Here is a 72089-nt window from a genome sequence, read left to right as displayed (position 1 = left end):
TTTATTGGTCCTCCACTCCCGCTTTGCTTTGCTCCATTTTTTAGGGTTTACACACGGTGGGGCACTGCCTTACTCGGCAAGCTAAAATGTTTTATACCTCAACAAGTAGAGGAACCCTAAATTATTTTCATTTGTATCTGTCTACAGCTGAGTTTATGAATTTTGGTCTAAATCAAACCCTTGACTTGCTGTTTTAAACAAATATCATCAAAGAAATATTTTTCTAACTTACCGGTTATAAGCCTTTTTATTATTATTAATAATGGGAGGAGGTTGGTCGCCGTGTTATTGGACGCGTCGATTCCGTGGGCGGGCAAGGCCGAGGCGGCACCAATAGAGCTCCACGCGGCTTCCCATGCGGCGAGCTTGATACGCATGCCAACCTCCTGGCTTTTATAAAACGACCGTTCCACCAACCCATTGTCGTGAATTTCCATCTCACCGCCTTCGCAAGCCCACCTCACACCTCGCCCGATGGACATTTGCCTCTCGCAACACCCAATCTCCATCTTCAGTGCCCATATAAGGAAGAACGTATGTCACCAACGCGTGGGCGCCTTTTCTTCCAGCATCCGAAGAAGAAGGTGATGAGAGGCTGGTTCTTCCCCGGTCGATGCCAAAGAAGGAGAACACGTGGTGCGAAGTGGAGTTAGAGCTCTAGGTAGCCATACATGACCCGAACGACCCGGAAGGCTCGCCAGGCTAGGAGAAGCTCATGGAAAGCTAATTTAACGAGGTCTAGCCCGACACCGACGCATTTGCGCAATGGTGGTCTCGCACGGCAAAGGCGCTCGAGGATCCGCCGGAGCACAACAACATGTGGGGTCACGATGAAGGCGACGACACGGACAACCTCGACTACATCTCCTTCTACCAGTACATTTAGTCTTTATTTTCTATTTTAATAATTAAAATTAGTTATATTATTCAAAAAATTGTTCTAAAATTGAATAAAAATCGCCTTCTTTTAAGTTGTTTTGTATTTAAAATATTGGAAAAAAAACTATCGGGGACACTGGTAGGTGCAACTGTCCCAATACGCCAGCAAATTGTGCCGGCGTACCCAATAGCGCACTTACACCACTGCTGCGAGCCGTGCCGGTGGAGACCCATGCTCTTTTGGAATTAGGGAAATGGTGGTGTCACAACTGTTACGGTAGAAAATTATATTATTATTATGATATTTTTCCAAAACAAGTCAAGGGTTTGATTTAGATATAAATGATAGGAATTTAGCTATCGGGGATGGCCCATTTCTACGGTTCCTACTCCGGCCAGACGAAGCTCATGGCAAGCTCGTTCGACGAGATCAAGCCAGCACCGACATGTTCACGAAAGACTATGACGGCATCAAGGGAGGGGGGGGGGGGGGGGAGGTGCTCGAGGATCGGCCGGAGGACAACAACATCGATAACATGCGGGGTGACAACGGAGGCTACGATGCGGACAACTTCGACTACAGTGCCTTCCACCAGTAGATTTAAGCTTCATTTTCTGTTTTAATAATGAAGTTTAGTTAAATTATGCAAAAAAAAATTAAAATTGAATAAAAATCACCTCCTTTCAAGTTGTTTTATTTTAAGAAAATGGGAAAAACTATCGGGGACATCGCAACTGCCCCAATACACCGGCAAAGTGTGCCAGGTACCCAATAGCGCACTGACAGCACTCCGTGCCGGTGGAGATGCATGCTCTTATGGAATTAGGGAAATGGTGGTATGATTCTTATTTTTATATTGTTATTGAGAATATGGTGGTAGGATTATAGATGCTTCAGTACGTGAAGTGAGTGTTTGTTTATTGGTCGTGGATTCCCACTATGCTTTGTTCCATTTACTAGGGTTTTGTAGCTCTATCGAACATGTATGCGTGGAAGACAGAGTCCCAGCGTCCTTGCAAGATGCAAGTTGCAGCTAGTGCCAAACTTGGTGACCCGTGAAGGGTGAACATGCATCGATCGGGGCAGTAAAAATGTTTAGCTACGTACGTTGCTGGAGGGAGAGAACTGAAGTCGTCTGAAAGATCAGTGGGGGGTTACTGAAACCGAAAGTGGTTACGCGTCAAACTTTTCTACTAGTTGTGTGCAGAAGAAGGGCAGTGCGTGCACGGCTAAATGATGATGCATGTTCGATCTCGATCTGCAAGACCATGCCATGCCAATCGAAATCTAACGCTAATCATGGAAGCTTCCATCAATGCATCTCCATGTTCTCTGCCGATTAAATTTGGAACACGCACCTACCTTCACTAAGCAAACACCGTCGTGCACCGTCGTATGTAGTTTCAGACGCGTATATGGAAATGATGGGACGCACCGCGGCACCGCACGAACCGCGGGGAAAGGGAGGAATGCCGGCCTCTTTTCTCCGGCCGGTGTAGCCGCACGCCGCCGCCCCACTACCTCTGGCTCTCAGTCGCTTCAACCAACAGAGCATGTACCTCGGCGCAAACCACCTACGTACAACGTGCGCGCGCGCACCACCTAGCTCGGTCTCGGTGCGGGTGCACCACTGGATTTTTGGAGGTGCGGCACTGCATCACAAATAGCGCCGTCACATGCGATGCGACGGGATCACGAAAGCAATGCATGGTCGCGCTTTCTCGAGGCAACGTGGTCTATTTTGACAAAACTCACACTCTTGATGATGATATCTATCCTGAATTGTAAAACAGGGTTTGGAAACGGGCTCAACACCCAATAGGGTTGGCGTAGGGTTTATATTTATAGTGTACAACATGTACAATGTTACAGGTATAATACACAGAAGCTTTACGTATATGTACAGTCTAACACCCTCCCTCAATCTCAACTCTCTCAACTCTGTTATCTAACATCTAACAAGTTGAGATTGCGCCGACAGCCTTGAAACAAAGGCAAGGACAGTGGCTTTGTGAAGATGTCAGCAAGTTGATCTTTGGAGGAAATAAACCTGATCTGAAGAAGCTTCCGTGCAACACGTTCCCTCACAAAATGATAGTCAACTTCGATGTGCTTGGTTCGAGCATGGAACACAGGATTAGATGACAGATATGTCGCCCCAATGTTATCACACCAAAGAACAGGAGGCCGTGCTTGCGGTATGCGCAATTCTCGTAACAAAGACTGCACCCAGATAAGTTCAGCAGTGGCATTGGCCACAGCTTTATACTCAGCTTCAGTACTGCTCCGAGACACTGTAGCTTGCTTGCGAGCACTCCAGGCGATCAAATTAGGACCAAAGAATACTGCATATCCCCCCGTAGATCGCCTATCATCAGGACTACCAGCCCAATCTGCATCAGAGAACGCAGACAGCAAGGCTGAAGGAGCAGAACGAAGGCGAAGTCCATAGGACGGCGTATGACGAATATAGCGCAGAATGCGCTTCACAGCAGCCCAATGAGGATCTCTGGGTGAGTGCAAATACTGACAAACGCGGTTAACCGCATAAGATATATCAGGCCTGGTAATAGTGAGATACTGAAGACCGCCAACCACACTGCGATACTCCGTCGCATCCTCAGAAGACAAGAGCACACCATCGGCGGCTGTAAGGATGTCCGCGGTGGACATAGGAGTCACGGCAGGCTTACTGTCAAGCATGCCAGCACGACGAAGCAAATCCTGTGAATACTTCTTCTGAGTGAGAGATAGTCCAGTATCATCATGGGTCACCTCAAGACCAAGAAAATAGTGCAGTTTCCCAAGGTCTTTCACAGCAAAAGTAGCCCCAAGAGAAGCAACCAGATGATCAGTAGCAGTAGCAGAGGAGCTGACCAAGATAATATCATCAACATAGACCAAGAGATACATAGTGACCTCTGGACGCTGAAGCAGAAACAGGGATGTGTCTGCTGTAGAGGGAACAAAACCATGAGCACGAAGAGCAGCTCCAAGGTGTGCATGCCAGGCACGGGGAGCTTGCTTAAGACCATACAAGGCCTTCACCAAGCGACACACATGGTCAGGACGAGAAGGATCAGCAAACCCAGGTGGCTGACGCATGTAACCTCCTCATCAAGGACTCCATGAAGGAAAGCATTCTGAACGTCCAGCTGGCGAAGAGACCACCCACGAGTAACAGCCACAGAAAGCAGAATACGAATGGTGGTTGGCTTGACAACAGGACTGAATGTATCCTCATAACAATACCATACCGCTGTTTGAATCCCTTTGCCACCAAGCGAGCCTTATAGCGCTCAATGGTACCATCTGCATGTTTGTTCACCTTAAACACCCATTTGCAGTCAATAACATTGAGACCTGACCGTGGCGGAACTAAGGACCATGTTTTATTCTTGAGAAGAGCCTGATACTCGAGGTCCATAGCTTGACGCCAATGAGGAATCTGCATTGCTGCAGAGTAGTGACGAGGCTCAGCAGTAGGATCCGCAACCGCTTGAGACAGACACGCGGCAAGCCAAGCAACAGTCCCATCAGTGCACTCCTTGGGGCGAGAGATGCCACTCCGACTACGGGTGTGAGGTCGAGAGGACACAGGTGCAGGCACGGTGGAAGGGGGAGCCGTGGTCACAGGGGGCGAGGCAGCCGGCGACTCAGTCGCAGGTGACGAGGCAGCAGGTGACGTTGGCGCTGGCGACAGGGGCGATGACGAGCATGGTGGCCCAGTCGGCGATGCAAGCGGCCTAGCTGAGGAGGCAGGTGACGAGGTGGCAGACGTCGCCGCGGGCGACCCAGGCGGGGGCGACGGCCCAGGCGAGGGCGACGCAGGGCGCGACCAAGTAGGAGGCGAGGACATGCCGGGCGCGGCAGTGCGCTCAGGCACATGAGCGGGCAGCAGCACGCCAACCGAGGGCGTTGCATGGGCCATGCAAGGCGCCGCCGGATCGACGTGAACAGGGGCAGCAGGAGAAGCCAGAGGGGAATCATCCAGAAGCTCAAGGCGAGCACCTCGTCCAACACCTGCACCATGGTTAGGAAGCAAAACAGGAGAATATGCAACATCATCAAATTGACCAGGCAAAGTAGGAGTAGACACCAAGGGCTGATTAGTGGACACTGGTGGAACTGGGGGAGCAAACGGAAACAGGTTTTCATCAAAGACAACATCACGGGAGATATAGACACGATTGGATGGAATGTGGAGACACTTGTACCCTTTGTGCATGGAACTATAGCCAAGAAAAACACACTGTTTGGAACGGAACTCCAGTTTGCGACTATTGTCTATATCTCAACAGGTGTGGCCAACACGCACAACCAAACACTTTGAGAAAGGTGTAGTCTAGAGGTTCATGAAATAAGAGCTCAACAGGTGTTTTCATATTCAGAAGTCTAGTGGGAAGCCTGTTAATGAGAAAACAAGCTGTAATGAACGCATCACTCCAAAAGCGAAAAGGAACAGATGCATGCGCAAGAAGAGTTATGACAGTTTCAACAATGTGACGGTGTTTACGCTCAGCTACGCCATTATGTTGGTGAGTATGAGGGCAAGCTACACGGTGAGCAATGCCATGCTTCTGAAAGAAGGAACTAAGATTACGATACTCACCCCCCCAGTCGGACTGAACATAAACAATTTTCTCCTTGAGGAGCCTCTCTACATGACGTTGGAATTGCAAGAAGACATCAAACACATCAGACTTGCGTTTCAGCAGATAAATCCATGTAAAGCGACTATAAGCATCAATAAAACTGACATAATAGTTGTGATCACTAACAGAAGTTTGGGCATGGCCCCACACATCTGAATAAATAAGCTCAAGAGGAGTTTTAGCTGCATAATTTGACACTGAAAAGGGTAACTGATGACTCTTGCCTTGCTGACAGACATCACAGACTGCAGGTTCTTTATTACTAGACACAAATGGGAGATCATGACGACGAAGCACATGATGAACAATGCGAGTGGCAGGATGACCAAGGCGAGAGTGCCAATGTGATGACGGAGCTCGCACGGCACTGAGAACATGGGGGGCGGCAGGCACATCAAGAGAGTAAAGACCATGGAGACTCCAACCTCTAAGAAGAACGTCCCGCGTGACTCGATCCTTGACAAAAAAATGAAAAGGGTGAAACTCAACAAAGACATCATTATCAAGAGTGAGCTTTTTAACAGACAGTAAATTGCGAGTGACCGAGGGAACACGAAGAACATTACGAAGATGAATAGACTTGGATGTACGGGTAAGAAGGGATGCCTGACCAACATGGGAGATGTGCATACCTGACCCGTCAGCGGTGCGAACCTGGTCGTGGCCGGTGTAGGACTCCCGCGAGGTGAGGTGAGAGAGATCATGTGTCAGATGATCAGTAGCGCCAGTGTCCATGTACCACGTGGGATCAACAGGGTAGGACGACGTAGACCCCTGTGTCGCGAGAGCCGCCTGTTTCTCATTACCGCGACCATCGTTCCCAATACCAAGGAAGTCTTGCTTGAAGCGTCTATGGCACCGAGAAGCAAGATGGCCCTCAATGCCGCAAAGCTGACAGGGCACCTTGGTGCCACAACCCGGGCACTGCCAGGCACGGCCACGTCCAGCGGTGTTGCTGTTAGTGCGGGGCGGTGGGGCTGGCTGGCGGGGCTGCGGTGGAGGCCCGCCTTGCGAGCGCGGCTGCTGAGGGCCACGTCCACCACCACGGTAGGCCGCGTTGGCTGCGGCATCAGAGGGACCATCGGGACGCATCTTCAGGCGACGTTGCTCAGTATTGAGAAGGCGAGCATAAAGCTCACGGGGCGGAAGAGGAGTGTCCCGACCGTTGATGTTCTCCACAAGAGCCTCATAGTCTTCGTCAAGTCCGTTGAGAAGGAAGGAGGTGAAATCCTCATCGCGGAGAGGCTGCCCAATAGAAGAAAGGATGTCCGCCATCTCCTTGACCTTATTGTAATAGGTGGACATGGAGGAGTCCAGCTTCTTGATTTCACCAAGTTTAGTACGGATCGCCATAGACCGAGCCATAGACTGCGAGGAGAAGCTGGAGTCTAGCGTGGCCCAAGCATCTCGCGAGGACGTAGCAAAGACAACCATGCCAGCCACCGAGGGAGTGAGCGAGGACTGGATAGCACCAAGGATGGCTTGGTCCTGAGCAACCCAAAGGCGATGCGCTGGGTTAGTGATAACCATCGGGGCACCGTCAGCCGTTGTAACCTGAATAACAGTCGGAGGACACGGAAGTGTCCCATCAACGAAGCCCTCGAGGTAATGGCTGCGCAGAAGAGGCAAAACCTGGGCTCACCACAGGAGATAGTTGTCGGCGTTGAGCTTGACCGTCAGAAGATGGGCGAAGTGGAACGGAGTAGCAGGTATAGCCTGGCCGGCATCCAGTACAGCAGCAGGCACAGCGACAGGGATGGCAGCAGGCGTCGTGTCCGCGACGGGTGGAGGCGGCGGCGGAGAGTGCGGCCCATAGGACAGGGGCGGCATGCCGTAGAACAAGGACTGGCCGTAGGGACCAGCACCGTAGGGCACCAGGGGCGCCGACACGGCTGGCGACGGCAGTGGAGCAGCGGCGCCAGGGACGCCAGGAAGAGCCGTGATCGGAGCAGGGGCAGCCGGGGCCGGCGTGTAATACGCGGGCAAAGGAGCCATGGGCGGTGCCGAGGGAGCTTGCGCAGGAGACGGCGCCGATTGTGGCGATGGCGCCTGGGCTAGCGGAGAGACCAGGGCGGAGAAGGGCCACCCAACGCCATTGGCAAAGATCGAGCCCGCCACGCGCGTGGAGATCGGCGGCGGAACAAGGGCCGGAGGAGCGGTCTCAGCGAGAAGAGCCGCGAGGAACGGCGACACCGACGCGGTGGTCGAGGAAGATTGCATCGCGGGAGTAGACGACGTGGTCGACGCGATGGAAACCGAGGCGGTCAACGCCGGCAGAGCAGCGACAGCCGACGCGGGACAGGAGGCGCCCGACGATGCCGCAGAGGTGGCCGTCGTGCTCGAGGCGGAAGGAACCGAGGTGATGGCGGCCGTCGAGGCGGCGGCGGCCGACGCGGTGGAGAGGGCGGCGGAAGTCATGATTGGATCGAATTAGGTCTTGATACCATGTAAAACAGGGTTTGGGAACGCTCAACACCCAATAGGGTTGGCGTAGGGTTTATATTTATAGTGTACAACATGTACAATGTTACAAGTATAATACACAGAAGCTCTACGTATATGTACAATCTAACATGAATAGTCCAAACTTGTGAAGATAGTCCGCAAACCTAATACATAGAAAACCAAGAGTTTTTCCGAGAGACAAGCGGCTTGCAGGAAAGATGCGGAGCGGGCATTTGGTGTGCTCCAAACTCGGTGGGCTATTAATCGTCTCCCAACTAGAACATGGTATCTCAAGACCATGCATAAGGTGATAACATGTTGTGTGATTATGCACAACATGATCGTTGAAATAGAGCGTCATGATGGCCTGAATGACCACAGATAGGAATCAGGGTGACTTGGTTTGGCCACAACCTAGGGCATGAACATGGGAGTAGTATTTTGCATATGAACGTTGAAGTCTCTCACAACCACATTTCTAAATGCCTACATATGGATTTGATTGATCACATATGGGCATTGGAAAGCCATGAAGACAATGATGAGTTGTCAATCTTCTCATTTATTTGTTAATTATGAACTACGTTTCTTTCATTTTTCATGCATGCCGAACTTTCTTATTTGTTCAGATGTAATAAATTTTGTTAAACATCTAATTGAAACATTTGTTTTTTACATATCTATGTGCCAATTTAGGGAGAATATGATGAGAAAACATCTAAAAATGTCCAGGCTAGGGGAAAATGTGTCAGGTCGGTGGGCTACCTGAAAGATTGAGATGTCGTCTAGAGGGGGGGTGAATAGGCGATTAAAAACTCTTACGAATTTTTATTGTAAGAATGCGGAATTAAACTAACGTTTAGATTACAAGCACAAACCCTAAATATGCTAAGCTCACCTAAGTGTAACAATAACAACTAGAGCTAAGCAAGATAGGCACAAGATATATGTAGCACAAGTGATAGCAAGATATATGTACTTCAAGCACGATGGCTACCACAAGGAAAAAAGAGCTCGAGTATATAAATAACCGAGGCACGCGGAGACGAGGATGTATTCCCGTGTTCCCTTCCTTTGCAAGAAGGCACGTAACGTTTGGAGGATTGGAGGTCCCACGAAGTATTCCCCAACGCCATGAAGGCTCACCCTATTCTCCGAACCACACCCACGAAGGATAATGGCCCTTTCCTTATGGTTAGCTTTTCCTCCACTCCGGAGATGGCAAGCTCCACAACCACTTCACAAGCTCCACGAAGGAGAAGCCCGGGCCCCTTCACAATTTTCCACGAAGAGATCACCGGGACACCAACCAAGCCAACTAGAAGGTCTCCCTCCAAGAGTAACAAGCTCACGGTCTCTCACTCGAACTAATCATGGTGGAGAGCTCAACACTATGCAATGATGCAAAGCAAGAACACTAGAGGTGTTCAAGTCCTTCACACTCAAATCCCTCCCAAGCAACAAATGCTAGGATGAGATTAGAGAGAAAGAACAATGGGGAAAGTCAACAAAAGACTCCAAGATCTAGATCCAAGGGGTTCCCCTCACTTAGAGGAGAAAAGGATTGGTGGGGATTGTAGATCTAGATCTCCTCTCTTAGATCCCTCAAGAATGAGCAAGAATCATGGGGGGAATCAAGAGTGAGGGCAAGTTCTTCAAAGGCAACAATGGAGGAGAGAGAGTGCAAGAACTTATTCAGCCCAAGGTGGAAGAAGGGCTATTTATAGCCTAAGAGAAAATATAACCGTTGGGGAAAAGTTGGGCTGAGTCAATGGTCGAGGAAGCCGGTCAACCCGGTCAGACCGGGCCGTCCGGTTCAGGACCCGGTCAGACCGGGCCACAGACCGGACAAGCCGGTCCAAACCGGACCACAGGCCGAGCCATCACCGGGCGAAGCAGGAAGACTTACTGGATAGTGCCCGGTTGGCACCGGTCCAGGGGCCGGTTTGAACCGGGCCATCCGGTGGGACGGCCGGTCACGCCGGGCGAGAAACCGGGTTAGCCGGTGCCACGGCCGGTCCAATTAATCACTGACCGGCCAGGGGAAAAACAGCTTTTCTTCATTTTAAACAGAAAATGCTCCCGAACTCCGATAGACATGAAACCAATTTTGTTGGAAAGATATGGAGACTCCTCACATAATATTTTAGATGATTTTAGAGAGGGAGTCTCCCACCGTCAAGAAACGGTGAAGACGTCCAAACTCAAAAACGAAATAGAAGATGCATGTGGATTCCGTTTTCGATGAACTTGGGTTTGTTGTAAAGCTAGCAACAAGCTCAAGAATCTCTCACAAAGAAACACCAAGAAGCAATAGGTATATGCAAAGTATGCAAAGTATTGAGCTCCCTAAGACCATGTGATCAAGTTACTCAACCGAAAGCCCCTCTTGATAGTGCGACTATCTATCCTATAATCTGGTCTCCCATCAACCACCTTGATACCTGTAAAAGGAAAACCTAGCAAGGCCATACCTTTGTGAAAGATCGAGATGTCGCCTAGAGGGGGGGGGGGGGGGTGAATAGGCAATTACAAACTCTTGCGGATTTGTCTTGTAAGAATGCGGAATTAAACTATCGTTTAGTTTACAAGCACAAACCCTAAATATGCTAAGCTCAACTAAGTGTAACAATAGAAACTAGAGCTAAGCAAGATAGGCACAAGATATATGTAGCACAAGTGATAGCAAGATATATGTACTTCAAGCACGATGGCTATCACAAGGAAAGAGAGCTCGGGTATAGAAATAACCGAGGCACGCGGAGACGAGGATGTATTCCCGTGTTCCCTTGCTTTGCAACAAGGTACGTCACGTTTGGAGGAGTGGAGGTCCCACGAAGGATTCCCCGCGCCACGAAGGCTCACCCTATTCTCCGAACCACACCCACGAAGGATAATGGCCCTTTCCTTATGGTTAGTTTTTCCTCCGCTCCAGAGATGGCAAGCTCCACAACCACTTCACAAGCTCCACGAAGGAGAAGCCTGGGCCCCTTCACAATCTTCCACGAAGAGATCACCGGGACACCAACCAAGCCAACTAGGAGGTCACCCTCCAAGAGTAACAAGCTCACAGTCTCTCACTCGAACAAATCGTGGTGGAGAGCTCAACACTATGCAATGATGCAAAGCAAGAACACCGGAGGTGTTCAAGTCCTTCACACTCAAATCCCACCCAAGCAACAAATGCTAAGATGAGATTGGAGAGGAAGAACAATGGGGAAAGTCAACAAAAGACTTCAAGATCTAGATCCCAAGAGTTTCCCTCACTTAGAGGAGAAAAGGATTGGTGGAAGTGTAGATCTAGATCTCCTCTCTTAGATCCCTCAAGAAATAGCAAGAATCATGGGAGGAATCAAAGGGGAGAGCAAGTTCTTCAAATGCAACAATGGAGGAGAGAGAATAGGAAGAACTTACTCAGCCCAAGGTGGAAGAAGGGCTATTTATAGCCCAAGAGCAAATATAACCGTTGGGGAAAAGTTGGGTTGAGTCAACCGTCGAGGAGGCCGGTCAACCGGGCCTGGGGCCGGGCCGTCCGGTCCAGGGCCCGGTCAGACTTGGGCCACAGACCGGGGACGCTTTGTGTCGTCCAGGAGGTCATTCGGTTGGCGCCCGGTTGGCGCCCGGTTGCCGCCCGGTTGACCGGTCGGCACGCCGGGCAGGCCGGTTGTGAGGCCGGCTGACCGGGCGGCATACCGGAACCGGCCGGCGCAAGGGCCGGTCCGACCGGGTCTCTGACCGGGAGAGCAGGAAAACATGTTTATACAAAAACTGTGATAACTAATGCTCCCGAGCTCCGATTGACAAGAAACCAATTTTGTTGGAAATATGGAGACTCCTCACAGAACATTTTTAGATGATTTTAGAGGGGGAGTCTCCCACCGTCAAGAAACGGTAAAGACGTCCAAACTCGAAAACGCAATAGAAGATGCATGGGGATTCCGTTTTCGATGAACTTGGGCTTGTTGTAAAGCTAGCAACAAGCTCAAGAACCTCACACAGAGAAACACCAAGAAGCAATAAGGATATGCAAATTATGCAAAGGATTGAGCTCCCTAAGACGATGTGATCAAGTTACTCAACCGAAAGCCCCTCTTAATAGTGCGGCTATCTATCCTATAATCAGGTCTCCCAACATCCACCTTGAGACCGGTAAAAGGAAAACCTAGCAAGGCCATACCTTTGCCTTGCGCATCCCGCTTGATCTTGATGATAACTCTTCAAGCTTCACTCAAGCCGGAATGCCTCACTTGACCAATGTTGCTTCGTGAAGACTCACAAATGCTCCCCCATACACTATGATGGGAAAGCTCCATTGATGCACATCTTCATCAGTCCATTATCACCAAATGGATGGCAAGCTTCAAGTATGTGATTCACTTGAGCTGCTCATCTTGAACTTGCCCAACTCAACCTTGTATCTTCTCATACTCACATAAGATAGAGCATGGCTAATATTGAGTTCCACATAAGAACTCCATCTTCGTTTCTTCTTCTTGATCATATCACATATATATCTTCATACCGATGATCTTGATGCCAATACACAAGGTATACCTTTATCTTCATGGCATCCATACTTGAATCCAACACATGGAGTACAAGTAGCACCTATGGAATATTCGTTCATATAAACTCAATGAAAACATTAGTCCATAGGGGTTGTCATTAATTACCAAAACCACACATAGGGGCAATGTACCCTTACACTTTGCCTTGCGCATCCCGCTTGATATTGATGATAACTCTTTAAGCTCCACTCAAGCCGGAATGCCACACTTGATCTTCGTTACTTCGTGAAGACTCACAAATGCTCCCCCATACACTATGATGGGAAAGCTCCATTGATGTACATCTTCACATGTCCATTATCATCAAATGGACGGCATGCTTCAAGCATATGATCCTCTCGAGATGCTCAACTTGAACTTGCCCATCTCAACCTTGATGACGATCACCACTTGCCGTCATCCTCTCATGGGCATACCACGTGACTTCACGTGGCACATTCTTCATGCTTTATGTGTTGACCAAACTTGAATCTATTCTTCACTTTTTGTATTGGTCAACCTTGTATCATCTCATGCTCTATCATACTATCTTGATCGATGATCTTGATGCCAATACATAAGGTGCATCTTTATCTTCATGGCATCCATACTTGAATCCAACACATGGAATACAAGTAGTACCTATGGAATATTCCTTTATATAAACTCAATGAAAACATTAGTCCATAGGGGTTGTCATTAATTACCAAAACCACACATAGGGGCAATGTACCCTTACACTACCCCCGACCCAAACAGACAATGATGGCTGGGGAACCAATTTGGTGTCAGTGGCCTGACCCATACGGTCACTTTTTGTCTCTATTTGTGTCAGACCGTTGGAGATGCCATAACCTACATCCTGAAAGAACAAACAAAAAAAGATTTTACTAAATAACCTATTTGTTTCTCTCTACACGAGACGGAGCTATGCTCCACAGAGCAGGCCTGCGGTTGGGTCCAAACCAGCAAACTACTTGGTTTGTTCCACCTCATGACCCAACCGCTTGTCTCACGCCCTCTCATTCCCCCACTCAAGTTCCCCATCAAATTCCTCTAGATATGTTGCATTTCTCCGTGGATTTCAAATCCCCTATGTCCGTAGAGGTTATTGATGGTGCTCCGGTGATGGCGCCATACAATCTTGTTGGTAGTTGTTGTGGAAGCAGTTGGGAAACCCAAAGAGAAAGGTGTGATGAGTACAACAGCACGTTTTCCCTTAGTACGAAACCAAGGTTTAATCGACCAGTAGGAGAAAGGTGTGATTTCTAAAGGTGTTGCTGGCTGACTAGTGGCAGGGCGCACTACTGGCGTCAGCAACAACGTGGAACCTGCACACAACACAACCAAAGTACTTTCCCCCAACTTGCAGTGAGGTTCTCAATCTCACTGGTTTGCTGAACACAAAGGATTAGACGTATCGAGTGGAAAGAAATGTTTGCAGTCATGATTGCAGTAGATGAATTTATCAGTGTAAAAGAAACAGGACCGGGGCCCACAGTCTCTCCATAAAGATAAATAGCATGTTGGGTGAACAAATTACAGCTGGGCAATTGACAGAATATCGACCATACATGACAAGATGATTAGTATGAGATTTGATTGGGCATTACAACATAATACATAGACTGGTTATCGTCCGAGCCTCTTTCAGTATTAAGTTGCAAGCAACAGATTATTGCATTAAGCAATGTGTGTAAAGTAAACAATAGAATTACCCTCGGATAAAACATTGTTGTTTTTGTCGGGGGGAAGACCCCGGGTAGGGCAATGGACGCGGAGCAGCCGGCTGACCACTGGCCGGCTCGCGGCTAAGGCCGGCTGAGGAGCAGCCGGCTGGCGCCGTGGCCGGCTGGTCCGGAAGCCGGCTGGCTCTAGGTCCTAGTCGGCCTGGCTACGGCCGCCAATGCTGTAGCTGGGCCGGCTTCTACAAGCCATATCCGACTGGGGGTTTGTATCTCAGACCGACTCGAGGCTGGCGAGTCTTGCACTGGAAGGAACCGGGTTGGTGATCCGGGTTCCCAAAGTCCACGCTGACTTCATCCTCCGTAAAGCGCGGGGCACTGTGGAGCAATAGTGCCACGCGCCGGACAGGCCATCATGGTCTACGTCGATCCGTACTGGCTACAGTGGCTGATGGCGACAGGGACACCTCCTCTCCATACCGCTGACCTGGGCAGCCGGATGGGACAGGCCATGAGGCCTCAACGGCTCCTGACGTCACTGCCTCGGGAAGGAGCGGAAGTCGGAGCCGGCCAAGCCGGCCAGTAGACTATAGGGTCTTATATGTAAAGTGCCGGTGCCTATATAAGCCGCACTACCCCCTCTCGTGCAGGGGATCGATCATTCTCACTTCATTCCACCCTTAGCGCTGCCCTGTGAGAGAGACCATCGTCTCCCTTAGCCTCCCAGGAGCAGCCGGACACAGCTCTAGGAGCACCATTGTACTGTGTGATCATCATATACACTCATAGCAGGAGTAGAGGTGCTACCTCCATCGGAGGGCCTCGAACCTGGGTACGTCGCCGTGTCGCTCGTCCCCATACCCGCATCCGGATACCGCCGTGAGATCTCTCAGGAACCACCTTCGATTAGCCACCCTATGGCATATGCCGTGACGATACCACGACATTTGGCGCCCACCGTGGGGCCTTCAGCATCCTCGGCCGGTGTCTTCATCCGGACGGGCCTCACCATCACCACCGGCGAGCGAGTCGCTTCAGGCTTGATCTGGAGATTCGGCTCCCTCGACTGCGTCAGCGACAACGCTGGCTGCTTCGCTGACCGGCCCTTCCCAGCCGGCGGCAGCATCATCTCCTTCGGCGGCCATGACGTCTACGTCGCCACCGTCGCACCGCCGCGCTACCCGCGGCAGGTGCTGCGCTGCGCAAGCCCTCCTCCGCGAGCCGGTAGCAGCGCTCCTGCCAGCCCCGCCGTCGTGCAAGTCATGATGGCCGGCGAGGAGCTCCCCACCAAGAACCCGCGCATCCGCGGCCCCAACCTGGAGCGCAACGTCGACCCCAACGCCTCCGGCTCGGGCCCAAAGGCGCCACCACCACCGTCCCGGCTGGACGAGGTCCGGGCGAAACTGAGCACCCAGCTCACGCCTGGCGCCGACCCCACCACCATCGAGGCGGATTTGGAGGCGCATCGCCAGCTCCTCCTCAAGCAAACCGAAGAACTGGCTGCTGCTAAGCGCCAGATGGAGATCACCCAGCGCGAGTACAACCGCGCCCACGGCCTCACTCCAGGCGGCGACGGTCCCAGCCGAGCCGGCCAGATCCGCCGTAGGGGCCGCGACCTTGGCGCCGAGATCGCCCGCGACGGTGCTCCTTCGCCGACTCTGTCCGCGGAGCAACCCGTCTACAACACCCCCGACAAGAACATGCGCGCGGCACAAGCCGCCGCAGAAGAGCTGAACCGCCTCGAAGGCGAAGAGTTACGCCGCCAGACCAAGCGGGTGACTGAGCTGCTCAACGCAGCCACCAGGCAGGCGGCCGACCCCAGGTATGTCAATGCCCCTAGAGCTTCTCACGCTCGTGGAGATGCAGGCAACGACAGGGAAGGTGCCAGGGACACGGCCGAGTCCGCCTCCCCAGCACCAAGCCGGCACCGTGACTCCCGGGCCACACACGCAAGCTCGAGCCGGCCAAGCCACCAGCCGGGCGGCAACAGCCGCAGCCGGCCTCCTCCAAGCCGGAACCAGGAGCAAGACTCCGAGCCCCGCCGCCAGCACCGGCCGGCTCCGGAAGCAACCGGCACTCGCCAGCCGGCACGTTCCCGGCTGGGCCCCCGCATCGAGCCCGCCGACGCCAGAGACCGCCTCGATCGGCTGGTCGAATCCCGCATTGCGGAAGAAGAAGCGCCAGCCGGCCCAAAGTGCTTCGGGCCACGCATCATCAACGAGCCCATGATCGACGGCTTCCAGCTCCCGCGCGACACCCCCAAGTACGACGGCACGGCCAAGCCGGAGGACTGGCTGCAGGACTACTCCACCGCAGTCGGCATCGCCAAAGGCAACAAGCGATGGGCTGTGCGCTACTCCCCCCTCATGCTGCTCGGCTCCGCCCGCACATGGCTCAACAACTTACCAGCCGGCAGCATAAACGGCTGGCTGGACTTCGAGGCGGCCTTCATCAGCAACTTCACCGGCTGCTACCGCCGGCCGGGTCGGCCCCAACAGCTGGAGATGTGCAAGCAGGGCCCGGACGAGACGGATCGCGCGTACCTGACGCGCTGGTGCGAGATGCGCAACTCCTGCGAGGGTGTGCACGAGATCCAGGCCATCAGCTTCTTCATGGGCGGCTGCCGGCCCAACACCATGCTGTGGCACAAGCTGCGCCGCAGCGAGCCCAAGTCGATGGCCGCCTTGATGGCCATCGCGGACAAGTACGCGCTGGCTGAGGAAGCCGGCAAGGCGCCGGCTGATATTTCACCGGCCCCAGCAAGAAGGGACAACAACAAGTCGGCTGAGCACAAGCCGGCAGACGGCGCCTCTCATGGCAGCCGGCGGGACAACTACCGCGGCAAGCGTCACAGCGACCAGCCGGACCGCCGGTACGGCTCCGCCCACGTAGCCGCCGTGGCAGACAACGCGGCAGGCGGCAGCCGTCGCCAGAAGCAAGACCGGCAGTGGAAGCCGAAGTACACCTTCGAGCAGATGCTCGACTCGCCGTGTAAGTACCACAGCGGCAAGAACCCCTCCAACCACACCACCCGCGACTGCCACTTCATGAAGCGGCTGACAAGCGGTGAACCTCTCCCGCCTCCACCCCCGCTTCCACCAGCCGGCGGGCCGGGTGGCCAAGCCGGCGCAGAAAACGCCAACCTCGAGCACCACGAGGCTAACCAAGTGCACCATGGCGGCCGATACCTGGCCGAAGATGCTAACTACATCATCTTCACTTCCGAGCCCGAGGACAAGACGAGCCAGCAGAGCCGTTCCCTCGAAGTCAACGCGGTCATACCGCCGGTCCCCCAGTACCTAAACTGGTCAGAGCAGGCCATCACCTTTGATCGCCGCGACACACCGGCTGTCCTGCCGAAGCTGGGCAGCTACGCCATGGTCCTCGACCCCACCATCGGCACAACCCGGCGCAGCGTGCGTTTTTCGCGCGTCCTCATCGACGGGGGCAGCAGCATCAACATCCTCTACCGCGACACCGCCCGCAAGCTGGGCATCCAGGAGGCCGAGTTGCGCCCCACCCCCACCGTCTTCCATGGCATCGTGCCAGGCCACTGCTGCCAGCCGATCGGCCGGATCACGCTGGAGGTGATGTTCGGGAAGCCAGACCACTTCCGCACCGAGAGAATCGAGTTCGAGGTGGTGGACCTCGTGAGTCCCTACCACGCGCTCCTAGGCAGGCCGGCCCTGACCAAGTTCATGGCGGTGCCCCACTATGGGTACCTGAAGATGAAGCTGCCTGGCCCCAAGGGGGTCATCACCATAGACGGCGACTATCGCCGCTCCATGGACTGCGCCACGCAGAGCTCCAAGATGGCCCAGACGCTGGTCATCGCCACCGAGAAGCAGCTCATCCACGACGCCGTCGCGCTCGCCAAAGCCGCGCAGACAGACATGCCGGCTGCAGGCAACCCGGCTGGGACGACTCACTTCCAGCCGGCCGACAACACCAAGAAGATCCTGTTGGACCCAGCGCAGCCGGACAAGTACGTCACCATCGGTGCCGGCTTGAGCAAGAAATAGGAAAGCGAGCTCACCAGCTTCCTCCGTGAGAATCGGGACATCTTCGCATGGACTCCAAGAGACATGCCGGGTGTGCCGAGGGAGCTGGCTGAGCACCACCTCCACGTCCGGCCTGAAGCCAAGCCGGTGAAGCAGCCTCTCAGGCGCTTCGCCGAAGAACGAAGGAAGGCCATCGGTGAAGAAATCGCCCGGCTGCTGGCAGCCGGCTTCATCATGGAAGTGCTACACCCGGACTGGTTGGCAAACCCGGTCCTGGTTTTGAAGAAGAACGGCTCCTGGCGCATGTGTATCGACTACACCAGCCTGAACAAGGCGTGCCCGAAGGATCCCTTCCCCCTGTCGCGCATAGATCAAGTCATAGACTCGACTGCCGGCTGTGAACTATTGTCTTTCCTAGATGCCTATTCAGGCTACCACCAGATTCCTTTGAATCCGGATGATCAAATAAAGACTTCGTTCATTACCCCGTATGGGGCTTATTGCTACACGACTATGCCGTTCGGCTTGAAAAATGCAGGCGCCACCTACCAAAGGTGCATGCAAAAATGCTTGCAGGATCAAATCGGCAGAAACGTTCACACATATGTGGATGATGTCGTTGTAAAGACCAAGGAGACGACTACCCTCCTTGATGACCTGAGAGAAACCTTCACCAATCTGAGAAGATTTCGGATGAAACTCAACCCGGCCAAGTGCACATTCGGCGTGCCGTCTGGCCAGCTCCTTGGCTACCTCGTCTCTCAGCGAGGGATCGAAGCCAACCCTGAGAAGATCAGTGCCCTGGAGAAGATGGAACTGCCGCAGTGCCTCAAGGACGTCCAGAAGTTCGCTGGCTGCCTGGCTTCCTTGAGCCGCTTCGTCAGCCGGCTGGGGGAGAAGGCACTGCCCCTGTAACAATTGATGAAGAAGGCGAACAAGTTCGTCTGGTCACCACAGGCGGATGAAGCCTTCCGTGACTTGAAGCGCGTGCTCTCAACCGCGCCAATCCTTGCAACGCCGGCTTCAACGGAGCCGATGCTGTTGTACATCGCAGCCACCAATCGAGTGGTTAGCGTTGTCCTGGTGGTGGAGCGCAAAGAAGCCGGCAGGGAGCAGCTGGTTCAGCGCCCAGTTTACTACCTTAGCGAAGTGCTCTCCCAGTCGAAGCAAAACTACCCCCACTACCAGAAGGTCACCTACGGCGTCTACATGGCGGCCAAGAAGCTCAAACACTACTTCCAAGAGCACCCCATCAAGGTGGTTGCCACAGCGCCCTTGGCAGAAATCATCGGCAGCAAGGATGCCAACGGCCGGGTTGCCAAGTGGGCCCTGGAGCTAGCCGCCCACACCATCCTCTACGAGCCACGCACAGCCATCAAGTCGCAGATCCTGGCGGACTTCTTCGTCGACTGGGCTGAGATGCAGTACCTGCCGCCTGTGCCGGATTCCACACACTGGAAGATGCACTTTGACGGCTCGAAGATGCGCAACGGCTTGGGAGCCGGCATTGTCATCACCTCTCCCAAGGGAGACCGGCTGGACTACGTCCTGCAGATCCACTTCGCCGCGTCCAACAATGTGGCGGAGTATGAAGCGCTCATTCATGGGCTGAAGCTGGCCAAGGAGATTGGCGTGCGTCGCATACTCTGCTTTGGCGACTCCGACCTGGTTATACATGTAACACCCCAAATTTCAAGGAAAAGAAAGTTAGAGAATTCCAGAGAACAAAATTTCAAACCAACAAAAACTTTTCTTTTGCATATAGTACCATGCATAGGACTTGTGCATTTGAGTGATATGCCATGATGATTGTTAGTACTTGTTTTTTTTTATATATGCTCTAAAACCCTAGAGTGATCATAACCAACCAAATAAATCAAAGAGGAAGAAATTCAAATATTTGAAAAACCCTAAAAACCCTCACATATGCCCTATGGCCTTTTTATAAATTTTGACCCTAGACCTATTTGGTCTTCACCATTAGTTGAATAATGTTGTTAAACACTTATTACAACTTTTGGAATCAAGGGTTCACAATTCAAATGATTTCCAACACGTTTCCCACTCACATGTGATGATGGCCAAATCTGCCAATTTTAGTCTGATCCCCACTTTGAGCCCCTGCAACTCAATTTTCTCAAATCCATTCTTGCTAACTCCTTGCACCTTGTCAAAGTCAACATCAAGGTGAACAACTTTGATGAAGACCACCCTGCCAAATTCATCTTTGATCACTAGCTATGCTCATCCAAAGTTGCAACTTTATAATAAGATCAACAATCTCCACTTAGCCATTTTGGCCAAATTTTGAAATCTAATTTTTCCACCACCACCTCAATTCATCTCTGGTCAATTACAACTTATCCCAACACTCACATTTCAAAAAGGTTCACCATTTGAATTATTTCAAATTTGGACATTTTTGTGAATTTCCAAATTGGGCACTATTTGCAACTATTGCAAATAGTGATCTACATCACCTAATCTAAACCAAAGCTATACTACATTGTTCCCTGGTCCCCTTAAACCCTCAAGGCAACATAGTGGAGCTAAGGAGAGGAGGAGAGAAGCTAGGACATGGCCATGCCGGCCATGTCGCCGAGCTCGACCACCTCCCCTCTCTCCCTTGCTCGCCAACCCTGGCCCCCTCGCCACAAAGACGCCACCACACCGCCTAGCCTCGCCCAGCTCCGCCCTGGTCGACGAAGACGTCGACAACGCCTGGAACACGCGCGCCCAAACTCGCCCTGGACGCCGCTCGCGTCGCGCGTGTGCACACCGCGGACACGCACTGGCCACGCGCCGCGCCATCACCTCACGCTCGCCCTGGCCTCGCTGATCAGCCGTTGAGCACGCACTCGCCACCTGGACATCGCCAGACACGGCCAAGACCACGACCCGTGCCCGCCGTCGCCGTAGACGACGACGCGATCCCGCGACCAACGCGGCAGACACGGATGCAATGCTTCGCCCACAGACACCGCCCGACCGCGCCATTGCCACCTACAGATTCGCACCGGACGAGGAGAACGTCGTAGCACCCTTGCCTAGCCCAACACCACGCCGGAACCGCCGCACCTCGGTCGACTTCTTCACGGCCACGCAAAGCACCCTTGGCCATCTATAAATACGGAGTTCCTTGGACGAAGCCGAGCACACCATCTCGTTCACCATCCTCCACCGCTTCTCCCCACCCAACCACTCGCTCGATTGTCGCCGGAGCTGCTCCAATTTGAAGATCGGAGCCCGCCAGTACCGCACCTCGCCGCCGTCGATTGGAGCCAATCCAGGAGTTGCCGCCGGTGCCAGGAGCTTCGCCGTCGTCCACATCTACATCACGCACACTGCCAGCCACCGCGGGAGCCCTGGTTAGCTCTCCCACCCCCTAGGCTCGCCGCCAGAACCTCTGCTTCGCCGGAGAAGACGACGACCGTGCGCCGTTGGATCGCCTTCTAATCCAACGCGCCACGTCGCTCGTACCGTTCGGGTTTAAAACGCCGCTGACATGCGGGACCCTCTGTCAGGCAGCCCGCGCGGCACCGGGACCGTGGCTGGGCTGGCCTTGGGCCTGTTTAAACCTTTTCGGCCCAGCTTCGTTTTCCCGCCGGCCCTTTTATTCAAATTTGATTTAAACAATTACATCCCTTTTTCAATACTGCCCAAACTTTGAAATTAAATAGTTTCAAATTGGCTAAACCAAATTTAGTGATTTTGATATTGTTGGAAAGCCACTGAAATTCTCTACAACATGCAACTGGCCTCATGGTCAAATTCTTTGCAGAATTAATGTGACAAAAATAACAAGCCAGGGACTTTTCCCTATTCAAATAATTCTTAAAAATCAACCAAAATAGATATTAAGTTAATTCCAACTCTAGTAGCTCACATTTGACTTACACTAATTGTTTATGCAATAAAATGGTGGGGTCACTTTGCATGATCATGCCATGGTTTAATGAATGGATATTTTGACTAGTTTAACTAGTTGATATTGTCCAAAACTATTAAAGTTAAATTGTGTGAAGTCTTATACTTCATTTAAACTTGTCTCACATGAATTCATGGGATGTTTGGACCCCTGGTTCCAAAATCTCCTATATGAATTTCTTGAGATTTAAATCAAATGTAGTGTAAATTAAATGGTATGAGGTGTTTCACCTCATTTAAATCATTTTCCCAAATGATGATGATGATGAACATTTGACTTAGGTCAAGATGAGTTCATCCATGATTGTGGGGAAATTAAATCTTAAGAAGATTTCAATGAGAGGAAATTATTTCTCAAGAACCCTATGGAAACTATCATTTACATGGGGAATACAAATCCTATTTAAATCCCACAACCCATGCACCCTAGTTTATTTATGTGTGTGCATAGGGTAGTTTGTGTGTTTATTTGTGATGTGTGGAATAGCCATTGAATTAGTGAGTAATTATACTCGTATTCACATTTAGACGGTAGCACCGGAGAGTACGCCGAAGAAGAAGGTTGCTACCAGGAGGAGGAGGAGGAACAGTTTGAGAACTACCAAGGCAAGCTAAAATACTATGCAAGCTTTTATTCTTGCCAAGTGCAAAGCCCCTTGGGGCAAGGCACCATGTTTCTTATCTTTCCTTATGTGAACCCATCCCAAGTTTTTACTTGTTTTCTAAATGATTTACTTTTATAGTTAACTTTGGTCAAAATACAAGTTAGTTATTAGGGTAGTGAGTTAGTCTCTTCCAAGCAAAGCAAGGTAGCACCCCTCATGAATTAGAGCTAGTGCTAATGAACTAAAACTTGACTACTCTAGATGGGAATCTTGTGATTTTGAAAGGATTTTGAAACCTTGGAATGAAGATGCATTCCATTGAATGATTTTTGAAGGTGAATATGACCAAGAGAAGATGGTGATTTTTGATAAAACATGATGTTGGTTTGAATGCGATACCTTTCCAATTATTAAGTACCCCCACAATACCTGATTATGGGTAGGGCTTAACTGGAAGTTTATGCGTCTTAGTATGGGTTCCCTCTAAACAAGCGTCATCGGGGTTATGCCGAAAGCTGCCTCTACCACAAAAGAAACGATACGATATGATGCGAAATGAGGTGAATGTCCGGCCCAAGCCCTGTGCGATTCCCAGTGGTACCGATCGTCTTCACCGGGAGGCCAAGCTCATGGGGAGAGGTGCTCATACTAGGATTCGTAAGTGAAAGGTTATGGTTGATGATCCGCGTGCGTGTTACGATTATTCGGGGAAATCCCGACGGATGAAATCAAATGTTGTGGCACAAGTGTGCAACCTCTGCAGAGTGTAAACCTATTCGAATAGCCGCGTCCACGGTTACGGACGGTTGGAAAGGCCATACAGTTTCCGATGTCATATCTTTGAAAATGATGTTGAAAGGTGATGGTGAAATGACTTGTGGTGGATTGATTTGAAATCACCACTTGAATGGTGGGAATGACACTAATGTTCCCACTTGAGTTAGTTAGCACTGGAGTAAGCTTTTTCTCAAAACTTTGTGAACTAAAACTAGCTTTATGCAAATAAACTAGAGCTTAGCAAACCCTACTAGAATGTCTAGCACTTACATTAGTATTACTTTGCGAGTACTCAACGTACTCACGGCTTTGTCCCTGGCTATTCAAATGGCCAGAGTATGAAGACGACCAAGGAGATGACCAGCAGGACGCCTACGACAACTAAGCGCCTTCCGACGTCAAGCGTTGGCCTGTGGACTAGAGAGTCCTTGTATCTTACACTTCCGCTATGTTGAACTATGAACTTGTGTTTGTTCGTTGATCAATAGATCAACTATTCGTGTAATATGGATCAGGTGATTCCAATTTGTAAGACTTATGGTTTGTAATGAATGATGACTGTGATACTTAACTATTATGCCTCGCAACAACAATATTCCTGGGATTGCGATGTATGACATAATAGGCATTCGGACTTAAAAATCCGGGTGTTGACAATACAGCAAGCATCTGGCGATTGGGACGCGAAGGACGCCAACATGGCCTCATACTGCTTCCATGTCCAGCAGCTATCCGGCTTCTTCGACTGCTGCGAATTCCACCATGTGCCACGAGCAAACAACGAGGCGGCTGATGCCTTGTCCAAGATTGGCTCAACCCGGCAAGCCATTCCGCCGGGCATCGCCTTGGCGGTTCTCAAGAAGCCGTCCATCATACCGTCACCGGACTCGGATTCAATATTCGTGCCGGCTGACCCGGGGGCTGCTCAGCCAAACCCGGGGGCTTCATCGCCCAAGTCGGGGGCTTCAAAGCCAAACCCGCCGGCTACCATGCCGAACCCGGGGACTCCTCAGTCCAACCCGGGGGCTTCATCGCCAAACTCGGGGGCTAGCAAGCCGAACCCGCCGGCTAGCAAGCCGAACCCGGCGACCATGCAGTCGAATCCGGAAGCTCCCACGCAGGAGGCCCTGTTGGTCAGCGTATTCGAGATAAGATGCGTACCTTCATGGGCACAAGAATTCCTCTCCTACCTCACCGACGGTGTGCTGCCTGATGATAGAGTCCAGGCCAGGCAGATTGAGAGAAGGGCCAAGGCCTATACAATCATCAACCACCAGCTGTACAAACGCAGCGTAAGTGGGATGTTCCAGCGGTGCGTCGAGCCGGCTGAAGGGATTGAACTCCTACAGGAAATCCATCAAGGAGAGTGCGGACATCACGCCTCATCCAGAGCCATAGTGGCCAAAGCTTTCCGGCACGGTTTTTATCGCCGATCGCGCTCGTAGACGCAGAAGATTTGGTGAAGAAGTGCAACGGCTGTCAGCGCTTCGCAAAGAAGAGACACCAGCCGGCTTCCGCCTTGAAAACCATCCCCATCACATGGCCGTTTGCCGTATGGGGCTTGGATATGGTGGGTCCGTTCAAAACAGCGCGAGGCGGCATGACACATCTCTTGGTGATGATTGACAAATTCACCAAGTGGATCGAAGCCAAGCCAATCAAGAAGCTGGACGGCTCCACAGCCGTCACATCCCTCAAGGAAATCATCGTGAGGTTCGGCTACCCCCATAGCATCATCACCGACAACGGCAGCAACTTCTCCCAAGGCATCTTCTCTCGCTATTGCGGGGAAATGGGGATCCGGATGGCCCTAGCCTCTGTGGCGCACCCAGAGTCCAACGGACAAGTGGAGAAGGCTAACGGCTTGGTCCTAGCCGGCATCCGGCCCCGGCTGGTGGAGCCGCTCGAGCGAGCAGCCGGCTGCTGGATTGAAGAGCTGCCCAATGTGCTGTGGAGCCTACGCACAACGACAAACCGCTCAGTCGGCTTCACGCCATTTTTCCTCGTATACGGGGCCGAAGCCGTCTTGCCGACCGATATCGAGCACGACGCGCCAAGGATCAAGCTGTACACTGAAGCCGAAGCCAAAGAAGCTCGCGAAGATGGAGTCGACCTAGTCGAAGAGGCCCGGCTGCTGGCTGCATCCAGATCTACCATCTACCAGCAAAGCCTCCGACGCTATCACAGCCGGAAGGTCCAGCCCTTAGCATTCCGAGAAGGAGACCTAGTGCTCCGGCTGATCCAGCGGACAGTCGGACAGCATAAACTGTCATCCCCTTGGGAGGGTCCCTTCATCGTGAGCAAGGCAGTAGGCAATGATTCCTACTATCTCATAGATGCCAAAGAGGCTAAGAAAAACAAGCCGGACAAGGCTGACGAGGAGACTAAACGTCCCTGGAATGTCAACTTACTCCGCCCATTTTACACATGAGAGCAGGAATGTATGTATCCCTTGTATCCCTTTTGTAAGCTATGAAAAAGCACGTGCCAAGAGCGCCGTTTCCGATAAGTTTTTCGCGTACTTTACCTTGTTTCGCCAATTGGCTTGAACCCTCTCACGCGGTCGGCTCAGTAACGTGATCCGGTTTCCGACAGCCGGCTTCCGATCCAGCTACAGACCGCAACCCGGCTGTCCGGCTGACGGGAGTAAGGCCTAGGGAGCCGGCACGCGAAAAACGACTAAGGGAAAGAGTAAAAGCGAGTTGACTTGCAACTTTTCATATAAGTGCCGGATTGCTGAATTCAGCTCGTTCGACTGAAATACTGTCGGCCTCACTCAGCGGCCCGCTCTTGATCCGGCGACGGATCGCAAGTCGGACGTACGACTGGCAAGAGCACAGCCAAAGAGTGGGGCGGATGGGAAAAAGCGAACGAGTCGAAAGAAAGCAACTCGGCACACAGATGATTAATAAACACATTAAAGTGTGACATAATGAAAGGACGATAATGTTCATACATATGCACCCGGCATCCCGGGGATTTAATAAATTGTCTTGCAAAAGCAACAACAGGAACAGGTAAACTAGGCAGCAGCTGAAGAAGGACCAGCCGGAGGAGCGTCAGTGGAGCCGGCTGCCGGGTCGTCTTCGGGCGCCTCTTCCGCCTCCTCATCGTCCATCTCGTACTCCTCATCAGATTGAGGGTTCGGATCCGCGACGAAGAGGCCCTTGTCGACGAAGTCGGCAATGGCGCTGGCTCGGGCAAGCCGGGCGGTCTTGTGTTCGGCCGGGAGCTTGTCCTCCACGCCGGCTCGCCGATACTCGAGCTGCCCCAGGTCCACCTCGTTGTACCAGGAGAGGACAAAGGACAACGCCATGTCGGCACCAGCGCGCGTGGCAGACTCCTTCCAGTCGAGGAAGCGATCCGGCGCCCGCTCCATCAAGGAGGTGAGATTGGAGATATCTTGCGGTGCCGCCTCCTCGGGCCACAACATCGGGACCAGCTCCTCAGCCGCCTTCCGGAGCTCCCAGCCGAGTTTGGTGATGGGCTCGACGCGGGCAGCCATGGACGCCATATAGTCCTCCATGGTGAAGTACTCCGAGCTGCCCTCGCCAGTCGCCCGCCTCCTGGACTCGCGCGCAACGCCAACGGCTGCTAACGCCGCATCCTGCGTTTCCGGGAAGGCCGCTGCAAGAAGAAGCAAGTCAGAAATCATCAAAGCCGAAATAAGCTGAAAAATGCAAATTTTCGAAGTCCTAAGACAAAAAGGAAAAGCCTGGCGGCAGCCGGCAAGAACCGACTGCCCCCAGCCCAAAGATGGAGATAGCGAAGAAATCAGAAGTTCTGCCGCCGGCTGCCAACGAAAGCCGGCAGCCGACAGCCGAAAGCCGGCAAAGGGAAGGGAACATAGAGATGCGCTCACCCGATAAGCCATGATCAAGCGCGCCAATCTCGTCCGTCCAGCGCTTGGCGGTGGCCGACAGCTCTGTGGACTTGGTGGTGACCTCCTCCTGAAGCGCAAGCCGCTGCTTCTCCACCTCAGTCAGCCGCCGGCTCAGATCCTCCACCTTCTCCTTCTCCGCCGTCCTAAGGGAGGCAAGCTCGGAGAGGTGGTTCTGCTCAAGCAGGCGCAGCCGCACCAGCTCCCCCTCAGCCACCTTGAGCTTGGCGGCTGCAGATCGGCCCGCCTCCTCGCTCTCGGCGCACTGGGCGCGAGCAGCCCGGAGATCCGCCTCCAGCCGCGGGAACTTGGCGGCTTCAACTGCGAGGCAGCCGGAAAGAAACGTCAGCCAACGAAGACTAAAAAGAAAGAAGACATCGAGTCGGAAGAAGCAAGATCCTACCTTTGACGGTCGCAAGCTCGCGAGCCAAGTCGGCCCGGTCCAGCTTGGCCTTGTGGTAGTGGGTCACGGCGCGGTTGTACAGATTGGTGCGCCGATCCGCCACAGCCTAAGGAAAAAAAGAAAAATCAGTATGCTAGGCGAAACCCGGACCGGCTCCAAGCAGCCGGCCCATGCCTCGGAGGGCTACCAGGATGATAACCAAATTGAAAAACAGATGAAGCTTACCTTGCTGGCTTCCTCCACCTTGGCGAGGTTGGCCGCGGCCTCAGCAGCCCTAGCCTTGAGGTTGGCCTGCAAGCTGGAGAAGAACATCTCCACCGATGCTTGGCCAGGATTCCCATCCCGGCTGGTCACCTCGTAGGAGTCGGCGCGGAGCCACGTCTGCTCCATAGTGCCAGCCGAGCCAAGGCTGGAGTCGGAGGCGGACGGCACATGCAGAAGCAGAGCGCCCTTGGCCACGTGCAGGCCCTGCTGCGGCGCCGATGGGGCTCCAGTCCTCACCAGCGCGCGTGAGTCGGCACCCTCCGTGCGCGCCGGCTCATCCCTGGCCGGCTCCTTCCTGGCCGGCTCCTCCGTCGTCGGCTCCGGTGGTGGCGGCGCTCCGGGCGAAGCAGATGGCCCAGTCGGCGCAGCCGTCTCCGGCGCCTGAGGTGCCCCCTCCGGGCTCTCATCCAGCACCACCACGCTTGGCCTGGCTCCGGCTCCGGTCGCGGGCGGTGCAGCCCTGCCGGCTCCGGCTCCGGTCGAAGGCGGCATGCCCCGGCCGGCCCCAGCCGGCCGGGTCCGTAAGACGAGTCCGGCGCGGGAACATGTCGTCCAGCGTCGGCTGGCGCGTCGGCTCGGCCCGCGTGCCGTGATCAGGCGCTGAGGCCAGCGGCACGGCGAAGGAAGGCGCCCCTGCAGGAGGCGGAGTACCCGCAGGCGGCGGCGGCGTAGGTGCGCGCGATGGAGGCTGCGGCGTCGGCTCCCTCCTCTGGCGCGGAGGCGGCGACACGACGCGCGGAGTCTGCCGAGAGCCGCCGCCCTGGGCAAACTTGATGGGGGCCCTAGCCGGACAAACAAGGAGAAGATAAGCATAAAGAGTAAGGAAAGAAAAGGAATCAAACAAGAGCGAAGAAGAGAACTCACCCGGCCTGCTCCGGAACCTTCTTCGGCTGCTGCAGGCGGAGCTTCTTCGCCTTCGCCTCCAAGGCGGCAGTAGAGCGGGGCTCGCTGGCCCGCTTCTTCCCCTTATGCGCTGAAGTCGCCGTGGTGCTTGGCGGCCTCGCGCGCAGGGGCACGGCCGGGATTGGCCCCGTGGCGGACGTCGCCGGCTCCTCGTCTTCCTGCTGCTCCGGTGAAGGGGGCGGATTGTGCTCCCCCTGGCCGCCTAGGTCAGGCGCCTGCAGCAGGTCGTCGTCGCCAGCCTGGTCGCCGGTTGGTCAGCCGGATCGACGTGATCCGGCGTCCACCTCCTCGTCGCCGGGTCGCCATCCTCGACGTTTTGGCGGTCAAAGAGCTAGAAAAAATAGAAAACATGAGCAAACAACAAGCCGGAAGTCGGCAGAAAGGGAAGGAAGTCGGCCTCGCAGCCGCAAGCCAGAAGCCGGCGAAAACACAAAGCTTACCAGCTTGGGTGGGTGGTCCCTGTCGTGGGGCGCCAGCCCGTAGTTCCACTCCTCCGGCATGTTCGCCTTGGTGATGTTGTTCACCCGGTGGGCCACCTGGGCCTTGGAGAGCAGCGCCTTGGACGTCCGGTTCGGGTCGAACCGGCCGGACATGTGCCCGATTTTGTGGGTACGCCTTTGGAGCGGCAGCACCCGGCGCTCGGCGATGGTGCAGAGGAGGTCCTCGGCGGTCAGCCCGTTCGCGACGGCCGCCCCCAGGAAGTCCCAGAGCTGGTTCACCTCAGCGTCCGGGTTCGTCGTGCGGGCGTTGTAGCTCCAGTTGATCCGGCCGACTGGAGGAGCCGGGTTGAACTCCGGCAAGTTGATCCGGTCGACGAGCTGGCCCTCGTTGCGCACGTAGAAGAACGACATCTGCCAATTCTTCACCGAGTCAACGGTGGGGATTTTGGGGAAGGGCGTACCCGGCCGGGTGTAGATCGAGGCGGCGCCGCAGGCCCGCAGGCGGCCCTCAGTGGTTTGCGCCTTGAGGTAGAACAGCCGGCTCCAGAAGTCGATATCCGGCCACAAGCCGGCGTAGGCCTCCATGAAGGCCACATAGCAGCTGAGGAGGATGCAGGCGTTGGCCGGCAGGTGGTGCGGCTGCAGGCCAAAGTTGTCGAGGAACTGGCGGAAGAAGGTGGAAGCCGGCAGGCCCAGCCCGCGATCGAGATGCGCGCCGAAGACGACGCGCTCGCCGGGCTGCGGCTCGGGCTCCATCTCCTCGCCGGGCGCCCGCGTGACCAGCGACGACGGGATCCGGCGGAGGCGCACCAGCCGCTCGATGTCGTCCTCCCGCATGTACGAGCCCCTCCACGATCCGCTGGCGGAGGCCATCGTCGAGGAAGAAGAAGAAGATGACCACGAAAGGCGGAAAGGCGAGGAAGAACCTTGCGACGGCGGCGGCGACGGCGGCGGCGGAGGACGCTCCGTCGAAACGCGGGGCCCCGTGGCGCCGGCTCGTCGGAGTAGCGGCGGCGGATCGGTGGAGATTCGCTCGCCGGAGTTCGCCAGTGGAAGACGTTCGCCGGAGCAGCAACGGGCTCGAGCGCGAAGGAGAGAGCGAAGAGGAACGGGAGCGCGAGGAAGATGAAGTGAGGCAAGTGGCCGCCTCGGTACCCTCCCCCGCGGCATTTATAGCCGACCGCGGTGGACGGTTAACCTCCAAGTGGCGATCGTGGCCACGTCGCCCGGATCTTCTGCGCATTAACTCCCCCCACGACCGCTGCCGTTACTGGAAACCGCCACACCACGTCGCCCACGACCGCATCGAATCCGGAGGGGACATTGATGTGACCAGACGAACCGGCGGCAGAGCCGAGCGTCGGACCGATCAAGTCGGGTGCAGGACCCGAGGCGGCGGAGACTCCGGCGCACCGCAAGTCGGAGCCGGACAATAAGTTCAACTCGGACCAAAAGTCGTCCAGCAAGGCGGAGACGCCACCAAAACTTGCGAGAAAGCAAAAGCTGCATAAGTGTGAATAGTGGCCGGCTAGAAGCAGCCGGCAGGAACGAGCCGGACGAGGGCGCAGCCGGCTGAATGGAAATTCTCAGTCGGCCCCTCCAAGTGCCGTCAAGTATGTTCGAGAAGCCAGGAAAACCTGCCTAGGTCCTTCTGAACGCAGGACCTTGCCAGCTTCGGGGGCTAATGTCGGGGGGAAGACCCCGGGTAGGGCAATGGACGCGGAGCAGCCGGCTGACCACTGGCCGGCTCGCAGCTAAGGCCGGCTGAGGAGCAGCCGGCTGGCGCCGTGGCCGGCTGGTCCGGAAGCCGGCTGGCTCTAGGTCCTAGTCGGCCTGGCTACGGCCGCCAATGCTGTAGCTGGGCCGGCTTCTACAAGCCATATCCGACTGGGGGTTTGTATCTCAGACCGACTCGAGGCTGGCGAGTCTTGCACTGGAAGGAACCGGGTTGGTGATCCGGGTTCCAAAGTCCACGCTGACTTCATCCTCCGTAAAGCGCGGGGCACTGTGGAGCAATAGTGCCACGCGCCGGACAGGCCATCATGGTCTACGTCGATCCGTACTGGCTACAGTGGCTGATGGCGACAGGGACACCTCCTCTCCATACCGCTGACCTGGGCAGCCGGATGGGACAGGCCATGAGGCCTCAACGGCTCCTGACGTCACTGCCTCGGGAAGGAGCGGAAGCCGGAGCCGGCCAAGCCGGCCAGTAGACTATAGGGTCTTATATGTAAAGTGTCGGTGCCTATATAAGCCGCACTACCCCCTCTCGTGCAGGGGATCGATCATTCTCACTTCATTCCACCCTTAGCGCTGCCCTGTGAGAGAGACCATCGTCTCCCTTAGCCTCCCAGGAGCAGCCGGACACAGCTCTAGGAGCACCATTGTACTGTGTGATCATCATATACACTCATAGCAGGAGTAGAGGTGTTACCTCCATCGGAGGGCCTCGAACCTGGGTACGTCGCCGTGTCGCTCGTCCCCATACCCGCATCCGGATACCGCCGTGAGATCTCTCAGGAACCACCTTCGATTAGCCACCCTATGGCATATGCCGTGACGATACCACGACAGTTTTCTCCCTAGTAGCAACAACACATCTACAATCTTAGAAGTTACTGTCACTCTCCCAGAAAACTAGAGGCATGAACCTACTATCGAGCATAAATACCCCCTCTTGGAGTCACAAGTATCCACTTGGCCAGAGTATCCACTAGCAATGGAGAGCATGCAAGATGACAAATTACATATGACACGAATATATAATCAATCTCAACATAATATACAATATTCATCAGATCCCAGCAAACACAACATGTAGGATTACATAAAGATGATCTTGATCATGTAGGGCAGCTCATAAGATCTATACATGAAGCACAAAGTGGAGAAGTCAACCATCTAGCTACTGATATGGACCCATAGTCCAGGGATGAACTACTCACGCATCACTTCGGAGGCGGGCATGGCGATGTAGATGCCTCCGGCGATGATTTCCCCCTCCGGCAGGGTGCCGGGAAGAGCTTCAGAACCCCCCGAGATGGGTTCTGCGATTGCGGACGCGACGGAACTTTTCATGGATGGAGGCTCGGGTATCCAGGATTTTCCCGAGAAGATGTATAAATAGGCGGAGGATTTATGTCGGTGGGGTGCCTGGGGGCCCACACCCCCCTTGGCGCGAGCTAAGGCCAGGCCGCGCCAAGTGTAGGTCTGGCCGTCCTGTGGCGCCTCTTCGAACCCCCTCTGGAATTCGTCTTCGTTTCGGTAAAATATTGACTTCGCCTTTTGTTTCGTCCAATTCCGAGAATATTTCCTGTATAAATTTTCTGAAATACAAAAAGAACAGAAAATAGTGAACTGACACTGTAGCATCCTTTTAATAGGTTAGTGTCGGAATTCATATAAAAGTGCAATGAAGTGTAAGTAAAACATATATGAATTGGTGTAAAACAAACATGGAGCATCAGAAATTATAGATACCTTTGAGACGTATCAGTTATCTCCCCCGTTGTCCCTCGTATTGTTCAATTAATTTCGTGGGATTGGGTCCTTTTTGTCACAAATTGTGAAACCCTAATTTATAAATTTTGAAAGTTGATTGTTTATGTATTGACCAGTGGTGGCTGGTCTTGTAAGATTTTGTTAGATTAAGAGTTTGTATGTTAGGATAATATTTTATCAAACTTGGCATAGTTTATTCGGAATGCTTTGAAATTGTTCTTTGTTCATTTTGATTGTTCTCATTGTTTCTTGAGATGGCAAGAATTGTGAACTTTTTTTACTATCATGTGGACAAAGTGGCTTGCTTCGAAGGCAATGCGGGAGAGTTGACCCAAAGAAGGTACTCATGGTGTTTGTCACTAGTCCTACCGGCACTGACATCGTGGAAAGAGTTGGGTTGGATTTTAAGTGGATGGAGCCAAGTGATGCATGTGAGTTGATTGTAATATATAATGTCTGCTTTCAACATCACAATCGCTTGAAGATAATGCATGTTAACTCGAGTTGAATTGGGGTGCATACAAGGTGATGTTGTAGGCTCTCAAGATAAGTCTCTTGACCTATTTTACACAAGGAACGTTGGTGCTTGGTCGAACATTGACTTGAACATGCATGCTTCCCCATGTTCTCGCGATGATCCACTTGAGTAGCATAGTGCCGATGTGTACAACACTTCAATGAACCATCCTCTAATGGCCCAGGCTCACAATGACCAATATGAAGAGGAAGAAATGGAGGGTGATGAATTGGAGCATGGGATTTGTGAGAACGAAGTTGGTGACATCAAGGTAAACTGGCGAGAGGAGGCATGGACCATGACCTCCCTTATTTGTGATCTGATGCATCAAACTCGGAGGATGAAGGGCCCTATGAAGATGTTGATGAGGATTAGTTAATGGCTAATGAATCTGAATCTCACAAGAAGGTAGTAGACCATTCTCATCGCCCAACATTGTTCTGACATCTTAGCCTTGCAGATAAGTCTATAGTTCATAGTGGCGTTAGTAGAGTGCTTGAACCAAGGACATCTTTTAAAAAGGATAGGAAACCCAAAAAGTATGAGATTAATCCCCGAGTAAATTTCAAAAGTTTGTTTTCAAGGACTACGCGGTTAAGTGCCATCGACCGTACAAGGTGGTTCCCTCGTACATTAATCCTGGAGAGAAATTCCAATCTTCTCCATCGCCAGCGTCTTCTTGGTGAGACCCCTCATCTCGGCACGCCATCGATTAGAAGCTCTGCTCCGACACACATTATTCCCTTTCATAGGAAATGTGAGGATCATGGAAACATCATGTAGAGTCACAGTCATCTCCCCATAAGCAAAGTGAAAACTATGTGACTCTGGTATCCATCGATCAACAAGTGATGTGATCGAGCGAGACACAAGTTGGACGAAAGGGAGAAGTCTGATCTTCTTGATATACAGTGTGTACCGATGGTCGTATGACATCTTCTTTCCATGAACCTCATGGTACCTCAGGTGCAACCAATTGAAATCCTCCCATCCTCCACCATAAGCCTTCTGTGGTGCCATTTATCACAATGGTCATCTAGGATAGATTCAGGATCCATCCTGCATATGCGAGCAAGTACGAACAAGTTGCTATTTTTACAACAAATAAGGCATAACATTACATAAGCACAAATTCGATATAACAAGTTCGTATAGAAATATGCTAGGGCATACCAATTCATATGCTAAGGGAATAACAAATTTAGTACCCTCTGATTCATATTAATTGACTTCAATATGAATGTATCTAGAACTAAAATATGTCTAGATACATTCATATTAGAGTCAATTAATATGAACCGGAGGGAGTGCTGCTTGTGACGGTAAAGCACACGTCCGTTGGGAACCCCAAGAGGAAGGTATGATGCGTACATCGGCAAGTTTTTCCCTCAGTAAGAAACCAAGGTTATCGAACCAGTAGGAGCCAAGAAGCACGTTGAAAGTTGATGGCGGCGGAGTGTAGTGCGGCGCAACACCAGGGATTCCGGCGCCAACATGGAACCTGCACAACACAACCAAGATACTTTGCCCCAACTTAACAGTGAGGTTGTCAATCTTACCGGCTTGCTGTAACAAAGGATTAGATGTATAGTATGGATGATGATGTTTGCAGAAAACAGTAGAACGAGTATTGCAGTAGATTGTATTCGATGTAAAAGAATGGACCGGAGTCCACAGTTCACTAGTGGTGTCTCTCCCATAAGAAATAGCATGTTGGGTGAACAAATTACAGTTGGGCAATTGACAAATAAAGATAGCATGACAATGCACATACATGTTATGATGAGTAGTGTGAAATTCAATTGGGCATTACGACAAAGTACATAGACCGCTATCCAGCATGCATCTATGCCTAAAAAGTCCACCTTCAGGTTATCATCCGAACCCCCTCCAGTATTAAGTTGCAAACAACAGACAATTGCATTAAGTATGGTGCGTAATGTAATCAACAAATACATCCTTAGACATAGCATTGATGTTTTATCCCTAGTGGCAACAACACATCCACAACCTTAGAACTTTCTGTCACTGTCCCAGATTTAATGGAGGCATGAACCCACTATCGAGCATAAATACTCCCTCTTGGAGTTACAAGTAACGACTTGGCCAGAGCCTCTACACATAGATAATAGATTGATAATCAACTTAACATAGCATTCATTATTCATCGGATCCCAACAAACGCAACATGTAGCATTACAAATAGATGATCTTGATCATGTTAGGCAGCTCACAAGATCCAACAATGATAGCACAATTAGGAGAAGACAACCATCTAGCTACTGCTATGGACCCATAGTCCAGGGGTGAACTACTCACACATCACTTCGGAGGCGACCATGGCGGTGAAGAGTCCTCCGAGAGATGATTCCCCTCTCCGGCAGGGTGCCGGAGGCGATCTCCTGAATCCCCCGAGATGGGATTGGCGGCGGCGGCGTCTCTGGAAGGTTTTCCGTATCGTGGCTCTCGGTACTGGAACTATTATCGACGAAGGCTTCTTATAGGCGAAGAGGTAGGTTTAGGGGCGACGCGAGGGCCCCACACGCTAGGGCCACGCGGCCAGGGGCTGGGCCGCGCCGGCCTGTTGTGTGGGCGCCTCGTCACCCCACTTCGTTTCCCTCTTGGACTTCTGGAAGCTTCGTGGAAAAATAAGATCCTGGGCGTTGATTTCGTCCAATTCCGAGAATATTTCCTTACTAGGATTTCTGAAACCAAAAACAGCAGAAAGTAGCAACTGGCTCTTCGGCATCTCGTTAATAGGTTAGTGCTGGAAAATGCATAAATATGACATAAAGTGTGTATAAAATATGTGAGTATCATCAATAAAGTAGCATGGAACATAAGAAATTATAGATACGTTTGAGACGTATCAAGCATCCCCAAGCTTAGTTCCTACTCGTCCCGAGTAGGTAAACGATAACAAAGATAATTTCTGAAGTGACATGCTATCATAATCTTGATCAATACTATTGTAAGCACATGTAATGAATGCAGCGATTCGAAGCAATGGTAAAGACAATGGTTAAACAATTGAATCATATAGCAAAGACTTTTCATGAATAGTACTTTCAAGACAAGCATCAATAAGTCTTGCATAAGAGTTATCTCATAAAGCAATATATTCAAAGTAAAGGCATTGAAGCAACACAAAGGAAGATTAAGTTTCAGCGGTTGCTTTCAACATGTAACATGTATATCTCATGGATATTGTCAACATAAAGTAATATAACAAGTGCAATATGCAAGTATGTAAGAATCAATGCACAGTTAACACAAGTGTTTGCTTCTTGAGATGGTAGGAAGTAGGTAAACTGACTCAAAATAAAAGTAGAAGAATGGCCCTTCGCAGAGGGAAGCATTGATTGCTATATTTGTGCTAGAGCTTTTATTTTGAAAACAAGAAACAATTTTGTCAACGGTAGTATAATAAAGCATATGCATTATGTAAATTATATCCTACAATTTGCAAGCCTCATGCATAGATTACCAATAGTGCCCGCACCTTGTCCTAATTAGCTCGGATTTACATGGATTATCATCGCAATACATATGTTTTAACCAAGTATCACAAAGGGGTACCTCTATGCCGCCTGTACAAAGGTCTAAGGAGAAAGCTCGCATTGGATTTCTCGCTTTTGATTATTCTCAACTTAGACATCCATACCGGGACAACATAGACAACAGATAATGGACTCCTCTTTAATGCATATGCATTCAAAAACAAATAATATTCTCATAAGAGATTGAGGATGGTTGTCCAAAACTGAAACTTCCACCATGGATCATGGCTTTAGTTAGCGGCCCAATGTTCTTCTCTAACGATATGCATACTCAAACCATTCAACTCATGATAAATCACCCTTACTTCAGACAAGACGAACATGCATAGCAACTCACATGATATTCAACAAAGGGTAGTTGATGGCGTCCCCAGGAACATGGTTATCGCACAACATGCAACTTAATAAGAAATAAGATACATAAGTACATATTCAATACCCCAATAGTTTTTAGGCTATTTGTCCCATGAGATATATATTGCAAAGAGAAAGGATAGAAATTTAAAGGTAGCACTCAAGCAATTTACTTTGGAATGGCGGAGAAATACCATGTAGTAGGTAGGTATGGTGGACACAAATGGCATAGTTTTTGGCTCAAGGATTTGGATGCACGAGAAGTATTCCCTCTCAATACAAGGCTTAGGCTAGCAAGGTTATTTGAAACAAACACAAGTATGAACCGGTACAGCAAAACTCACATAAAAACATATTGCAAGCATTATAAGACTCTACACCGTCTTCCTTGTTGTTCGACCCTTACTAGAAAATATCTAGACCTTAGAGAGACCAATCATGCAAACCAAAATTTAGCAAGCTCTATGTATTTATTCACTAATAGGTGCAAAGTATATGATGCAAGAGCTTAAACATGAGCACAACAATTGCCAAGTATCAAATTATTCAAGACATTCTACCAATTACCACATGTAGCATTTCCGGTTTCCAACCATATAACAATTTACGAAGCAGTTTCAACCTTCGCCATGAACATTATGAGTAAAGCTAAGGACATATTTGTCCATATGCAACAACGGAGCGTGTCTCTCTCCCACACAATGAATGCTAGGATCCAACTTTATTCAAACAAAACAAAACCAAAAACATACAGACGCTCCAAGTAAAGCACATAAGATGTGACGGAATAAAAATATAGTTTCGCTAGAGGAACCTGATAATGTTGTCGATAAAGAAGGGGATGCCTTGGGCATCCCCAAGCTTAGATGCTTGAGTCTTCTTGAAATATGCAGGGATGAACCACCGGGGGCATCCCCAAGCTTAGAGCTTTCACTCTCCTTGATCATATTGTATCATCTTCCTCTCTTGATCCTTGAAAACTTCCTCCACACCAAACTCAAAAAAACTCATTAGAGGGTTAGTGCATAATCAAAATTCACATGTTCAGAGGTGACATAATCATTCTTAACACTTCTGGACATTGCGCAAAGCTACTAAAAGTTAATAGAATAAAGAAATCCATCAAGCATAGCAAAACAGGCAATGCGAAATAAAAGGCAGAATCTGTCAAAACAGAACAGTCCGTAAAGACGAATTTTTTAGGTTCACCAGACTTGCTCAAATGAAAATGCTCAAATTGAATGAAAGTTGCGTACATATCTGAGGATCACTCACGTAAATTGGCAGAATTTTCTGAGTTACCTACAGAGCCTACTGCTCAAATTCGTGACAGCAAGAAATCTGTTTCTGCGCAGTAATCCAAATCTAGTATGAACCTTACTATCAAAGACTTTACTTGGCACAACAATTCAGCAAAATTAAGATAAGGAGAGGTTGCTACAGTAGTAACAACTTCCAAGACTCAAACATAAAACAAAAGTGCAGAAGTAAAATCATGGGTTGTCTCCCATAAGCGCTTTTCTTTAACGCCTTTCAGCTAGGCGCAGAAAGTGTGTATCAAGTGTTATCAAGAGATGAAGCATTGGTATTCTTACCAGAGGCTCTGCGCCTACCCTTCTTACTCTTATTCTTACTCTTTGGTTTAGGGAATATATGATTGCATCCAGGTATGGAGGAATTTAGAGTGCCTTTTTCCACATCTATGGTTACTCCGAAGAGCTTCAGCAGGGATCTTCCAAGTGTGATTTGTCCTGTACCTACACATTCAATAACGAGATAATCAGTGGATACCGTTTTTCCAAGAAGGGTTGTGAATACTCCTTCAGCTATTCCCTTAGGAATTATAACAGAGTTATCAGTGAGAGTTATTCCTTCTCCTCCTTCAGTAAGTCCCCAGTGTCAAAGATTTATAAATACTTTCAGGAATAAGGCAAAATTCAGTCATAATATCACAACGAGCATCAAATTTTTTACCATCAATAGTAACTTTAATAGTGGGGTCCCACATTGATGGTTCAGAGTTTATTGGAACATAATCAAAATGCTCACGAATCCGACCATACCCTTCTTTCAAGCAAGATACATGTGTCTCAAGAGTATTCAATCTATTATAAACACTAACAAGGGATGCAACCAATTTTTTTATGGCATTAAAAGCTTGATCCCCATCACAGTGAAGGAAATCTCCTCCCACTACAGCATCTAAGGCATATCTATAGCGAAGAATAAGCCCAAAATCAAAATTACTAAGAAGCAAACTTAGTGTCATTTTAGGTTCAGTTTTATTATAAGAATCAAAAATTCTAGACCAAGCTTCTTTAAAACCCTCTTCACCACCTTGTTTAAAAGTGAAGATCGATTCCTCGGGTGATAGAGTAACAACTACAGGACTAGTCATGGTAACAAAAATAAGGTAAATGCTAATAACTAATTTTTTTGTGTTTTTAATATGGAAAACGTAAACAAGATAGTAAATAAAGTAAAGCTAGCAACTATTTTTTTTGTGTTTTTGGATTTAGTGCAGCAAACAAAGTAGTAAATAAAAGTAAAGCAAGACAAAAACAAAGTAAAGAGATTGGAAGTGGAGACTCCCCTTGCAGCGTGTCTTGATCTCCCCGGCAACGGCGCCAGAAAAAGCTTTGCTGCTTGTGACGGTAAAGCACACGTCCGTTGGGAACCCCAAGATTATGATGCGTACAGCGGCAAGTTTTTCCCTCAGTAAGAAACCAAGGTTATCGAACAAGTAGGAGCCAAGAAGCACATTGAAGGTTGATGGCGGCGGAGTGTAGTGCGGCGCAACACCAGGGATTCCGGAGCCAACGTGGAACCTGCACAACACAACCAAGATACTTTGCCCCAACTTAACAGTGAGGTTGTCAATCTCACCGGCTTGCTGTAACAAAGGATTAGATGTATAGTGTGGATGATGATGTTTGCAGAAAACAGTAGAACGAGTATTGCAGTAGATTGTATTCGATGTAAAAGAATGGACCGGGGTCCACAGTTCAGTAGTGGTGTCTCTCCCATAAGAAATAGCATGTTGGGTGAATAAATTATAGTTGGGCAATTGACAAATAAAGATAGCATGACAATGCACATACATGTTATGATGAGTAGTGTGAAATTCAATTGGGCATTACAACAAAGTACATAGACCGCTATCCAGCATACATCTATGCCTAAAAAGTCCACCTTCAGGTTATCATCCGAACCCCCTCCAGTATTAAGTTGCAAACAACAGACAATTGCATTAAGTATGGTGCGTAATGTAATCAACAAGTAAATCCTTAGACATAGCATTGATGTTTTATCCCTAGTGGCAACAGCACATCCACAACCTTAGAACTTTCTGTCACTGTCCCAGATTTAATGGAGGCATGAACCCACTATCGAGCATAAATACTCCCTCTTGGAGTTACAAGTAACGACTTGGCCAGAGCCTCTACTAATAACGGAGAGCACGCAAGATCATAAACAACACATAGATAATAGATTGATAATCAACATAACATAGCATTCATTATTCATCGGATCCCAACAAACGCAACATGTAGCATTACAAATAGATGATCTTGATCATGTTAGGCAGCTCACAAGATCCAACAATGATAGCATAATTAGGAGAAGACAACCATCTAGCTACTGCTATGGACCCATAGTCCAGGGGTGAACTACTCACACATCACTCCGGAGGCGACCATGGCGGTGAAGAGTCCTCCGGGAGATGATTCCCCTCTCCGGAAGGGTGCCGGAGGCGATCTCCTGAATCCCCCGAGATGGGATTGGCGGCGGCGTCTCTGGAAGGTTTTCCGTATCGTGGCTCTCGTTAGTGGAACTATTATCGATGAAGGCTTCTTATAGGCGAAGAGGTAGGTTTAGGGGCGACGAGAGGGCCCCACACGCTAGGGCCGTTCGGCCAGGGCCTGGGCCGCGCCGCCCTGTTGTGTGGGCGCCTCGTCACCCAACTTCGTTTCCCTCTCGGACTTCTGGAAGCTTCGTGGAAAAATAAGATCCTGGGCGTTGATTTCGTCCAATTCCGAGAATATTTCCTTACTAGGATTTCTGAAACCAAAAACAGCAGAAAACAACAACTGGCTCTTCGGCATCTCGTTAATAGGTTAGTGCCGGAAAATGCATAAATATGACATAAAGTGTGTATAAAACATGTGAGTATCATCAATAAAGTAGCCTGGAACAAAAGAAATTATAGATACGTTTGAGACGTATCAGGGAGTATAAGAATTCATATGCTAACGAGCTACATAGCATTTTGGAGATAAGCATATGGGCAGGATTCATGGAAACCAACATGTCTAACCCAACATGCCAAAACTAGCAAGATTAACTCATAGATCTACTACCCCCAAACTACCAGACTAACAGATACTCACTGATCTAGTATCATGTCAAAATGGGCCAAATAAGTTCTTTTGCGGATGAACTAGGGTAAGCCAAACCCGGCCAAACCAACAATTATAACCAATAAAAAGAGGGGAATCAAAGGAGATTACAGAAGGGTAGGAAGGGGAAGAAAATCCACCAAAAACCTTCTGATTGATGGCTTAAGAGTACAAATTCTAGGGGAAGGGGGAGGGGGAGCATTCTTTTCTCCACGAGCTCGTGTTGCTCTATGTGAGCGAAGGGGTAAGAGCGGGGAGGGACATGAGAGTGTTGTTATTATTGGATAATTAGGCACAATTTCCATGATTAATTCCAGAATATTAAGCATGACGACAGTAACTACTAACATGTGAAACTCGAACATACTAGATGCAGTGATCAACATGAACAGTAGCAAAGCAAACAGTACAACATCCATCGCTAAACAGATCGAGATATGTCGCACGTACCGATCTGGTGGAGGTGGCGGTGAAGGTGTAGCAGACGATGTTGCAGCAGTAACGTTGTTGATGACAACGTTGTTGATGACGGGGACGACGGGTCGAAGTAGACGGCGTTGAAGACGACGGTAGGCAGCACCGCCCGACTTGGACGGAAGGCGACCCGTGATGAAGAGCTTGAGCAGTCGCGCAGAGCGCTTCCCAAAAACCTACTTCGCCCTCTCCCGTACAGGATCGCAAGGACGAGCGGTTCCGGAGACCTGCTCTCCCGTTCGCCGATGCACGTCGGCGCGCGGGATGGAGTAGGCTACGATGGCGGCGCAAGCAGAGAGAGGTGGAAACCCTAACTCGTGTATTAGATGCGTTTCTGCGGTAGCCGGGCAGGATATTATATAGGCTCGGGAAACCATAGGCAACGTGGGCCACACCCACGTCGCACGAACATTTCGAGTCGGTTACAGCTAGCCCACGATCCGGGAGCGACCCGAACCGACTAACTGAGACGCGTCCGTCTAGGACTCTGTTCGTTTTCCTGAGCTTTAAAAAGTAAGGAAAGTCTCGGCTCGAGGCTCAATCCACTCACCACGAGCGCGGCGCGCACGTCGCGTCGTGTCGAGACGAGGAGGAGGAGGAGCGCGCGCGTGTAGCACTCCTATTCTCACTCACTTACTAGTGGTGGAACAACCGGGAAATACAAAGGAGCTCTCGGGTGCAACGCACCCCCATACTTGGAAAAATTAAAAAAACAATTAAAAAAAGTTTTAAAAAATTTAATTTTTTTTGGAAATCAAAGATGATCAGGTATTGTACCTGAAACAAAAAAAATTCCTAGGAAATTACTTTTATTGTTTCCTGGGTAAAAAAACAAACTCGAAATGCCCCATGACCAGGTACTATTCACTTTATTTTTGTCATAATTTTGTCTTTTTTTGCCTTGGAGTCCATGGGAATCATTTCGTGTCCAAATATTTTTTTTACGAATACAAACTTGATCATCTTTTATTTCCAGGAAGATTCAATTTTTTTTTTTGACTTATTTAAATTATTATAAATTTTTTGGTCTATGGGGGTGCGTTGCACCCGAGAGCCATAAGTCCGTTTTGTGGAACAACCCACCTTATAAGATGGTCTAACTTCCTCCCAACTTTCCATGTGGGACTAAACTTCCCACCTTTTGCCACTCCCTAGTGAGCTGCCACCAACTTGGGCTCAAACTCACAAGGCTGCCACTATGGGGGCTTTGAGATTTATAGGAAAAACTGAAATCTAATTTGGGCCACTAAAAGTGGGCCCAATATTTCAACAGTTATTTCCTCTAAGGTGTAACCACGATGGCCGCCACATCTGCGTCTACTTGGCTCTATTGACTGAGGTGTCGTGTGACCACGGCGCCGGTCAAGATGGCATTGTGCTGTGGAGGTTGACTCTGTTGGGTGCGCAGCTTAACTAAAAGATTATTTTGTGAAATTTTTTCTAGAATGAATTATTTTGTACTATCTTTGTCTATAAATAGACGTCTAAGATTTATCTAATGGGTGTGCCTATGTCTCTGTTGACTGAGATTTTCTTAAGTCTCAGTCAACTCAGAAAAGTGCAACTATAGTTTAAAAAAAAGTGCAACTGGTTCAGTTGCACATTTCTATCAGAAAAGTGCAAGTGCACTTTTTAGCAGAAAAGTACAACTGAAAACACATTTTTATAAGTGACTTAGACTTAAGAAAATCTCAGTTGTGTGAGACATAGCAAAACCGTTATATAATTATCAAAATCCACCGTAACGTGCGAGCCAGCGAAGGCACACCATACAAATCACCTGCACTGCAAGAGCCCCGCTCGAATAAACAACTGCATGCTCGCCTCGACCAACACGTTGCGGTGGCGCATGCACGCACGGGTTCCGGCCTTCACCAGCTCGATCTGCCGCCGTGCCTGTCTGTTTAGCTGGGAAAGCGTCAAAGCAGCGACCTTATTTTTATTCCTCGATTCGATCCTCGCCCCGAATGAAGTCATACAGATACCGCGCCATGCAGGGGCCCGGATCAGTCTGCATCCTGCAGCTGGCCCGCCTCAGTTGTTGCCGCCTCGTCTGACCCTCCGAAACGAAGCTGAGGTGCCCTGCTTCGCCACGCGGCTATACTATACATATCTAAGGGTCTGTTCGGTTGTGGAACATAGTGGAATGGAATGGAACCATTCCATTCCAATAATCTGGAATGTCACGGTTCCATCCCGTTTTTGCGTTCGGTTGGACAAAAAGAGATAGAATGGAATGGTTCCCAAAATTGAGGATTAGCCCTAACTAATTTGGAATTGGCAATTCAACTAGAGAGGAAAGGGGCCAAATCGCCCGGCCATGGCCGCCGCCGCCGGCGAGGCGGCTGCTCGCCGTCTTGCGCCTGGCCCGGTCGTGGCCGCCGCCGCCGCAGCCGTCTTGTGCCTGGCCCGGCCGTGGCCGCCGCCGCCCTCGGCCATGGCCGCAGCCGGCTGCAGTCGTGCTGCGCCCGGCCCGGCCGTGGCCGCAGCCGCCGCAGCCGTCTTGTGCCTGGCCCGGCCATGGCCGCCGTCGCCGGTCCTGGCCGCGCCTGGATCCCGCCTGGATCCCGCTGAGGGCGGCGAGCACGGAAGAGCCCGGGCCGACGTTGACTGCCCCGCCGCGCCGCGCCGCCTGCTCCTGCCCCGCCGGGAGACGGGAGAGGGAGAGGCTCGAGCGCCGCCACAGGGAGACGAGGGAGACGGGAGAGGGAGAGGCTCGAGCGCCGCCACTGGGAGACGAGGGAGAGGGTCGTGCGTGGGGTGGGTGAGATGGAAGAGATAGGGTTGGGGACGGGGGTGAGAGGTGAGATTGGTTTTATTTTTTTCGTTAACTCTCGGTACCGAGTGATTCCACCGATTTGGAGGTACCGCCCAATTCCGAATCTGAGGGGAATATGCCATTCTAGGGAACGAGTGGATTCCGGTTCTAGTTTCTACCGAACACGAGAATTAGGTCCAGGTGCAGGTCCGACCCATCCCATTCCACCCCATGACTCAAACCGAACACACCCTAAGTCTAAGTGTCTAACACAGATATTGGTTACATGATTAGCTCCGATTATAACAATCTTGTTATCTGGCATAACGCTGGTGATGACAGGGACGGAACTGACTGTTTCTTAATTTGTCAGTGCTCGAGCTAACGATCGAAACTGGTCTTTACTAATCCTCCACTTTTTCCAGCGTGTTCTCTTGGTAGTCTCCATCTTCTTCTTCTTCTCGGTGGCTCTTATTATTCGGCCGCGACTAGAAGCCGTGTGGGTGGATATGGTAGCCCGGTCCAAGTCCTACCTGACAGGCACCCCAAATTTGAACCAGAAGAAATGGTTTCGTCCCGCTGGCCCTTTTGCTGCAGTAACGTACACCCTCTCCTCTGCCTAACCTAAAGCTCTATCTAAAGGGTTAGACCGCTAGTGTAAATGATTAGCTAGCTGCCCCGGCACCCCTTGCCAACAGTATTGATTAATTAAGTCTAGTTTGGTCCAGTGTACTGTACTACATGTCTGTAGTATATCTCGCCGCCATGCACGATGAATTGATGAGAGATACTCCTACATACTCCAGTCGTCTCAAAAGACGCCTGTCTACGGTCCAGCAAAGTGTGCTCAAGAGAATTGGGTCCAATGATGAGCCGAAATTCCCCGTAATGATATGGACGACAATTAATATTTGGCGCGGCTGGGATGACACGAAGGGATAACAATGCCATCAATCACATCTCTCGATCATACTATATGCCGCGTGCTTTCCGAATGTTCTGGATTACTGAGTCACCAAGAAACCAAGCTCTCTGTGGGTATTCAGATTGGTTGGATCATCAGGTAGCTTCAGCCCATATATGCTCCGTCGCCGGCCTAGGTACGTGCAAGAATGAAGCTAGTTATGCGAATCATATGGCCCCGTGCCATGCAAGTATGCAACTAGTCGGTGGAACTTGGACGTCGCACATCGTTTTCAGATAAACCCCAGCCCAGTCCATGCCATGCCATGCATGCACCAGTGTTCGTCAAGCGTCACACATAGCTAGCAAGCTTGCTGCAGTATTCCCACGGTTGTGAAGGAGTAGTGCCTGCCCGATCAAGTCGACGAGGGAGTTGACAAGGACCTCGTACCGAACCGTCCCGACGGGCGACCTTTGCTATCCGTCGACGTTGCAGTCACATCGCATATCATCATGATTATCGATCATCTGGAATAATAATTATTGTACAGTATCAATCATTATTCCATTTGGAGTGAACAAGCATCTAGCTAAAGCGCTAAAAAGCTAGGCAGCGGACAAAATGTTGAGCGGCGCGCTTCACGTACGGCTCGGCATATTCGTGGCACGATCGGCGACACGTCACACGACGGTCTATGCGTTTTCACGTACATCCACATCGCTTGCATGCACGCACGGCGCGGGCAGAAGTGACGACACACGCCTTACCTCTGCTCACTGCTGCCATGCATGCATGCGTGCGTGCCGTGTGGTAGTGCGGGCTAGCTAGCTATTCGTCCAAGGATACGGCGCGTCCTGGTCAGCGTTTATGGCGCTGAGCTGTCCCGCCGGTTCAGACATGCCCGGAGGTGACGGAGCTAGGTATCATTGCGATGACGCGGACTCGGATTCAATTCTAATTTCAATGAATGGACATGCATGGTCTACGGCCACGCCATGACCATCGCGCGCCCTCCGCTCCATCCAAGTATCCAACCCGGTCTGTTTTGGTCCCTCCCCAAAACGTGGATGCACGAAACCACGGCTAGCGGCCTGATGCAAAATAATTATCATAACAACCTATTTTAACCTAAATTTAAGTTCCTGAGCCATGGATACAACAGTGGTCATGGCAATCGCTCGATCTGCTGTTGTTAACACGGAGGTCCAGCAGCCGGAGCTGACCGAGGAGGAGGCCATCGAGTTGGTCATGGCCTAGAGCGAGCTCGACGAGCTCGTCAAGTGGCAGGGCCTTGCCACTTAGCCACGGTAGACTGCACTTGCGCAGGGCAGACGGACCATTGACACCTCCGATCGCCACTACACGTAGCCAGACGCGTGTGCCACCACCTCCTCTCGCACCAGTGCCTACGGCATGGGCGGCGCTAGGGGTATGCCCCTGTCTGCCCAGGCATACCAATAGATTTTGGCCCAATTTGTTTTTATTAGGCCCAAGCGGCCAAGCCGATAGACGTATCGACGCTACCTCCGTTACGTATCGACGTTGCCTCCTCCCAGCGACACAGCCTCTGTATCGTTCCGAAGCAACGAGGCACAGAGACAGAGCCAACCCTAGCGATTGGCGGCTGGGCAGGGCGACCGGCGGCGACCGCCTCACCGGCGACCTGCGGGCTGCGGCCAGGAGGACTCGGTATCTCGGCGACTCGCAGCCTCGCGCCCTTGCAGGTACGAATCCTCTCCTCTCTTGCCTCTTCTGCTCTTCCCCATTCCGATTTAGGATTTAGATGTTCATAGTTGTCTATTAAATTCGAAATTACCTGCACCAAATTAGTATTTTAGATATTTAGGAGAGCATTAGATTACTAAACTAGCACTAAAATTAGTAGATAGAAAATCAGAGTAGGCCATTTGTTCATATCTCAATTTTTCCATTGTTTTGGTTGTTATGTAGATGAAGAAAAAGAATGGTGCTGGGCCTGCCGGAAGCAGCATATATGCAATGTGGAATAAAGCTTCAAAAGCAAAGAAGATAGATGAAACATCCACACCAAATTAGAGTGTTGTTGAATCAAGTACTTCTCATGATGAGTTTGAGAACAATCTTCAGTTGGCGCTAGTGCAAACACAGGATGAAGAACGCGAACCGGACAACAACGCCGGAAACGCAACCCCAATTGTGGAAGATGATTTGTCAACCGATGAAGATGATGAAGCAACACATGCAGATTTGCAGGCCCTCAAACATGACCCTGTCAAGCGGATTCCCATATCGAGATATGTTGTCAATGACCAAGATAGAGTAAGAAGGAGATACATTGAGATGGGGCCATGTCAACCAAAGAATCACAAGTTTTTTGTCATAGTAAAAAGTGGAAAAGATCGCCGCTTTTGCCATTTTTTGTTTGCATAATTTCCATGTATTGAGTATAGTGTGGAAAAGGATGCTGCTTTCTGCTTTGTTTGCTATTTGTTCAAGGATAAAACAAAATGTCCAGGTGGAGATTCATTTGTGAAGGATGGTTTTAGGAACTGGAACATGAAAAGTAGATTGGTGAGACATGAAGGTGGTTTGGTAGTGCTCATGTTGAAGCTCAGGAGAAATTTGATATGTTCTGTACACAAAGAGCATCAATCCGGGCATCTCTTTCTTCAAGCAACTCAGAATACAAGGCTTTCTATTTGCAGCGTTTGACATGGACACTCAAGTGTTTGAGGTTTCTATTGCATCAAGGTTTGGCATTTAGAGGACACAATGAAAGTGAAAATTCACTAAATAAAGGAAATTTCCTTGAGCTCTTAAATTGGCTTGCAGGAAATTTTGAAGAGGTTAACAAGGTGGTTCTAAAAAATGCTCCACATAATTGCAGGATGACTCACCATAACATACAACATGAGCTGATCAAATGTTGTGCGCGGGAGACTACTAAACTACTCATTGAAGAACTTGATGGTGGTCAGTTTGCAATACTTGCAGCCGAATCTAGTGATGTGTATCAGAATGAGCAGTTGGCTGTTTGCTTGCGCTATGTTGATAAGAAAGGAAGGGCAGTTGTAAGATTACTTGGCCTTGCTCATGTTGAGGACACTACCTCTTTGACACTTAAAGCTGCAATTCAAGAAATGCTTACGGAGTACAACTTGACATTTGCCATGGGCCGTGGGCAAGGATATGACGGAGCTAGCCACATGAAAGGTAATGCCAATGGTCTGAAAAAAACTAATTATGGATGAGTCTCCTTCAGCCTATTATGTGCACTGCTTTTCCCATCAACTACATCTAACTGTAGTAGCTGTTGCTAAGGAGAGTGGAGATTGTACTTGGTTCTTTCAGTAGCTTGCACACTTGTTAACTGCCCTTGGCATGTCTTGCAAAAATATGAGGATGCTTTGGATTGCTCAAGCTGAGGAACTGATTGATGCATTGGATTTGGAAGAAGTACAAACAGGGACTGGGCAATATCAGAAAATGGGTTGGGAAGGCCATGTGATACATGTTGGGGCTCTCACTTCAGGGCAGTGAACCATGTCCTCTCTCTATATGCTGCAATAAAGAGAGTCCTAAAGAAGATTGTAAAAGAGTACCATGGTACAGTGCAGAGGCTCAAACTCCTCTATCAGTGGAGACATCAATTTTGTCATTTGAGTTTGTTTTCATGGCACACGTGTTGCAAGAAATATTTGGATACACAGATGACTTGAGCAGAGCTTTGCAAACAAAACACCAAGATATTGTTCATGCTATTCAGCTAATTGATAATACGAAGTATCACTTGGCGGGCTTGAGGTCTGATTTCCTCATTAAGGTAACATCTTTCTGTACAAAGCACATGATCAAAGTTGTTGATATGAAGGCGCGTTACTATCCTGTTGGTCGACCTAGAAGAGGTGATCTCTTTAATGGTGCAGATAATTATCATCGCTTCCATGTTGATATGTTTGTGAGTGTCATTGATAGGCAACTTTCAGAACTAAATGGCAGATTTGATGAGGTAAACACAGAATTATTTACTTGCATGGCAGCATTCTCTCCTGTTTGCTCATTTGCTGCTTATGATCAAAATAAGTTGGTCAAGATTGCTTCACGGTTTTATTCTACTGATTTCGCAATTGATAAATTGGCAAGACTTCCATGGCAACTATACATGTATATTACTCATGTGCGCAGAAATGAAAGGTTTAAAAACTTGAAGAATGTAGTTGAGCTTTCAGTTATGCTTGTGGAGACATATATGCCCGAACAGTATTTTATTGTTTACAAGCTTCTCAAGTTGGCACTGATTTTGTCAGTAGCTACTGCCAGTGTTGAAAGGGTATTCTCCTCCATGAATTATGTGAAGAATAAGAAAAGAAACAAGATGAGTCAAATACTTGAACAATTGCATGATTACATTTGTTGAGAGAGAATTATTGTTATCACCAGAATTTGACCGAGTCAGAGGTGGGCCACGATTGAGAAAGACTTGAAGATATACATGGAAGGGAAAAACAAGAATTGGCCTTATACACGAAATTGGGCTGAATTGCCCATTGTATCTGTAATATAGTAGATCGTATCTTTAGATTAAAAGTTAGAGTTTTACTCGTGCACGGTTAGGTGCACGTCCGAATTAGAAAGTCCATTTGGACTATAAATATGTATCTAGGGTTTATGGAATAAACAACAACACAACGTTCACCCCAAAACAAACCAATCTCGGCGCATCGCCAACTCCTTCGACTCGAGGGTTTCAATCAGGTAAGCGACATGCTGCCTAGATCGCATCTTGCGATCTAGGCAGCACAAGCTCCACGTTGTTCATGCGTTGCGCGTACTGAAGCGTCTTTGATGGCGCGCAACGTAGTTATCATAGATGTGTTAGGGTTAGCATAGTTCTTCGTATAACATGCTTACGTAGTGCAACCCTTGCATGTCTAGCCGCCCTCACGCCTATCTCAGGCGTGGGGGCGGCACCCTGCTTGTTCATCGTCTAGTAGATCTGATCCGTTACGATTGCTCCTTGTTATACAAGGATTAGTTTAATATCTGCAATAGTTAGGCCTTACAAAGGGGGGGAGGATCCAGCGGCACGTAGGGTGGCGTTCGCAAGTCCTAAACAGGATGTTCCGCGGATCAACATCATTGTTGGTTCTTTGGCCTTGTTTAGGATCGGCTTATGAGCACCGTGCGTGGCCGCGAGGCCCAACCTGGAGTAGGATGATCCGATTATGCGGTGAAAACCCTAAATCGTCGTAGATCTCATTAGCTTCATCTTGATCAAGCAGGATCACCAAGTATTCGTGCACCCCGTACGGATCATGGGTGGATCGGCTCTTTGAGCCGATTCACAGGATAACCTGAGAGCCGATCGAGGCTCGTATTTAATGTTTACGTGTATGCCATGCAGGAACTAAGCGAGGCATCCCCATCACCTTCCTGACCAGGTATAGGTCAGGTGGCACGCCCTTGCACTTCGCATCGCCGCGTGTGACCAGAAGAGCATTGCGGGCCGTCGCTCGGAGGGTCTCGGCCAGCCGCAGCTCTAGGCTCTTCCCGGCTCTACCGTGTTGACAGCGCTGCCCGCCGGTGGGTTTTGGCGATCAACACATTCTGGCACGCCCGGTGGGACAATCATCTACATCAACCACATCGCCATCTACATCTGAGATGGCGGCGGACGGCACGCCAGTCACCTACGAGGAGCTGCCTGACGAGCTCAAGAAGAAACATGACGAGATCAAGGCCACCCTCGAAGCCGACCTCATCGGCTCTTTTCAGAGAACCCGTACCCATGGCATCAGATGGAAGGGGTTCTCACCACAAGGTGCACTCGATGGGATAGATCTCTCTGCCCGTCGGAGGAACGCACCGGGGCCCTGCGGCGGAGATCAACTACTTGGTGGCTCACTCGCTACACCGCCACTCGAGAAACTTGGTCAACGTGTTGGAGCGTCTCGCTCTGCGCGTGATCCAGAGATCATGAGCCACCGGTACTCGCCGTCGGGACCAGCTCTCGGGACGCATCAAGGAGAGTTGCCACTCCAGTCCGTCCACCGCTGCCATGTGCATTGGCGGCACCACTGAAGTGCCGGCTACACCGGCATTCGTCGTCTACAAGATCGGTGGTGACCCTAGTGACTACCAGTTCTTGGCTGAGGCGCCCAAGGAGATCCCTCAAGGATACGCGTGCACGTATGTGCCGGATTGTGGCAACCGGGCACTCTCAAACCAGGCCACAACGTCGGGGACTCCGGCGCAGACGGGGAGGGACGTCGGCGACAGAGCTTGAGAAGCGAGACGTGGCTAACTAAGTACGCCACCCCGACGAAACTCCGAGCCCAGCTCCTGCGGTTGGCTCGGAGCTGGAAAAGCAAACATGGCTGGCTAAGTACGCCACCCCGGCGAATCTTCGTAGTGCATCTCCTGCCGGCAGCACGGCGGATCAGATCGGTACCATCGAGAGACCAGTTCGGCATTATGCCGAAAAGGAGGGCAATCGGCTATTCCAAGCCGTACCACGACGAGTACGAGATGATCCCGCTGCCACCTAAATATCGGCTCCACGACTTCTCCAAATTCGGTGGATCGGATGGCTCCAGCTCCATCGAGCACATCGGCCGATATTTGGCGCAACTAGGACCGACTTCAGTGTCGGATCAGCTACGTGTGAGGCTCTTTTCACGAGTCCCTCACAGATCGGCTTTTGGATGGTATACCTCTTTGCCGGCAAACTCCATCCAGTCTTGGAAGCAATTGGAAGAACAGTTCCATATGCAATATCATTCGAAGCTTCCGAGTCTAGCATTGCCGATCTAGCACAACTACGTCGAAGCGCGGAGAAACGGTGACAGAGTACATCCAGCGCTTCAGAATCTTAGGAACCGATGTTATTCGGTTCGTATAACTGAAAAGGAAGCGATCGAGTTGGCGTAGCTGGCCTTGCAACACAGCTCAAGGACATGGCCTCCCAAGCAGATTATCCCTCGGCGGCGCACATGGTTCAGAAACTATCGGCATATGAACAGCGCCACCGGACTGTACCAAGACAAGTTCAAGCGTGCGGTAGTCATGGTCGATACGAGAGGAAGGTGAAGTGCTGCGGGAGACCAAGAAGTAGCGATGGCTGAATGGACTCGGGGAGGAACCCCTGTGTCCTGCAAATGGGTAAAGCCACCAGGGCCGCCCAGGGGATTTGATTTTGACGTGACCAAGACTGAACAAATCTTCGACCTCCTGCTCAAGGAGAAACAGTTGACGATTCCTGAAGGTCTCAAGTTCCCTACGGCGCAAGAGCTAAACGGAAAGCCATACTGCAAGTTCCACAACTCGCTTTCCCATGCCACCAACGACTGCAGGGTGTGGCGTCAGCACATCCAAGCGGCGATAGAGAAGGGGCGTTTAATTTTCAACCAGTACGCCATGAAGGTAGACACCCAGCCCTTCCCCGCCGTTAACATGGTAGAAGTCATCTACCCTGAGAGTTGCCAGCCAGGTCCCACGTTCAGCATCAACATGGTAGGACCTGGGAACCACTCTGGCAAAGATGGAGATGAGGGCAGCTGCTCTCATAGCAAGGATACAGAGGAGGCCGCTCCACGCGATCGGCTCCATCATGATGGCAAGCGCTACGTTACTGAGAGGAGAAGTGAAGAACATAAGATATCAACGACCTCTCTCGATCACCTCCTCAACAAATATGTGAGACAAGATGACCAACGCCGACGGTCCAACTATGATGATGAAGGAGATCGTCTGGCTAGAGAAGCCAGAAGACATCGTCGGCAGGATCGCTATGAGGAGGAGCACGAGCGCCGTGCCACGGACACATCAAGGGAGCAAGATGACAACGCCAGACACTGGGACTGCCCTTTCTTCAGACACTGCTGGGATTCAGGAATGAGCCGATTGCCCACAATCGGCAATTGCCCAGAATGCAACAAGAAGAAGAAGGAGGCAGCCAACGTGTCTGTGTTTGAGCGCTTAGGGCCTCTCCCACCACCAAGCAAACGTGCTGAGTCACTTCGTTGGGCAAATTTTGAGGATTCCGAAGACGAAGGACTTGAAGAAGAAGGAGACAGGTGCCACCGTCCGAGGTGGTGCCCTGACGGACTCAGCCGTTCACAAAAGCGCAGGGTTCAACGTTTGCGCGGCCTGGAGGAAGCCGAAAGGTTATACCTGCATACGCTAAGGAAGGCACGGCCTGATCTGGCTGCGAAGGTTCAGCGAGCCCTGGATGAAGAGGGTCGTCCACGGAAAATGGAGTGGCGCCCCAAACAAAGGAGAGCCGATGATGAAACATCGGCTGGAACGAACATGGTGTTCATCCTCCCTTCAGAGTTCAGTGCCCCAGGGTTAGATGAGACATCCGTGGCACAACTTGACTGCGGCCCACGGCCGGTTATCTTTGAGAAGCCACGAGATAAGAGCTACAGGCATCTGAAGGCCCTATACTTACGAGGATATATCGATGGGAGGCCTGTGAATAAGATGCTGGTGGACACCGGAGCGGCAGTTAACATCATGCCGTACTCTATGCTACGTCGGCTAGGACGCTCTAGCTCGGATCTAATCAAGACCAACGTAACATTGAGCGATTTCAACGGCCAAGCGTCTGAGGCACAAGGAGTTCTGAACGTGGATCTGACCGTAGGAAGGAAAACTATCCCTACAACGTTCTTCATCGTCGATAGCACGAGCAGTTATGCTGTGCTGCTGGGAAGAGATTGGATCCACGCCAATCGCTGTATTCCCTCCACGATGCACCAATGCATAATACAAGGATGGAGATGAGGTAGAGGTCGTCCAAGCTGACGACTCAGCCGAAGTTTCAACGGCTGGCATGAACGCATGGGAAGCAGCAGGCCAAGAACCCCTCTCAGGCATCAACTTGGACGATTGCGAGCGTATTGATGTGACAAAGGGAAGGGTTAAGCTGGTTTTATCCACTGGCCTGACCATGTAGTCGAAGCAAAGCGACGTGCAACTTGGCGAGGCTGATCCTTGTGATCGGCCCCAAAGGTCTATGAAGGGACATTACGGAACCTTCAGTCAGCGCTCCAATCATTATGGAGGCCGATCCCAGCAATCGGCCAAAATTATCCTCACCACATGTTCTGCTTGTGTTCACCTTTGACCCTATCAAGAGCCGACGTGCGAATTACAGAGCCGATATCTGCCATTCTTTAACAGATTCGGCTCGGGGGCACCTAAATACGAGGAACAGATGCAGGGGTACATGAACAAGATGCGAGGGTACATGTGTGCAATGAATACTGGGCTGATAGGAGAAAATCGGCCGATAAAAAAAATTTATAGCCGATGCAAGGGCATCGACTTTAGAATTGAGACTTTAGAATTGAGAGGCAGCCGATGCGCAGCCATCGACTTTAGTGGATTTATGCAATTTTTATCGAGTCTCCACCAGATCCAGGCTAACGGTGGTACCTTCTGTTGCCTCGAGTGAGTAAAACAATGGAAACTTCTTCAGCTACTTCGAGCCGATCCGGGTTCCTGAACCTCTTTGTCAAGGATTTCCAATCTTTGGGGCTAGTTCAGCTGAAATGGAAGATTATCGGCTGTTGGAGGAAGAAAGAGGATCGGCCGTGGCGCATTCTCTCCGACATTCTCGCCCGAGTAAGGCTCGGGGGCGACAGGCTCGAGTAAGACTCGGGGGCAACAGGCCTAGTGGATACTCTGTTTAAAGAGCCGATGGGGATGCCATCGGCTGATTTTTCATTGCAGCCTCCTTCACAGATGATGAGTATTAAAAAGGACCATTGGTTTTGGTTGGAAGAATTCCAAGGTTTTCCTGAAGATTCTGCATTATCCGCCAGAATTAGAAAAAAAATCATCAGTTGAAGAAGGAAGGGACGAATTTCGAAGGACCGATGCGTTGTTATCGGTTTATTACGCATTGGCAAAGGGGGCGAATCGGCAAGGTCAGTAGAAGAGGGAATCGGCTAAATTGAACTAAGAAGAAATCGGCAAAATCAAATTGGGGAAGAGATCTTCATTAATAGGCAAGATTTCTTACATGAAGAGCTGATTGCTCTCAAGAGGGAACACCAGGGGATACATTGCCCCATCTACTACTACTGGCCCTATTCTAGAGGTCCTATCTATGGGCCATCACTGCTCTCGTCGTCGCCATCGTCGCCGCTATCGGCGCTGCTCCCGGCGGGCTCGTCGTCGCTCCAATGGCCGCCGACCGGGCCCTCGTTGTCTTCATCTTCTTCGTCAGCGTCGTCCTCGTCGCTGTCGAAGTCGCTAAGATTGCCCGGCCAAGGGCAGAACCGCTTGGCCGGCGGCTCGTCGGAGGAGCTCTCGTCGTCGTCCTCCTCCTCCTCTTCCTGCTCCTCCTCCTCCTCGGAAGAGGTGAAGTGCAGGAGAAGCTGTCGTCATCGCTCTCCTCCTCCGTTTCCCCAACGGCGAGGAAGCGGAGGTCGCTCTCCCCGTCGGTCAGGGACTTGTCGTCCTCGGGCCAGATGGAGAAGTCGTGGCTAGACTCCTCCCTGGCCGCAATGGCGCGGCGGGTGTTGGCCGCGTGGTTCTCCGCCGGGTTGTACTCCGGCGTCGGCTTGCGGGACGTGGAGGACTGGCTGGCAAGATCCGATGGGGCAGAGGAGGAGGAAGACATGGTGGCGCAGGAGGGCTCTTGGAGTGCTAATGCGAAGGGGATGCAGAGGAGAACTGTTCGTGGCGGTTAAATAAAAGGGGATATAGTGGAAATTCAATGCCACAGCAGTTTCCGAGGAAGTGGTGCCACGCGGAGAAGTTGAGAAGGCAAGGCATCATGATACTGCAACGGTTCTGCCACGACATGACCCGACGAAGGAAAACAGAGTGATTTTGGAATTACCAATTCCAAAACCAGGGGGGCATGTGTTATCACCAGAATTTGACCGAGTCAGAGGTGGGCCACGATTGAGAAAGACTTGAAGATATACATGGAAGGGAAAAACAAGAATTGGCCTTATACACGAAATTGGGCTGAATTGCCCATTGTATCTGTAATATAGTAGATCGTATCTTTAGATTAAAAGTTAGAGTTTTACTCGTGCACGGTTAGGTGCACGTCCGAATTAGAAAGTCCATTTGGACTATAAATATGTATCTAGGGTTTATGGAATAAACAACAACACAACGTTCACCCCAAAACAAACCAATCTCGGCGCATCGCCAACTCCTTCGACTCGAGGGTTTCAATCAGGTAAGCGACATGCTGCCTAGATCGCATCTTGCGATCTAGGCAGCACAAGCTCCACGTTGTTCATGCGTTGCGCGTACTGAAGCGTCTTTGATGGCGCGCAACGTAGTTATCATAGATGTGTTAGGGTTAGCATAGTTCTTCGTATAACATGCTTACGTAGTGCAACCCTTGCATGTCTAGCCGCCCTCACGCCTATCTCAGGCGTGGGGGCGGCACCCTGCTTGTTCATCGTCTAGTAGATCTGATCCGTTACGATTGCTCCTTGTTATACAAGGATTAGTTTAATATCTGCAATAGTTAGGCCTTACAAAGGGGGGGAGGATCCAGCGGCACGTAGGGTGGCGTTCGCAAGTCCTAAACAGGATGTTCCGCGGATCAACATCATTGTTGGTTCTTTGGCCTTGTTTAGGATCGGCTTATGAGCACCGTGCGTGGCCGCGAGGCCCAACCTGGAGTAGGATGATCCGATTATGCGGTGAAAACCCTAAATCGTCGTAGATCTCATTAGCTTCATCTTGATCAAGCAGGATCACCAAGTATTCGTGCACCCCGTACGGATCATGGGTGGATCGGCTCTTTGAGCCGATTCACAGGATAACCTGAGAGCCGATCGAAGCTCGTATTTAATGTTTACGTGTATGCCATGCAGGAACTAAGCGAGGCATCCCCATCACCTTCCTGACCAGGTATAGGTCAGGTGGCACGCCCTTGCACTTCGCATCGCCGCGTGTGACCAGAAGAGCATTGCGGGCCGTCGCTCGGAGGGGTCTCAGCCAGCCGCAGCTCTAGGCTCTTCCCGGCTCTACCGTGTTGACAGGCCGCTGCCCGCCGGTGGGTTTTGGCGATCAACAATTATTCAATCAAGTGAAGGATGATAAAACCATCAATCTCTTCCAAAAGGGTGCCCGCAAAGTTATATTGTAAGAGGTACTGCCTCTTTCCATTGAAATTTGTTGTTGTACTTCGATTTGTATGGATTTATGCACTTTAGTATTATGTATTATACTGGAATAATTGTTATAGTCCTACTGAAATTATTGTCCAACTGATAATATAGCATGTATAGGCTTTTGTTTATGCTTTTCTAAGCTTTACAAATTATAGGCGTTTTCTCATGCTTTCCACCAGCATTTTCGTGGCGCCGCCACTAGCCTACAGTCCCACTGCATGCCCTGACGCTACCAGCCGGACCTCCTCCGGTGGCCCTGGCCATGAAATCCACCAGTCTTCATTGACCTCAGCGATGACAAATCAATGGTCATGGCGCGAACTCTAGTTAGCTAGGGTTTTATATTTTTTTATTTAAGTTTCTTTCCAGCTATCTCCCATTAGTAAATTACTTTTTTATTTTAGATCTTAAAATATAGTTGCATTGGGCCACTTGGCAGCCCTCGAGCCATACACACAAGCACTCGAAATTTTCCAAACTTGGTGTTGGCCCGTTTCAAAGGGATCAAATGGAACACTTTTGGTGACATAGGCCTTACCATTCCCTCTACCTAACAACATCTCCAGACAAGTCCCTCAAACAACATCCAACAAAAACGTTGCATTTGTTGTTTGCAGGCTGCCACATTGTGGCACATTTGGGGGACACCCGTTCTCAGCCAGGTCCAACAAACACGACCCCAAGCAAAGAAAATCAAGTAGTATAAAAGTTGTGCCCAACATCTGATAGAGGCGACAGGATGGGCACGCCGGACAATATATGAACCACATTTGAACCAAAGCAGCCTCTGAGACGCACGGCTGTGGGAGGTTAAGTCTCTGACGCCACGCCGAAATCTCTTTATGGGACACGACTGGAATGCTCTAACACAGTCCCAATCACCCGTTAGTTTCTACTTCATCCGTTCTAAAATAAGTGTTTTACTTTTATGTAGATACACCTGTATGTTGATATAAAAGAAAGTTAAGACATTTATTATTTTAAAATGGAGCGAGTATCTTTCAACTACTCCTGTACTACACTTTTTGGAGTAGTATACTGTAGAACACTTCGCAGATTAGCCAGTTGTGATTTGCGTGAGCGTGGGCGTGCGTGCGAGAAAATGAAATGCATGGTCAGTGTTCTTTGCATGGCCGATTGCCCGTCTCGTCGTGAAGACAGAGACGCAGACAGGGACCCTACCTGAATACGATTGAGAAGGACGGCGAATCTGCTCGTGCCTAGTCCTACCGGGCAGAGCATTGCTCGAAGCAGAGGCATGGGGAATAGAAGAAGGCTGCAGGGCGCCTGTAGTGCGTGCACGGGTCCCATATTCTGAGCCTCTGCTCTGTTTCGGATAAGCGTGCGCGCAGAGGAATCCAGGGGTGAAATATAGATATCGAGCAGAAAGAAAATTACCCTGGCGTGCGTGTGGCCGTGGAGTTCGGATATCCGTGGAGTTCTCCACTCCAGGAGCAAGATTTGCTTGCGGTAAGTTGTAAAGCCTGTAGAGGAAGAACTCCCAATGTGTTCCGTTGTACTACGGAGTACTACTTACTGAATCAGTACCAAGTTTGCGGTAACTTGTAGAGCCTATAGAGTTTGAATTCAAAATTGTTCTCCTGTGAATTGTTCTCAGAACATCTCCAGCGCGCGCGCGACGCAAATGATAGCTAAGCAACCGTTTTCGTCCGCCGTGACCGGAAATGCGTCTGCCACCACCTCTAGCGGGGCGACGCAAAGTGACCGGGCCGTCCGCGGAGACGCGAACCTGGCCCAAATATACGCCTGGGATGCGTCTCAGGCGGACGCGGAAAGTGTCCGCTCGCGTCTGGCGGACGTTTTGTCTGACCCACCAGGCAGTGACGCAGCGTCGATGCGTCTTCTCCGCCAGTACTGGCGCCGAGGCGTCGCTTCGGCAGTCTGCGGCCGCGTTAATGGCGATGTCTCGCGTGCCGCGCGGCCGTCGCCTACCTCTGCGCACGTAGTAATGGCGATGCCACGCATGGCGCGGCCGTCGCCCTGCCTCCGACCTATATAAACAGGGGCGCGAGCATCTCATCTCCTCCCCACAAAACCCTAGCCGCCGCTGCCGTAGCGCCGCTTCCGCTCAGCCCTAGCAGATCCGCCATGAGCAGCGCCGGACGCGGCCAGGCTGCCGCGCCTCCACCTCCACCTTCACCTCCCACTCCACCTCCCCCGGCCTCGAGCTCCAACGACGAGTTCGACTCCGAAGACAGCACCGACCTCCTCCACCCGGTTAGGGACGCCGCGGCCCTGGCTGAAGCGGAGAAGGAAGCAGAGGAGGAGTGGGCGGCCCATGCGGCGGTCGACGCCGAGATGGAACAGCGCAGGCTGGCGGCCGCCGCTGCAACAGAGGACTCCGACTCAGAGATATCTTGGTCCTCCGATGACCCTGATGCGCCTACGCCGGAGGAGAGGGCGGCGGAGCAGAGGGCCATCGTCGAGTCTTTCGAGACGCTGAAGGACGACGCCGCCAACGCGAGGCTGGAGCAGTGCCTGCAAGAGGACGCGGCGGCGCACCGAGCCATAGCGGCCGCGCGGGAGGCGGCGGAGAAGCAGGCGACGGAGCGACGTAACGACGGTGCCGGCCCGTAAGGAAGCAAGTAGTCTAGGACTACAGATCTACTTTGTATAGTTTTTATGCATTCATATGTACTACTTTCAAAGTTTTTAACTATGTTACAATTCAAAAAATGAATCGCCCCGGTGGGAGCACACCAAGACGCAAATGGACGCGCGGACAAAATATGTCCGCGGGGCACTTTGGGCGTCCGAAATTCGTCGCGCCGGTGGAGATGCCCTCATGTGCTACTGATCCAGATGTAGTAGTAATTACTAATTTGGGACTGGAACGCCTCAGAAAATGAAACTTGAAACCTGTCCGTTCGTGCTGACAGTTAAAGCGTGGCTGGTGACTGTCTGACGAGCGATGCATGGTTCCGTGGCGTCACTTTCGCCTCCTGAAAAGCTGTGAGCACATTCATCAGGCTTCGAGGACGGGAAAGCTGAAGAATAGCTGAAGCATATTCAGTTTTCAAAAAGCTGAAGAACTTTTTAAACTGGACGTAGCCTTCTCTTAAATTAACACGAATGATAACGAGATCATATTTTCTAGTTCTTACGATGCACTGGGAGGAGGCTATAGCATGGCTCGCGACTGCGAGTAGATATGGTGTTCGTAGTTTAGTTAAGGTTAACACTCTTTGTAAAGATGGATCCTTTTGGCAAAATATTAATGAAACCTCCTAATTATGTTTCTTGGCCGATGAAGGGCGGACCTGGGCCGGAAGAAGGAGGACAACTTGGGCGTTCCGATGCATTGCCAGCCTAAATTTGGGCTTGGAATGGGTCGTCACAGACGCATTGGACCATTTGTGTCGGACCGCTGGATTGACGTTTTCGTATCTTTCTATCTGTGCGGACCAAAACAGATAACATCGGTCTGTTTATGTCAGGCCGCTAGAGATGCCCTATGTCCATAAACGGCAGATACAACGTATATACAAGGCCTACATAGCATATAGAATTATGAGAGAAACAAGCAAACAAAAATATAAAGAAATAGCTCAGCCTAAACGTTGTGGGCATTGTCTTCTAGAATGTCCAACACCACAGGAGAATAAGTGGCAATATGGGGCACCATTACGGAAGAACCGCTAGCTTCACTTCCAAAAGAACAAATGGCAACCAGCTCACGGTCTCTGTCTCCGAAGAGGTACCTCATCCATCTAGCCTAGGTTAGAAGAACATTACACCCTCGATGGACAGAGAGGTTCTCCCAAAACACACCAAAGCAAAGTTGATCCAAAGTCCATTGAAAAAAAAAAGCTGCAAAAGAGAGAACTCCCCGTGAGCAACGCCAACATCCAATACGACCACCAAGAAAACACAAGCGGTGTAAAGCGTTAGGGTTTAGAGGAAAAGTGTTTGGAAAGCGTTAGGGTTTAGAGGAAAAGTGTTTGGAAAGCGTTAGGGTTTAGAGGAAAAGTGTTTGGAACGGCTCAACCGTAACGTGGGTGGCCTACTTCATATATATAGCATGTACATTGTAGAAGGAAACAACCTATATGGTCAGTTATACAAGAGCTATACAGCTATACAAATACAATGCTTAACACCCTCCCTCAATCTCAACCGTATTGCGAAGGCTGAGATTGCGTCGACAAACTTCAAATGAAGGCAGCGGCAATGGCTTGGTGAAGATGTCAGCAAGCTGATCCTTTGAAGATATGAATCTAATTTGAAGTAACTTCTGTGCAACTCGTTCCCTCACAAAGTGATAGTCAACTTTGATTTGCTTCATCCGAGCATGAAAAACTGGGTTCGACGAAAGATAGGTAGCACCTATGTTGTCACACCAAAGCACAGGGGGATGATGTTGAGGCACACCAAGCTCACGCAACAGTGACTGTACCCAAATCAGTTCCGCAGTAGCATTAGTAACAGCTTTATACTCCACCTCAGTACTGCTGCGAGAAACTGTAGCCTATTTGCGACCACTCCAGGCGATCAAGTTAGGTGCAAAGAACACTGCATATCCCCCTGTAGATTGCCTATCATCAGGACTACCGGCCCAATCAGCATCAGAAAAAGCTGAGACACGACCAGATGGAGCAGAACGGAGATGAAGCCAAAGGAAGGTGTGCGCCGGATATATCTCAGAATGCGTTTGACTGTTGTCCAATGAACATCATGAGGCGTCTGCAAGTACTAATACACACGATTGACTGCATAGGAGATATTAGGCCGAGTGATCATCAAATACTGTAAAGCACCAACAATACTGTAATACTCAGAAGAGAGAGGCAAGCCATCAGTAGCAGACAACCGGTTAGTAGCAGACATAGGGGTCATAGATGTATTGCATTTGAGCATACCTGCACGGCACAAGAGATCCAGAGAATACTTCTTCTGGGTGAGGGACAAGCCATCGACAGTGTGAGCAACCTCCAACCCAAGAAAAAAGTGTAGTTTACCAAGATCTTTGACAGCAAAATCAGCACCCAAGGAGTGAACAAGGCGATCGGCAGCAGCATCTGAAGAGCTGACAAGAATAATATCATCAACATAGACAAGCAGGTACATGGTGACTTCAGGGCAACGAAGTAAAAACAGCGATGTGTCAGCATTAGAGGGAATAAAGCCATGGGCACCAAGAGCAGACGCAAGGCGAGCATGCCAGGCACGGGGAGCCTGCTTAAGACCATAGATCACCTTAACCAGCTTGCATAGATGGTGAGGATGCTGAGGATCAACAAAACCTAGAGGCTGCCGCATATACACCTCTTCCTCCAAAATGCCATGGAGAAAAGCATTCTGAACATCCAACTGGCGAAGAGACCACCTTCGAGTGACTGCCAAGGAGAGAAGAAGTCGAATAGTGGTAGGCTTGACAACCGAACTGAAAGTGTCCTCGTAATCAAGACCATAGCGCTGCTTGGATCCTTTTGCCACCAAGCGCGTTTTGTAGCGCTCAATAGAGCCATCCGCATGCTTCTTAACCTTAAACATCCATTTGCTGGAATCAATAATATTAGCACCAGGGGACGGAGGAACAAGACGCCAAGTTTGATTCTGAAACAAAGCATTATACTACTGTGCCATAGCTGTGCGCCAATGAGGAATGGTCATAGCAGCCTGAAAATGACGTGGTTCTGTTGTTGGATCATCCATGGAATAAGCCATGCATGCGGCGAGCCAAGCAACAATGCCATATGTCCATTCACGCGGCCGAAAAATACCATGCTGGCTACGCGTAACAGGACGACTAGGTTCCGCGGGGAGCAGACGAGGCTGGTGCGGAAGAGCCGGGCCTGGGCGCAGGCGACGCACCCGAGCCGGACGAGGCTACTATGGTGTCGATGGTGTAGTAGAGGCAGGCGACGCGGGCCTAGCATCCGCTGGTGATGAGGCCGCCCATGCGAGATGGGCGTCGATGGAGAGACGGGCCGGTGCGAGGCCTCGTCAAGGAGGGCCTCGGCGGGACCTGCATGGCCATGCACAGGAGTCACGTTAGGGAGCGGCCTGGCAGGAGCTGCATCGCCACGCACACGAGGTTGCACCAGCGCATGATCCAAGGCATGCATGCCCGCATGCACATCCTCAGGGCCAGCGTGAGAGGGAGCTGAAGGCGCATCCTCGTCGAGGAGATGAAGACTGGCACCGCGACCAATACCTGCACCATCTTTAGGAAGCAAAATAGGCGAATATGCAACATCTTCAAATTGGTCACGCGACAAGAGAGATGAATGCATGGATGGTGCGGTGGACGCGAGAAGGTTGGAGAAAGGAAAAACACTCTCGTCAAAAACAACGTCACACGAAATATATACACGGTTCGAGGGAACATGAAGACACTTGTACCCTTAGTGAAGCGAACTATAGCCAAGAAAAAACACACTTTTTAGAGCGGAACTCAAGCTTACGTGTATTATATGGACGGAGATGGGGCGAACAAATGCAACCGAACACCTTAAGAAAGGTATAGTCGGGAACCTCATGAAACAAAATTTCAAGAGGTGTTTTCATATTCAACACACGAGTAGGAAGTCTTTTAATGAGAAAGCAGGCGGTGGCAAAAGCATCACTCCAAAAGCGAAAAGACAAGGATGCATGAGCAAGTAAAGTAAGGCCAGTTTCAATAATGTGACGGTGTTTGCGTTCCGCGGCACCGTTTTGTTGATGTGTATGTGGACATGACACTCGGTGAGAGATCCCAAGCTTATCAAAAAAAGTGTTGAAGTTGCGATACTCGCCACCCCAATCAGACTGAACATGGATAATTTTATGCTTGATTAGGCGTTCTACATGCGTTTGGAATTGAATGAACACAATAAACCCATTAGATTTGCATTTGAGGAGATGAAGCCAAGTAAATCGACTATGAGCATCAATAAAACTGACATAATAGTTGTGACCACTAACAGAGGTTTGGGCCGGGCCCCATACATCCGAAAAAACAAGCTCAAGGGGATTATCAACTACTCGAGTGGACGAAACAAAAGGAAGTTGATGACTTTTACCCTGCTGAAAAGCATCACACACACCTAAACTTTTATTGCCACACACACTAGGGAGCTCATGTCGATGAAGAACGTGGCTCACAACTGGAGACGCCGGATGACCAAGACGTGCATGCCACTGTGATGCCGGAACGCGGACTCCACTGAAGACTTGAGAGACGGTGGGCACATCCAATGAGTAGGGACCGTGGCGGCAATGACCTCTAAGGAGTACGTCCCTCGTGGTGCGATCCTTAACAAGCAGATGAAAAGGGTGAAATTCAACAAACACATTATTGTCACGGGTAAACTTAAGGATAGAAAGCAAATTGCGAGCGACAGAGGGTACATGAAGGACATTACGAAGATGAAGGTGTCTAGATGAGTGTGTAAGAAGTGAAGCTTGACCAATATGAGAGATGTGCATACCTTCGCCATTTGCAGTGTGGACCTTGTCATGCCCTTGATAAGGTTCCCGCGAAGTAAGCTTGCAAAGCTCACTTGTCAGGTGGTCCGTCGCGCCCGTGTCCATGTACCATGCAGGGCCAAACGGATAGGAGTGAGTGTACCCTTGTGTCGCCATTGCATCCTAGTGTTCATTGTTGCGACCATCATTGCCAATGCCCAAGAAGTCGCGCTGAAAGCGCTTGTGACACTGGGAAGCCATGTGGCCAAGGATGCCACAGAGTTGGCATTGGGGACGTGGCCGGTAGCCTCCATACCGCCAACCGTTGTTGGTGTAGGGGGCGGGCGGTGGAGACGGCTTCTGGGGCTGTGGCGGTGGCGTGTGCAGGATCAGGGCGTTGGAGCCGCCAGTGGCCGGCTTCCAGTGCTGCTGCTGTTTGCCACCCTTGTAGGCGGCATTGGCGGAAGACTCAGAGAGGAGCTCAGAGCGTCGAGCCTCTAGCCGCTGCTCGGTATGAAGAAGGCGGGAATAGAGGTCGCGAGGGGGCATGGGGTAGTCCATGTTGTTCACCGCCTCAACCAGAGCCTCATACTCGCTGTCAAGGCCAGCAAGGACGAAGTCCGTGAACTCGTCGTCGCGGAGAGGTTGGCCGATGGAGGCAAGGGTATCAACCTTACCTCGATCCGCTGCCGCCGCCACGATGTCTTCCGCATCCTACGTCTCCTCCAGCGTCGCCGCAATGCCCGCCTCCCTCGCGGCCCTCCTTTCCTGCGGCACCACCGGCTCCTCTTCCGCGCTGCCCTCGCCTGCCCTCGGCACGCACATCGTTGGCCACTTCTTCTCGCAGCCCTAACGTGGTAAAGCTTTAGGGTTTAGAGGAAAAGTGTTTGGAACGGCTCAACCCTAACGTGGGTGGCATGCTTCATATATATAGCATGTACATCGTAGAAGGCAACAACCTATACGGTCGGTTATACAAGAGCTATACAGATATACAAATATAATGCTTAACAAGCGGATAAACCATGGCTCATCAAGTTGACATACAAATACGGAACAACAACCACCACAAGTGATGTCTTCAAGTGCTCGTGTGAAAGTACCTTGTTTCGAATAGAGAGTATACATTATACAGAGAGCTTAATTGTTATTGTTCTGCGAAGCTAGTGGTATGTGGTGTTCCGAGAAGAAATCCGGATATCTACACCTCATGGAGGATCTGCCAAGAGCAAACGAATGGCAACTCAAACAACATCTACAGAGGGTATGAAACGGAGGAGGATGCACAATCAAAGTACTAGAGCTTCTTGGACAATCATGGCATGGCTATTTAGGGTATTGAACAACCATTGTCGTTAGCACCAGGAGCACCGGAGCCGGTGAGAGTTCTTGCAATGCCTTTAGGACAAGCAGAACATGAGGTACGTGCGAGTACGGTGCAGTAATTCGTCATCATCTTCCTGATCGTCGTGATCGTCATGCTCTTATGATTCTAAATGTAGTATGATCAGGTGTAACATGCAATGGTATCGTAATCTCATCTTATTTGAATGAGGAAAGGGTATGGGAAGGAGATATGTGAAACCAAACAACTAAAGGAAGTATGAGTAGAGTAGAATGGGCTGCACACAGCCAAATGATCTGGGCTTTGTTGCCCGACCATTGTAAAAAGCCGCTTCGCGAGCAACCAAACACTGAGCAACATCTGACCTATGACTCGTTTGCAACGGGTAATCTCTCATGAAGCCTGTCTAGCCTCAAATCGGGACCATGCTACCAAACACGCCGTAGTCGTTCTTGTGTCGTTGCATGTAGGCACGGTTGCTTGACCAGTGTGTCAGTGTATATTTGTTTCCATGCATGTGTTTCTGATATTCATTATCTATTAACTTAGTTCTAAAATCTAAGCTTTTTCAAAAAGAATTAGAAAGCTAATTTAACTTTATGGAAACTAACTATGGTAATTCAACTTGCAACTAGAAAATTTTAGTTGCAAGCCCAGTTGAAACTACAGTAAAAAAAATCAGTTGCAACGAACTTATAAGAGAAAAATCTTAATTGTAATCCAATTTACAACTTATAATAACGATGCAATTTTTTTACAAAAATATAATGGTATAGTATTGGACCGATGAGAGCTACTAGCAAAACGGTTCTAATAATGTTTATATTTCTAAATAGAGGTGGTAGTACTCAACAAAAATATAAAGTAAATTTTGATTGGTATAGTAGCGACTACCTTTGAGGAAATCATCAGACTCGAAACAGCCACAATGTATTAGGGTGTTCATAAAAGAAACAACCACAATGTTTCGAATGGGATGGGCTCGTGGCTGGCCGGTGATCACCGCTTACACGACCGCCGCGTTGGCCTCGCTGGACGTGGCCATCGGCGTCGGCGCGGAAGCTTTCTCCGCGGGCCCACGTGTCGGGGACAGGGCAAATGATAATGATATCCTCTCGGTGCGGTCCCTAGGCGTGTTAGATTTGGGGGCTGATTGAGGGTCAATCATTCTTTGACTCCCGTGGACGACAGATGTCTGGGCTGGGGAACCGGTTCTGGACGGAGCTCGGTTGTCGCTTTCGCGAGCGGGAATGGCGCGACTATAGAATTCAAGAAATGGTGGTACGATGATGGTTGCTTTAGTAAGTACACGATGTGATGTCTTGTTTATTATTCGTCCACTCCCACTTTGTTTTGTTCCGTTTTTACGGAGTACTCCTACCAGGGTTTATACACGCGGTTGGGCCGTGCCTTATCGAACAAGTAAAAGAGTCATTTTTATACCTGAACACGTTGAGGTTGCCATGACCTTGAAATCCACGTTCGTTTGTATCTAAACTCGCAAAACCCGGTCTAAATCAAGCCCTTGAGTTGTTATAGGACACAAGGACACATATGATAAATAAATAATTTTCTACCCCAGTCAACTACCATCTAGCCGACGTGGTAGACAACATGGTGGGGCCGGCCTGTAAACGACTCACACAGTCATCAGTATTTTTGACCTGAAAAAGTTTGTCGTCGTGTTAATGAAGGGGGCGGTTCTCTAGGCAGCTGACACGCCGCAAATCAAAACCCACGCGGCATCCCACAGGGCGATCCGAGAGCTTCCACCGGCGTTACCGTGCGTGCCAACCTCCTAGCTTTTATAGTGGTCGCATACGCGCGACGTCGACGAGACCGCCGGCCAACACAGCTACCGGCCGGCTCCTTCTAGAGAGCACCCATCTTCTTTGTGTTGTCCCAGTCAAACACTCGCTCGGGGTTTTTAGGTTCGTCTTGGCGCCAACGCTCTGCGCTCTACCCCTCACCCCGCCCCCGTGCATCGGGCGTCGTCTTTCATGAGCCATCAACTTCATGATGTTCATCGGCGTTGATGCTCCTTCGTCCGAAGAAGGAGAAGGAAGCAACGACACCCAATCTACATCTCCGACACACAACGAAGGAAGATCTTTCGTCACCGCCGTGTAGGTGCATTTTCCTCCGGCGCTCGAAGAAGGAAGGGAGGCTGGTTCATCCCCAGCCAGCACTGGAGAAGGAGAAGGCTTGGTGGGAAGTGAAGCTAGAGCTTCAGGCGTCCATGCACGACCCGAATGACCACAAAGCCGCGGTGGGCCATAAAAAGCTAATGGCAAACTCATTCGACAAGATCTAGCCGGCCACCGACGCGTTTGCGCAATGGTGGTCCATGGAAGATATCGGCTCCTTCATCGACCCCGTAGGGCCAGAGGTGCTCGAGGACCCACCCGAGGACAAAAACTTCGACGACGGATGCGATAACACAGATAGCCTCAACTACAACGCCTTCTACCAATAGCTTTAGGCTTTATTTTCTATGTTTAATGAATTTTTTTTCAATTCTGCAAAATATGTTGTAAATTTGAATGAAAGTTGATATGTTGTAAGTTGTTTCGGATTCTGAAAAATTGGGGGATAAATATTGGGGACGCCGGTGGGTGCAACCGTCCCCAATACGCCGACAAAGTGTGCTGGCACATCCAATAACACATTGTCGGGTGTAGATGCTCTTATAGAATTCGGGAAATACTGGTATGATGTTTTTTTTTTATATGTTTCTTCAAAATGTAGTGGTACAATTATGGATGCTTAATCAAGTAGGTGAAGTTGGTGTTTGTTTGTTTATTCGTCGTGGACTCCAACTTTACTTTGTTCCATTTACTTGGGTTATGTAGCTCCATCGAACATGTATGCGTGGAACGGTGGAAGAGAAGTCCCGCGGCGTTCTTGCAAGATGCAAGTTGCAGCTAGAACCAAAGTCGATGACCCGTGAAGAGTGACTGAGTGAATATATGCATCGATCGGGGTTGAAAAGTGTTGGGTAGCTACGTTGGTGGACGGAGATCTAGAACCGAAGCTGTCTGAAGATCCGCGGGGTTTACTGAAAGTCTGAAACCGAAAGTGATTATACGCGTCAAACTTTCGTAGTTTTGTGAAGAATAAGCGCAGAGTGCGTGCAAGGCAGAGTGTTCCTGTTCCCCGGCCAATTTTTGCAACCAAAATCTGACGCTAATCATGGACAACTTTCATCAGTGTACCGGCCTCCATGCATGCATGTTCTCTGCCGATTAAAATGGGAGCACGTACCTACCTTCACTACCCACACGCACTGGCGCTTGGATCGATTCGCGCCATTTATAGTTTCATACGCGTATATGGAAATGATGGGACGCACCGCCACCTCACGAACTACGGGGAATGGGGCGAGTGGCCGGCCTCTTTTCTCCGGCTGGTAGCCGAGCGCCGCCGCCCCATTACCTCTCTGTTGGCTCCCCAAAACAACATGTCCCTCGGCGTAACCCACGTACGCACCACCTCGGTGCACCACTCTATGCCGCTCCGTCGTACCACAGCCACTAGTTTGTATACCTTGCATCGCGAAGAGCGCCGTCCAATGCGACGAAGCAGAGCCATCCCCCATGCATGGTCGTGGTTTCTGGAGGCAGGCAATGTGCGAGCCAGCGAAAGCACACGGGTGCTTCAAGACACCGGCTCGAGAAATTCCAAAATACCACTAAAATTACGTGCCAAGTTAGAAAATTTACCATTATTTCCAAGAGGTGTGCTTTGGTGTCCCCCTCCTCTTCTACTATCTTTTTTTTTGAGCATTTAACAGTAGGAAAGGTCCCTACCATCTCCTCTTCCATTATCACTACAGTGGATGGAATAAGTTAGTCCACAAAGAGGTATCGGGAGATCCTACAGAGGACAAAAGTTTGCAAAAGGGGAGGGGGGCACTGAAGCAAAACCCTATTTCCAAATTATCTAAAAGTATACTGACATTACTCTGCTTTTTCTTGCAGTGGGATGATGCTGGAATTAAACCCGGCTAGGGTGGCCTACTATCAGTGGTGAAATGGCAAGGCGGAGATGGCCGGCCTGCTCGAACTGCCGATAACGGCCCTGCGTCCTAAACCCAGTCGCCGGTTTGAAACGGCCATGCAATTCCAATATGAGGATTAGTGGGCACAGCAAGATGGTTTCGAGGATGTCGTGGCGGCGACTCGAAAGTGTCAGCGTGGACAGAGGGGCACGAGACAGAGCATGCGAGGAAGGAGTGCGGGCGTAAGGGAGAAGATTGTGGTCGGGGTAGAGACAACAACCAATTATGTGGGCGCCGACTATCGGCGGTCTAAGCCGGGCGCCGCCTTGCAACGTCATCCATTGGGCCACCCTGTCGGGTTCATGGTTAACATAGTGCAAATCGAGCATGCACATTAGAAATAACCGTCACAGTGTCAGTAGATTTTGTATTTTTTCAAACAAATGTTAGATTTTTGAACTTTTGGTGGATTTTGGAATTTTCTCGGCGGCTCGAACAAACAATCGGCGCGACCAACAGCATGTACTAGTATCTACGTAGTATCTTTTTTTTAACAGCATGTTCTGTCTATCTATCATGGAAATCACCTCCACTGCAAGAGACCCGTCTGAATAAACCATTACCACGGTTCGACCAACAGTCCAACACGTTGTGGGGGCGCATGCACGCACTGGTTCCGGCCTTCACCAGCTCAATCTGTCGCCGTGTCTTTCTGCTTGGCAGGGAAAGCGTCAAAGCAGCGAGCTTATTTTTATGGAAAAAGTCTATTTCAAATCTTGAATTTGTAGTGGTTCGGCGATATGAACCCTAAATTTCAAATCCTTCTTGCTTGTACCCTGAACTATATAATCCCGGTCTATATCAAACCTTGAATATAATTATAAACGGCTACTCTCAATGACAAAATCGGCCCACATGTCATATTTATCTTCTTCCTCAATTTTACAGGGGAATCTTCTTCCCCTCAATCTGTAAGGAGATTTCTGCTCAAGGAAAAATCTGTAAGGGGATGCAGCTCAGATCCTTGGCGTCGCCACAAAGCAGGCAACTTCCAACGCTGATGCCCTCTCGCTAAAAAAATGAGCGCGGAGAGGGTTGCTCCGGTGTGGCGGAGCTCCAGGAGCGGGAGCACGTGGGGGCCAGGACGCGGAGCAGCGGCGGCGGTCGGTAGGCAGAAACGCGGAGCGGCGCCCTCGTTGCCGAGCCCGAGCTGCGGAGGCGGATGGCGAGCAGCACCGGAGGAGCGGCGCCCTCGTTCTCGAGCCCGAGCAGCGGCGACGGTTGGCGAGCAACATTGGCGGCACCACACCCTCATTCCCG

General features: G+C 50.5%; 1 pseudogene; it reads left to right on the top strand.

Moving 5' to 3' along the window:
* Window positions 1-47029: 47029 nt before the first annotated feature.
* Window positions 47030-49179, top strand: LOC139830360 (uncharacterized; annotated as a pseudogene).
* The last annotated feature ends 22910 nt before the right edge of the window (window positions 49180-72089 follow it).

Source organism: Lolium perenne, chromosome 4 (assembly GCF_019359855.2).
Source record: "Lolium perenne isolate Kyuss_39 chromosome 4, Kyuss_2.0, whole genome shotgun sequence".
Lineage (NCBI taxonomy): Eukaryota > Viridiplantae > Streptophyta > Magnoliopsida > Poales > Poaceae > Lolium > Lolium perenne.
This window is presented reverse-complemented; position numbering and strand designations above follow the sequence as displayed.